The 62,440-nt window shown below is 44.2% G+C and overlaps 1 protein-coding gene across 1 annotated transcript; it reads right to left on the minus strand.

Annotated features, from left to right (window-relative positions):
* Positions 1-6,577: 6,577 nt before the first annotated feature.
* LOC308044471 (cell surface hyaluronidase CEMIP2-like) lies at positions 6,578-59,199 on the minus strand (the record flags this gene model as incomplete). Its single annotated transcript, XM_080351204.1, has 25 exons — positions 6,578-6,798; positions 8,874-8,983; positions 10,266-10,426; positions 11,772-11,873; positions 12,620-12,833; positions 14,794-14,976; positions 24,068-24,276; positions 31,916-32,131; positions 36,292-36,469; positions 38,212-38,364; positions 39,188-39,223; positions 39,344-39,475; positions 40,833-40,918; positions 41,932-42,060; positions 42,697-42,766; positions 44,366-44,571; positions 48,236-48,445; positions 49,282-49,451; positions 49,793-49,981; positions 50,297-50,466; positions 50,748-51,309; positions 51,462-51,602; positions 56,274-56,753; positions 58,993-59,100; positions 59,175-59,199. 25 exons carry the CDS (start codon positions 59,197-59,199, stop codon positions 6,578-6,580), a joined length of 4,461 nt encoding a protein of 1,486 aa, XP_080207330.1.
* Positions 59,200-62,440: the final 3,241 nt, after the last annotated feature.

Raw genomic sequence — 62,440 nt, forward strand, 5'->3', positions numbered from 1 at the left:
AGCCAGTATCTGAGGAATATCGAAGAAATTTATTTGTAGCTGTCATGTCACATTGCAGTGATGAAATAGGATAAATGTATGCATCGCACAGCTTAGTTAGACACCAAAAAAAGCAATCAAAAAAAACCTCCACGGTGCCCCAGTTTCTTTAGGGCAAAACCCACATGATATTTGTCATGTCACTTGTTAATATAAAGCAAACAAAAAACATCAGAAAAAGATAAGCAAGAAGCCAGGATTTAATCTGGAGGAAATTTAACAGGATATATATGCAAAACACGTCTGCTTTTCATGAAGGTGATACAGCTTGAAGTACAATGGTACATTCGAACCACATGTAATCCAATGATTGCATTAAAAATAGCATTAGAACCAGATTTATCAGGAAATATTCCAGCAAGAAGACGTTTCCTTGTTTTGGTAAGGTGAATTTGACAGCCGTGAGCTCTGGAAACAGCATGGACTCAGGGCTCGGTACAGTCTATCAGGTGCTGAAATGCTGTTACAGAACAGCAGAAAAGAGGAATGCACTTAGTAATGCTAGAACTTCGAATGATATACACTATCAGAGAGCAATAATGTCACCATGGAATTTGTACCAGAATCAGACTGCACGTGTTTACTATTTTAACAACATTAACCATCAACATTTGATAAGACAAGGGTCTTTTAAAATAATATTATTAGAGGTACGCCCAAAGTACAGCAGTCACCATTAAAATGTCAAGATTTATTAGCGATTATTACACAGCCTAATCTGTAAACCCAATCACTAGATTGTGCTTTAACGACAGAGGAAAAACTAAACGAGTGGTAATACCACAGGGTGGTCATTACAGATAAACAGCGGTTCTGATAGCGTGGACACAGCTGTATTCTAGTGTTGCATGAAGCCAGATTCCAAGTGGTAAGCTATTGGTCATAAAATACATTCAGATTATATAAGAGTTCACAGAAATAAAATGAGGGGACTGATTTTTTTGGCAGTGATGCCATGCATTTGCTCTCCTGTTTTTTCGGAGGTAGCAAAGATATTTCTTTGTTCTGGCCCATTAGAAACTCAAGAGGAGCATCTCTGCTCCATCCAGCTCATGATTTTGTTTCTGACAGTAACCTGTAGCAAACTGGTAGGAAATCAGTGTAAGAAATTTCAGGTTTTGCTTTCTTTGGAGCCAAGAACTGCACAGTACTTACCATGGGGCTGTGCAAAATGCCTTCTGCTATTATATCCCTGGTTGCTCACCGGGGACTGCTTCCTTGATTGCATCCATCTTCATCAGCAGAGATCAAAACAGGCAATCAGACACTGGAAAGCCATGTCATTTTTGGAGGCATCAGCTGTGTGCCAGGCTCCAATGTTTTTGTAGTGTCTGATTTGCCACAGTCCAAAGAATATCCTGCTTATTTTATGACTGAGGTAGGGTGTTTGATTCGGCTCGCAGCGAGCCCAGGCTCATTGCAGTGTTCTTTTAACTGGCACTCAGGTTGGAAATGCTGAGCGCCACGAGGGCCAAGAGGATCCGACTCCTCTGATTCAGTGCTGACTAACACGCTGCCGGAAAAACGCTGCTCGGAGGATAATCTCAGGAATTTTCCTTCAAAGGTTCTCAAGCGTCTTTCCCAAATATTAGACATAAACAGTGGCATGCTTGGTTTTACTATTAAATATAAGAGGAGGAAGAGATAGTCACTCTTTTTATCAATGTCTCTGGCTGGAGAGGACTTGGAGCAGTTATCTCCTGCCAGCCAGGCGGTTCGTCAGCTCCGCGCTCGGAGCCGCTGGGGATGCAGCAACACACATCACGCTTGAACCGGCGCCACGTGGCTGAGTCCAGCTCTGATGTAACCAGCTATGTCAACAAATCTCCCTGCAGATTCGGGCACTCTGGGAGCACACAGCCCATACAAGTGTCCTCCTAAAAGTCTATCATCTCCAACATTTCTCAAATGCCATCTGTGATTCCTCTCTCGGGTGAGAAAAGCTTTTTCATCTAGCCATTAAAAGCTGCCTGGCAATGGCTAGTGGGACTCATATCCCTGGATCTGGCAAGGCAGACTTTCTGAAATTATTCCCAGCTGCTGTATCTTTCCAAAAAGTGAACAATAGCATCAGACAATGCTAAAAGTAGACGCAGGAAACCATTAGTCCTCAGCTGGCTGCTACCGCAGGTGTCAGCAGCGGTACTGTACTAGAAAGCACACTGGACGGACAGGAATCCTGATCCACTGCCCTCCCTGCTGTTTTAATGCTGGAGGTAACACAGAGGAAACAATCCCAAGTGCAAAATGGCAAAGAAATGCTCTGAGGAAGCTGGATTGTCACAGGCATCATGATGGGGTCGCACAGACACCCCAAATCCTGGGCAATGGCGCAGAGCTCTCCACAGCAGCAGAGTCAGTCATTCAGAAACACACACCAGGCTCCAACCTCGACTCGCCACCTTGCGTGACTCTGAGCCCACCACTCAGGCCTGGCACCAAAATATTAAAAAAGTAACTCCCAATATTGAGTAAAATGCTTTTTAAGACAGGCTTGACACACTTTGGAGCATGTACCCTCAGTATCTGCTGAAGATGAGGCTCCTTGCTGGCATGTCAAGCGAGGCATAACAGCTGCATTAACCATCCTTTACAAACATGACAAGAGTGGAAGAAAAGCAGCAGCTATCTGATATTCCCTGAAAAAGATGTCAAACAGGAGCAAGAAACCTGCCTACAACCTGATGGCTGCTGCTGCCCAGCAAGAGAGGCCACAGATCTGCATGGGGGCAAAGCTGGGATTTGGAGCCATCTTCAGAGAAGAGCAGGGAAAGCTCACATGGAAAAGGTGCCTTCTAGCCTGGCAAAGAGTGAACTGTCAGCAGATGTTAGATTGCACAGGTTCTTGAGAGGACCTATGAGTAAAAGCTTTATTCCCCAGGAACCATCTCTGCAAGGTGAGATGCTCCAGGAGACCCTCATGTTCCAGGTACCCAAACCTGGACTCTCCCACTGCCACAGCTGATGCTGAGGCTTTAGTGGTTTGAGGGCAGGTCTGAAGCCTTGCTGCATTTTTCATCATTCATACGCAAACAAGCCAACAGCAATTTGGAAGCTGATTCCTGAGAGAGAGAGGAGCTGTTTAATTAGCACCTCTGTTACCTTCTCGCTTTCATTGCACAGCAGTAGCTGTTCTCTTACCCCACTTGGGGAATTTTGCATTTTTGCCCCAGCTGAGAAGATGGATTTGAGGAGCACATTTGCCTTTCTGACTGCAGGATATGCCAGCTCTTGCCACAGTGACATTCCTGTGCAGGGGAAGCCTTTGCACACCCAGCCACGAGCACAGTTAAAGCCTTCAGACCGCTCAACAAATAAACAAACACATTTCTAGGGATCCCTAATGAAGATGTTTTCCCAGTCCCAGCACATGACAGCAGCATAGCTGCCTCTGCTCTTCATCTTGATCTTGTGCTTGCCACCCAGCCATTAGCTGCTCTTTTTTACTGGCAAAGAGCAGAGGATTACATTCAGGAATAGACTTTACTTCTCAATGAAAGCAAAACTGGGGTCAAAATCAGTACTCTGACTGTTTTCTTAATGAACCTTGGTTTCCTATAAATTTATCTGATCTATTTCCCTAGAAGGAAGAAGGTTCTGCTCATGTGTTCTGTATATAAACATCACTTCAAGTTTCTTGATTCCTGGTGTTCATAAGAACAGATTCTGAACAAGAAACAGAAGTTAGAGGAAATTTTTACAATGAATAAATTAAAGGAAAATAAAGTGTTTGCAAACTTGTTGTAACATTGGAAAACTATTTTGAGACAGAAATAAAAGTGGAAAAAAGAGTTGGTTTAAAGCCATGCACTTTTTTTTTGCCTTTTTTTTTTTTTTTCCTATAGTAATTTTCCTTTGCAACTGCTTATAGACCTTGAAAAGGGAAGGAAGCAATTTTTGGCTCAGCTAAAACAAAATCATTTGCAATTCATATCACTCCACCCATCCCAGGCTGACTGCCTCCCAGTTTCACATGCTTTCGAAGTGCTCAGCATTTCACTGAATGAAACCATCATCCACCGCATCAAGTTTTCAAAGCATCAAAGGAGTGAGCAAACCGAACCCTGTTTTTGGAGGTTCAGAGTGCACTGACCTTGCTGTGCCTGCTGACAGTAACTCAGGGTATAGCCAAACTCATGCTGTCAGTGAGTGCCAGAGCTCCTGTGTTCCCACTGCAGAAATGCTCTGAGGATAAGCAGGGCGGGATGTATGTCCTGAATGCATTAGGAGTGCTGAACATGCCTGGGTTAGCCACAGGTCCACGTGGACACACATGGTCCATGCGAACTCCAGCATATGGCTGGAGATCCTCCTGCTCAGGAAATCCCCATCAGGAACACGACAACTTCACACAGATGCAATGCCCACACGACACTTACCCCCGCAGCTTCACACACACAGACCTCTGGTGCACGCCAGGTGAGCAGCAGCCTCTGAAAACATCATCTCGAATGTCCCAAGGGTCCACAGTGGAACTGCAGCCTCTGCAGAGCTTCTCTGCTTTTGTGAAGCCTTTTTTTCCTCCCAAGGTAAGGAAAGTGTGTGCAGCGGCTGAAGAGGATCACAGCATCCTGAATCCTCTTCAAACTGCTGCTTTTAACTACCCAAATAACTGCATCAGGATGTAAATATTTTTCTTTTTGCTTTTGTGGTACTTTACTGTTTGCATCTGGCTTGCCACGGCTCCACGCCTTCCTCTCCAGGACATTTGCCATTTGCTCTCCTTCTAGGGCGGGAGGAATAGAGATTTTTCAGAGGTTTAGGCACATTCCTCTCCTTCCTTCACCAGGCTCTTCTTTTGCCAATTGTTTAGTCTCAGCCTGGGGTTAGAGCTCTGCAAAGTTTTATTGGGATCCAGGGTCTGGACCTGTCACAGATTATCAAATAAATCTCCAAGAAGCTAAAAACGGGCTCTGTCAGTAGCTGTTCCAATGTTAGACTTACGCTCCCAAGCCAAAAACATCTTGCTTTTTTTCCCCTGCACAGCCTCAGAAATCAAAACAACTAGGTACTAACAGGAGTTCAAAGGGACTTCAGGGTGCTCCTCAGAGGGTCAGTCGCAGCCGCTTGGGCTCTTGCACCGCTCCTCATCTCCACCGAGAACATCGGTGTCCATCGCTCCCCACAGGGGCCAGCTCAGACCCACGATGTCCTGTGCACCATTCTATCTTACGTTACTGAGCAGCATCAGTGATTTCTTCACACTTTCTAGCAAGCCAGAATGTCTCCCCTGGCCAAAACTGACTCCCACCTCCACTACCTGGTATGCGGAGGGAGCCACAGTCCCCTCCTCTGCCTGTAGACCTTTCAGGTGTCCTCTCACCCCAGGTCCAAGGACCACCACGTACCAGGTGGTACGTGTCTGGTGGAGACAAGTGTCCCAGCCCAGTTCAGTCCCTGCCCAGAGGCACAATATCAGCTGGCTGGTGTGCGGATGCCAGAGCGACTAACTCACCAGGGAGCAAAAGTCTGGCCAACAAAACACTAACCTTTCCCTGTAGCAACTTGTTTGGCCATTTCCGAGAATTTCAAAGAAAAGACAGGACATAAGTAACAAAGCCTTCACCTACCTGTTTGCGCAACCCGTGTGACAAAGACATGGATAGTCTGAAATCACCTGTCCCCTCCCTGCTCTCACCAAGTAACACCATGTTCACATCAAAAAGAGTCTGTCATCATTTTAGGGTAACTTTGTACTTAAACTGTAGCCAGTGAGGTCATCAGTTGTTTCTCGGTTTGCATACAAAGCTCCATTTTTGTCTTTACTTCAAAAAGCAGCAGCATAAACAAAAATTCAAAGAGAATTAACCACTAATACTGACAGTATTTCAGTCCTCAATGGGAGCAGAAAATCAATATGAGCATTGTCTGAAAGGAATGTAAGACTTTACACAGCACATACTTTATCCTGAGATTTATTCCTGTAGGTCTTTAATTAATTGTTCACATCAGTTGGACAAACATAATTTCACCAGTCATTAGCTAGAGACAGAAACACATTTATAACTCCCTGTTGCACTCTATATATTCAGTTTGATTAGAAGATATTATTGTAAGATCACTGCATGCTTACTTGCACATGTTACTGAGTTCACCTAAGATGCCACAGCAGATGGACACTTAGATATTCAAAAGCAGACATGAATGGAGGGGAAACAGGACTGAATGGAGAATTCCCTACCTCTGCTGAAGTTCATCTCTTTCTCTGGTGTTGCTAAAGTTTCCACGCCGAATTTCATTTATTTCCAGTCCTTGTGATATCAGAGAGCAGGCTTTTTCCTTTAAAACTTACCTTTTGATACCAATTCGTAGATACGTTGAGACACTTCTCCTTGCAATGGGCAACCCACAGGCTTTTCCTGCCCTGCACAGCACTGCGTGAAAAATAAAGCTCCACCACAGTGGGTAAAATGAGGATATATTTATTAGTTATAAAATATACAAGTGAACACCATCGGTTTGGTACAATCCCGTAAAAACAAGAGGAGGTTGTGGTGGCAGCAGTGGGCTTTGCCTGGCTGGAGTAGCCCCCATGATGCTAATCCAGGGGTGCCCCAGCCTCTGCAGACATGTGCTCCCAGGGCTTCTGAGAAGAAGAGAATTTTACCGATTCATCAGCATTTGCTGGACATTGATATTCTTTCAGCTTCAAGGGAACATAATGCTGTAGAGAAGCAGCTTTCTGATAACCAGCATGATTAAGGATTTTAATCCAGGAGGGTCTGGCTTGTCCTTTATAGCCAAGCATGGCAAAACTCCCTGAAAAACAGACACAAAGAGAGTGACCCTCTGGATGGGTCAGTTCACTTACTAGCAGCACAGCACCAACTCCCTCCACATATCATGGAAACTTCTTAGCCCTTCTTTTTTTTTTCCTTGGATTAAAATAACAGAACATTTAAGAGAGTAAAAGGGCGATGGAAGAGGGAACGAGCCTTGCTGAAGCCGTAACCTCACTGCATCCCAGATCTGCAGGTATTTCAATAAGCTAAGACAAGTTCCCAGATGTCAGTTAGCTGGACTATTGGTTTACTCTTTATCTTTAAGCATTGGTACTTTTTCATATTTGACTACATGAAAATGGTTAGGTACTTCGAATCCTTCTTTTATTAGTTTACATCACTTTCTTCCTGTTATGCCTGAACTATTATTCCCCATGCCGACTCTGCTCTGGTCCTCCGCTGTCACAAAGTACAAAGGCATTATGTATTCTTCCATTTTAATAATAATGTCTTGTGTTTATATTATGCTTTTCATTGCAAAGACTCCCAAGGCTATTTGCAGCTGGTTGGATCGAGACTATTCCTGTAAACACTTCTAATTTAAATAAGATTTTGCAAAAACCAGGCAACAAGACTCTAAATCCTGATCCCACTGAGGTTAAGGGGACGGGGGGTTTTTTTGCATTATCCCTGGCAAAAACAACATGTACTCGGGAGAAATGCTCCAGCCTGCCCTGAAACGCAGCCTCCCAGTGTGGACAGGTTCTGTGTGCGATCACTTTTGGAGCTGTGAAGTCGCATAGTGCGCATACCTGAATCAGCGGGAGAAAGCTCATGAAGCAGAACATAATTACCCAGACTGGAAATCAGGACAGACACGGTGATGAAAAATCTTGCCCTTAGGAAAAGCAAAACGGGGGTGGCAAGTGATGGGCAAGAAGCGGCTCGGTCCCATGGCCAGACAGCAGCATCCCACTGAAATGGCAGGGGAAGGAGATGACCACCAACCAGTGTGTCCCCAGGACAGCGGTGGCCGTGGTTGCTGCATTTTGTGCCCCAGGAGCAGTTGGAGCTGAAGGTTGAACTGAGCTCCCAAAATGACCTGGAAATGCTGCACCCAAGTGAGCAGCACAGGTGGTTCAGGGAACAAAGTTGGACAAAACAAACAAAAAAAAGATTGCTTTTTAATCAAAAAATTCCTTTCAAAAGTATTCAGGGCTTTGATGAAAGAATGAAGCAATGAAGTTTCGGGATGAAAAACAAAAAAAAAACCCTCAAATTTTTGCTTTTAAAAGGATGAAAGAAAAAACAGCTTCTCTGGAATCAAACAGGCACCGAAGTGAAATCATTCTCTCTGCTGTAAAGACTATGCTGTCCTTCCCTGGAAGGGTCATAGCAATGAGTTTTGAAACTTGAACTAGAAATTGATATAAATTTCAATATAGCAGTAGGGGAAAAAATCCCCAAGCTCCCAAGAAAAAGAAGAGGCTGCAAGTACAGCCAGTTCTACAGCTGATCTCTGCTTGAGAGGTTGCAAATGAAATCTGAATCAAGCTGGTTGTTTTCCTGATTTCTTTATCACTCCAATTATTCATTCAAAGCTGGACTCAAGCATGGATTACCTGCACCAATGATACCAATGGATTTCTTGCAGCAATCCAAGGTAAAACTGTAACAAGAACTTCCAAAAACTGGTGATTTCACCTTCCTTCCCTCAAAAAAGCAAATAGCATCTATTTCACTTCAGGCTATTTTCTTTTTGATCAACCTTTCAGTTTATGACTGTTTTTCCTTGCCAATAAGTTGCATTTTAGAAATGTAATCTGTATCTGTATTTTTTTTGTTTGGTTGGCCTTTTTGGTTAGAAATTCGAGTTCCCTTTAGGGTGAAAATTTGCAGCATGCAGCTTCTCACTGGCAAAGTAGGGTCAAAACCCCAAAATATCCCTTGTACTTCTCACCGCCCTTGAGCCAAGAGGTTTCAACTAGGTTATACTGTAATATTGTGGTGGGAAATATATTAATAAATGCTATATCAGTATGTGTACATTTTTGGTAGGGAAACACACCAGTAATTCTTAAGCAAAACAAACATGGTAAAAGAAATATTTACCTTCCTTGTGGAAGACAATAGGCTTTGCTGAACCTAACCTGGTAAAAACAGACATTTCAGAGCTCCCCACCTCCTCTGCAATATCTCTAGAGCACACAAGAACAAGTGATCTGAAAAGAAGGACAGTAATTACTGCATAACTGCAAAATATTACTTTCATCAAGACTCTGCAAGATATTTAAGCATCTAATTCAGAAAAGTACTTAAGAGCTTGTTTAACCTTAAGAACACACTTAACTCACCTTGATTTCAATCACACATAAGCTTTAATAAGTTTAAGCCTCTGTTTAAATGTTCCTAAATTAAACCTGTGCTTCACATGGAAGCAAAACAAGCACAAATGCCTGTTTGCAAGCGCATCTCTCATGTGATTGTGACATTCGGATGCAGAAGAAATTGAGTTGCTGTACAGTCCTGAGACTCTGAAACCATCTATCTGCTGGGTTTGATTTTCAATCAAGCCTCAGTCTGGCTTTGGCCCTCACAGATGTGCTTTTAGTCCCCAGTGGATTGAACCTGCAATTAATTGCAGGTTGCACAACTGGTTGCATTTAGCTGAATGCCTTGACTTGCAAAATACACATCTTAGTAGAAAATCAGACTGAATGTACAGGCGTCGCATGGATATATGTCACTTCATGCACGTTTTGTATGTGTACATACTCATGTGCATAAATACAGATGTAATAACTCAGGAGTGTTCAAATCTTTGGTCATGAACTGCTTGGAAATATCTTGGACTGAAAGTCTGTTTTCTGGTTATTTGACCTGCTTCTGCCAGCAGCCAAGAATTTATCTATAAATCTCTGTTGTTCCGTGTTTATGTGGCGACACATAAAACCACAAGGAATGTGAGACAGACACAAACAGAGATGATCCAGACCATTGCCAGGACACATGCAAGGTAACAGAGCCCGCAGGCAGGCAGGTCTATTCGTTGGTTCACCCCAGAAAAGTCCTGTTGGAAAATCTGGCACACCTATGATTTTCATTTGTCACAAGAGGCAAAAACAATCAGTAAGAGTAAACAGAAACCAGCTCATTTCAGAAATGGAAAACTGAATCATCGGCTGCCAGGAAATTGCTGGACACCAGGGTAGGTACACAGTGTTGCAAATGTCATTGCAAGAACCTTATCTACTCCATGCTGGAAAATGAATGGTTAATTTAGAAGGAATTGCCAGTTTTCCAGAGAAGCTGTCTCTGTCTGCTCTAATCTGTGCAATCCTGGGAGAGAGACACTGCTTCTCTTATTATCTGCGTGATATCTGGGATTTGCACATATTTAATCTGTGCCAGATTTCTTCAGAGCACAGGTTGGGTTATGAAAGTAGGTCATTTTCCTTTCTTTTTCTATCAGCCACGAGTTGCTACATGAAGCAGTTTGCTTACCTCTCTTTTATAAATGTTTGAACATAATCGGTTATTGCATTGGCGGCGTTTTCACCAGTAACCGTGGCAAAGTGCCGCCTGCTCACAACTGCTCCTGAACACACATCCAGCACCATGAAGAATATCCCACGGCTATTGAACAGGAAAACTGTGTCATTTATCTGCAACAAAAACCAAGGAGGTTTTATGGAGGCAGGCTGGAGGACTTCAGACTCTGATCCTGCTTTTCCGTAAGAAGAGAGTGACAAGCAAGGAAAATACCAAGCTTTTAAACCCTATAATTTAAAATGTATAATAAGTGCAGATGAAGTGACATAATTTATAGATGGTCAGTGGCAGGAGGAAGCAAAACCCTTAGTTCCCAATGGCACTGATAAACCCAGTGGGGTACAAAACCATAAGAATGAGGTCATCAGCATCTTTTGTATATTAGGAAGATACATTTGGGAAGCCAAGAATCTTGGGAATAAAATGCTTAGTTCAGTCTTAAAACAGTTGCTTTCCATGTAGGGGAAATTACTGTCACTTGGCGAAGCAGATTTGACCACAGAACAAGGGAGAGGTGCTGAGACAGCAGATGGGGGAATAGAAGCGACATATGGACTTTTTTTGTTTTCCCTGGAAATGTAAATATCAAAACCAAAATATTCCTTCTTAGTAAGGCTGCCCCGGTGTCTCAAAGGAGTTGTAGCACAAGTGGCTCCTACTCCCTTTCCTATAGCAAGGGCTTCTTCCCCAGGCTACACCTCTCAGGACGTGTCACGATATTCGCTTTTAGAAAGACAATGGTTCTCTGAGGTGCCTGGCACTGGCGCATCTCCCCAGCATCCCCGGAGACAGACACAACCTCCACTTCACCGCGGGTGAGGATGCTGTCTCCACTAACACCTGCTTGCTAATGGGTTTGAATAAATTTTTCATGATGCAGCCGGTGCACGTGGCAAGAAATCTTGGCTGCTCTGGCTCCTTAAGGATGCTGTGGCAGCTTTGCTTGGCATTTGTTAGCATTAATTATAACTCAGTAGCATACAGGCACGTAAGGCTGGACAGTACCCTTGCAAGTGTGATTCAAGTCACCTTCACCCTCTAGACAGACATATAAGGCACATGTAGGGGCAACCTGACAGCTCTAAACCCCATCAGCAGTGAAATATATCTATTTTTATCTTTTAGTGCAATGCCAGCAGAGAAAATCCGAAAAACAAACTTGTTTTTGTCCCCACATCCTTTATAAACAATGAGTCCTGGTGTGCTTTCCTTAGTCTACTTTAGAGTGGTGGTGTTAATTCTTCTTCCTAAGGGCTCAAATCCTCATCTGAATAGAATACGAACTCCCAGTGACATTAATGGAGTTAATTGTAAGGGAGAACAATACACTCGCCTCTTCCAGGGGAACTTCCCATTTCCTTTTGCCAAGGCTCAGCAAGATTTTGCAGTAACTATCCTTAGAGATAAAGCTTCCCCTGTTTCAAATCCCCATTTCAAATGCAGTAAAACACAACATACCTTAATGAACGCAGATGTCAAGTGGTTTTGTATGTCCGCCCTGTTGAGAGACTGGATCTGGATTCTTATGTACTCGAACGAGGGTGTGCTAGTGATAGCAATCTGCAATTACACCAGAGACAGAAACTTAAAAAATGCCTTGCTAAGTGGTTTCCATCAACAAAATGACACCAGGTACCAATGTTCATATATATGATCTCAAAAGTTTATAAATTCTTTTTTTCAAACTGTGATCCTGGTTCACAAGTAAGTGCTTATTATTAAGATACCATTTATCAAAGGATTGTGGCAACGCTGGTTGGAAGGGACCTCTGATGGTCACTCTGCCACTAAGTAAGTTTAAAAGTTGAATATGAATTTCATATATTTTGTCTGGCTACAAACTCAAGTGCAGATTTATATAAGCCTGAAACAATTCTACAGGATTTAGAGTGGGGTGAATTTACAGTAAATGAGAAGAGAACTTGGCTCTAATTTTCCAGTTATTCCTATTAACCAGAATTACTTCCCAGTTTGAAATTCAGAAGCCATGTCATACTTTGGAATTCAAAGCTAATCCCATCTGAGCCCTCTTAAGAGTCCTTTTTTTTTTCTTGTTTAAAAGAAAGAAATGGAGAAAAAAGGTGCCGTGAATATGCATTCACCTGCTTCCACTTGGGTATTTTTTTTCTGGCTATCTTTGAAGCATAGTACAAAAAGTTGCAGAAATTCAGAGCAAAACCCTTCCCTCTACACAGGTTACGTGATGCTGTGCACATTCGCAGGTGGGAATTCCCTGTGGCTTTTTTGACCTCAGGTGGATGCGCATTCACGGCATCACCTCAGACACTGTTTCGGGCAGTGGGTACCTGCGGAGCCCCGCACGCCCGGCACGGCCCCGCCGGGCGCTGGGACACGGGGCGCTGAGCAGCCGCTGGCCTCTGCGGGAAAGGGTTTGGGTCACAGCTCCAGGAGTCCCCTGAGTACATATGCGCCATGATTTTAATACGTTCACAGCCTTGCTGAGAGCAGTAACTGTGTCCTTTCCGAGCTTCATGGGCTTGCAGGTGAACAAACAGGTACCTACAAATGAGAGCGAATAGAGGGATCAGAACCACCATGCGGTTTAGAGGAAAAAGCTGAGTAGAAGCGGGGTCTGCGCTTGCTAAATTGCATTATCCCTGCCATTTCCCAACAACACAAACCAGCCCTGTCTTAGACCAGCGTAATGCAGCACAGCCATGGCAAAATGGGTCCTGCAAGGATGTAGGTTGAGCTCCCCTCGCATCCTGCCGTGACAAGACCTGCAGCACTTTTAGCCCATACACCCCAGCCATCTGCCTTCCCCAGGCAAGCACCGTGTGGGGCAGACACCCCCCAGCCCCAGGCACCCCATGCTGACTCCAGGCATGGTGGCATCCCACCAGACAAAGAGCAACAGCAGCGCTCAGGCCACGATGCAGAAGGGGACAGGTTTGCCTGGAAATATCAGCATCCCCTCTTGGGCTCTTCGCATCGCCCGGTCCTGGCCCGCAGGCAGAGCTTAGCCCAAGGCACGCGTGACAACAGCTCCAAGGCAGCCAGGTCTTCTGGCCTATGGAGTTCATATTTTTTGCTGCCTGTTCTAAGTATGTTTTCAATTGTGTCCGTTCTGCAGTTCAGGCCGAGGAAATTATATAAACAGCTCACTTCAGCTCCAGGATCAAAAAGATACTTGAGCTTTAAAGGGATTTTTCTTTCTCTTTCTTTTTAAGCTAAATATTTGTTTCTATTTGTCTGGAAGAAAGAATGAGTAAGCTTGGTTCTTGTCCAAGGATCCAGCATGTGGGGTTAAAAAAAGAAGGAGAAATGTCCCACTCATTATGAAATAAAGTCTAAAAAACAACAACAGGAAAATAAAAAAGCCAATCCCCTCGCTTCTGTGCTCTGAAAGGCTAAAAAAAAATCACTGCTGAATTAAACAGAAAACCAAAAGGCTGACACTGCCAGAATTAAGTTAGGTTAGACCCATCAATCTGCATCTACTGGGTCCAGATGGCTGCTGGCAACCTATGGCTCTTCCTCCAGAGACCCACATGTGTAACCATTTTCCCCACTATTCAGTAGTAAACAACCTGTTTACAGAATTCGGGCTTTAAAAAGAAAGAAAAAAAAAAGAAAAAAAGAAAAAAAAAGAAAAAAGAAATGGAGGATTAGCAAATTGTTATTTCACAATTCCTATGATGAGAGAGACCTGGCCATCAAGGAGCCTGGTTAGCGGGGCAGGCATTCCGGGATTCGATTGCTCATGTGTTATGGTTGAATGAATAAATATATCCCATCTTATTTTCAAATCTGGCATTTGTGGATTGATTCCTGAAGTAGCTACTTAGTCAGGTGAAGCATCATGGGATCCATGGTTAGACCACAAAACACTTTTTTCCTCCCTAACTATTTTAGCTGACTGAGAAACAAAGTTTTGCAATGTTTTTTTTTTAACCAAAGGTATCCTAGAGTCTTATAAAGGTAGTGCAAAATCTCCAGGACTCTCTTCATGCCCTCAAAATAAGAGATGTACTATGGTGCTCTTCTGTTTTTTTCATGAGATTTAACTTTTAGAATGTGATGGTTTTAGAAATCTCTCATCATGGGAATATGAAGAAGTTGAAACTTCCCAAACTATCTCAGTGTTGAAGTTGCCACAGTCACGAGAGGACTCCTTCTCACAGCCCTTTGGGTGCAATGGATTTAAACAAATATTTATGTTGCACCCACACCTGCAGTGATCTGAGCAGCAGCGATGCCTCAAGGGAGCTAAATCCAGGTAAGAAGTCAGCAATTTTCATAACAGGATTGCAAATCACTGCTTGGTGATAAAGAAATAGACCTACTCCAGATACCCCAGCCTACAAAGGATTTTGACCTGAAATAAGTGAAAAGATCATACAAGATGGGTGAGCCTCAATTTTTAACTTTGAGAAAGGCAAAGGAGATGCTGAGGCTGGTAAGAGAAAGACCCCGAGGGTTTTCTTTGAGGTACCCTCGGGGGCAACACAGGGCTCACCCCGATGCTCTGTCGAAGTAGAAGAGCCGCTGGCCGGTCCCATTGAGAACGCTGGCCCAGGAAGGAGCAGCGAGGTAGTGTCTTACGCTGTGCACCATGCCTGTCCCCCGCTGGTAGACATCTGCCACCACCTGGAACACAGCATCCCGGGGATAGCAGAGGGCAACGTGCAGCCAGTCTCCTCTGTCGGCAAAAAGGAGAGGCAGGGGAAAGAGAGAAAACGCACTTAAGGGCCTGAGTACAGGGGAGATGGTCTCCAGCCAAGAGTACAGTCTTCAGGGGAAAACAGAAGAATGTCCTTTGAGGTTCTATTCCTCCTTTAGAAAAACACAGCAAATCCTCAAAGCCAAAGAAAATCACTTTTTTTTTTTGCTTTGTCTGGAAACAATGGCTGCTTATTACAAAGGTCTGATCCAGGGACCCCGGCTGACCTTGGAGGACTTTGAGTCAGGTGCCAGGGTGGCTTAAACCCAGAAATTTTTCTCTTCCTTGCCCTGTAAGGCTGAGGTACAACCGGTCACATACACTCTCACATCTCCCAAGGCAGCCGGGGCTTGTTTTAGTTCATCTGGAGCTGCAGCAGGAGAGGGAACCGGCATCCAGCAGACATTTCACCAGGGGCACAGATTCAGGAATTAGAAAGTAATCTCTGACTTGAACCAGAGCCATGGTCTAAAGAGACCTGCTTCCTTCCCTTTACAGCAAAGTTTATTATTATGGTTTCCATTAAAATCTCCCTCTCCCCTTCTCTTTCTTCAACATCAGTTTAGAATAACTAAGGGTAAAGTTAAATCATCTTTTAACTCTTGTGTATCACAATTTCAGCATGCACATTTACAAAAAAATTCCCCCATAACTCTCAATTATCCTGTGATTTGCATCACCATCCTCATGGTGAGAAAAATTGGCTCCAAACTAGATACCTTTGTTACACAACTCAGCCAAAAGATGCAGTTATGGTGCAATTTGGATGCAGACGGGAAGGATCTTCCACAAAACCCAACACCCTTTCCTGTCTGTGGGATGCTCTTGTGCTGTACAAAGCAGAAAGCCACAAGAAGTTTACACTTGAAAAGAAAAGCTGAATACCAAGATAATTAGCCTGAACCAGTACTGTGGTTAGCTTTCTTTATAATACCAAAACCATCCAGGCTTTAAATTTATTATTTTAATTACCTGGCTTCCTGGTTAAATGTGGGAATATAAATTTGGCTCATAGACAGACAAATACCACCTTCATCAGCTGTCTTTCTGGGTCCTATGAAGCTCAGGAAGACAAACTTTCTCCAAAGGCTCCCCTGAAATGACCCACCACCCATCACTGCCTACAGAGTGGTCAATGGGGTGAAACCGCTTCTATTCAGAGAAATCTGGGAATCTGCTTGCCTAGATCTCTACTTTGTGTTATACATGGAGAGCAAAAAAACAAAGCTATTTCAGTCTTTCTCTGGTTTTCTCATTAAAACAAAACAAAACGACCTATAGGATGGAAGAAGGGACAGGCTGTTCTAGAATAATAAATCAAAGCTGCACAAAGACACATCAGCTTAAGCCAGATACTGCCCTCTAGATTTTAACCAACTCCAGCTGTGTCATAACACAGGACAGCTAGAAAACAGATACATTTTCAGATTATTTGGCCTCCAACTAGAGGAAATGAAAGAAATGTACCAGAGCCATGTTTGTGGAATATTTTTAGGACACAGTCCCAAGACATTTTGGCTGTTCCATAAGGGTGATTTGCATTGTGTTAGCACATTTCATCCCCTGAAGACACCATCACAAAAAGGGCTCATCAGCTCCCTCAGATGCTGGGAAGCAGCTTTGGTGCTGCACTACATTGACTGTCACTTCCCCAGGTAATGAGAAAGGCACTAGAAGAGGAAATTGGAGGGTGAAAGGAAAACAAAGTGTGAAAAAACCCACAGCTGTGACTGTCTTGGATCACCAGTGCATTTGGGAATATGAGTGCCTAGTGTGCATGTGAGCAGGCTGGGTAAAACATTGAAATAAATGATATCAAGATAGAAAAAAAAATCAAATGAAAAGCACCTCCCTTGGAGCTTGGGGAGGAAGAGATGGAAATAAGTACATTCCCACAACAAAGAGCTTGGGAGGAGATGTGAGAAGAGAAGGCATTAGAAGTTATCCTTCATGTAAATATAGGAAAGAATAAGGTGGTTATTTTCTCCTTAATTGAGCGGTATTTTAACAGCTTCCTATTTAGTTCTTTACTTCAGTTCTGTTTCTTTAGCTTCTACAAAATCCACTGTAAACCCTCCCAAATACCTGCCTGTGTGGCTGAATGGGGCTCCAGCATCTCCAGGAAAAGCAAAGCAAGAAACTGAGCTACTGTGGGATGGTCCTCAGGCCTCTGCCTTGTAGCAGACGAGGGTCAGATGCTTCCTCTCCAGTCATTGCCAAACCGAGGGAGAAATGCAAAATCAGGCAACATGCTGTAATCAGGCACGGGATGGCTTGGACATTGCTTTCAAAGTAAAATAGATGTGCCTGTGCCACCGCGCCAGCCACCAAGGACCTCCTGGCTGGGTCTCAAGTGCAGGAAGCCTTCATGTTCTTCAGGGTGGGCAATAAACTGTTGCCCTACATTATATCTCTGCCTAAAACCTCTCCATTCTGTCTTATTTACCAGCTGCTACTCTGGATTGAATATTTGCAGACAGAATATGAAAAATAAGCCCTCATTCTGCTGCTCTCAGTACCAGCACATCAGCTGGGATCTTTGCGGATGCCCCGAGGCTTGGGGACACACACAGCACTAGCAAGAATAGAAAACACTGAATTAATAGTAGATCCCAAATTCAGAGTAATTTCAGACCCCTGCCTGAATGCTGTGGGAACCTCTGTAGCTTTAGATGCTCTTATGCTTAAAACAAGCACAAACAAATGGAAAAAAATAACTTAAAACACAAGGGATGAAAGTCAGAATATTGATAAACAAAGTGCTGTCCAATGTAGTCAATATAGCAACATACAGGACTTTTCTTTTGATTCTTTAAGCTTTCATTCTTAGGAGTTTCTTGCAAGAGAAACAATAATATTCTCAGGTGGAAAGTCTGACTTTAGAATTAGCTGTCAGCTAAGTTAACGTCATATTAGCATGTGTAGGAAACTAACCTGAGCTATTTAAGTAACTGTGTTCACAGCCTTTTCTAGTGATAAAGTTCAGTCCATTTTAGAAGCAAGGAACAGGAACTTTACTGTTCATAATATGGGAATCAAGCAGAAATCCCCACGTACTGCTTCAGTAACTTAGTCCCTCACAGGCTGAATTTTGAACCTTAAAAGACAAAAAAAGCAAAGTCACCATTCAGCCTCCAAATCGTCCCACAAACAAATCACAGGAGGTCAATGTTCCTCACTCTCAGTCAAGATACAGCTGGTTTTTATCTCCAAAATATGTTTCCCAACCTGACAACAACCTGCCCAGCACCGACTGAATCTACTCTGGCGCAAAACCTGTTTTCAGGACAAGACACCTCCTCTTCAACCAACATCACTGGTGGGGAAAATGACATGAGAAATACCCACACATCTCACAGCTGCCAAGAAGAGTGGAGAAAGGGTTGAGAGGAACCTGGCTACATCCTTACCACATTTTCCCAGTTCAAGCTCTTTTCCTCAAACCCACATTTCCCACTGGCTCCCTGCAGCTGTCACTCCTTCCCTTTTTCTAGATTTCTTTTTAATTTTCTGCCTTCAACTCAAGTCCATTAAACTCATGCAAACCCCCTGCAATGACGCACATGGCTACTGGGCGAACATCCAGCAATTCTTTTTCAGGACCTTGTTATTAAGGATAGACTCTTCTGGAAGACCACTTGCTGCAGGGATAGTAACAACTTCAGTATGTGTTTAGTTAACTAGAGTTGTGTGTATTGGGATTTAAATGTCTTTCCTAAATGTTGCCATTTAGGAAATGCCATTAAAAATTCAAAAGCATTGTCCATCTCTTTATATAAATTAAAATTTTTTGTTTTACCCATGTGCCTCCTTAGGCAAAAAGAATGATTTTTGCTTTTGTGAAGCTCAACAAATTATGAACGGGATCCTGCCCTGAGGTACGCTTCTGCTGATACTCATGAAACCAGGGTTTGGCTCAGCCAGCATTTGGCTCACAGACAATTGCATTCAAGCAAATATAAGAACTTCCTGCCTTTAAATACAGTACATCATCTTATTGTCTTTTTTCCCACCCTACATGTTTTCATGAAGAAATCACATCCCAGTTCAATTTGTACTTTATTTTTTTTAATGCATTCCCAGGTACTCTAGTGCTAACTATTGTGTATTTTGTTTTTTCCTGCTGCTGTGTCTTGGATACATCAGGTCAGAAGAGACTGGTGGTCCTGAGGAGCCACAAACCCCACTCCATGGGCCGGGAGAATCACAGAATCATTGTGGTTGGAAGAGACCCTCAAGATCATCGAGTCCAACCATTAACCTAAGACTGGCACTAAACCATCTGCCTAATAACCTGCAGCAAGGACTGCAGGTGGGGAGGCAAAGACGGGGCTTTAGGATCACTCAAACTTGGCCATGTCAGCACCACCTTGGGCCCAGCTGTACTAAAACAGCACAATCTGCAACCTGTTGTTCTGGCAAATGCTTTAGCTTCTTTTCAATTAAAAAAAAAATAATCTTGTGGCTTTCATCCACGGGCTGACCTGTGAGTAATTTAAGGGATTTAAATAGACAGAAGGGAATTCAAACATATCTGCTGACTTCTGTGTTGTGCAGATGATTAACTCTGAATTACAGATGTTATCAAGAGGGGCAGGCTATGAAACCCAAGTAGCACTTTACTTATTATTATTGGAAATAGAGTTGGTGTTACTTGTATTACGTCCAGATCTGGGCAGATTGAGGTCAGAACTCATGTACGTACAAGTTACAAGCAGTCACAGCCTTAAACTGTTAGCTCTGCTTTGAAATACTAATTTTGCCTTCCTGTGCATTTATCAATCTGGGAAGCAGGAGGAAAAGCTCATTTAGAACTAATCTGAAAAAGAAACAATTTAGGAAATATCCATAAACTGGGCAAGTCTGCAACAAGCACATTCTAGCCTTGTCTCGTTATCTTTGTTTCCCTCTAGACCTTATCACTGCTAAGGAATTTAATCACAAAAATGACAAGTAGCTGAAAGTATGAATCATTCTGGCATTGATTAAGAAGCTGTAGGAAAAACACCTACCTACACAACCCTGACAAATACAAATATAACGAGTCCCCCAGAGTCTCAATGCAGACATGGGCTGCAGAAGTTTGCCTGCACTGAAATCTTCGCCTTTGGATGAGATGCAGCATCCTTGAGGCTTCATATCACCCAGCGTTCAAAGGCTCCACTACTTTTAATGAAGAATTTAAACACAAACTCATTCCAGGCTCTTGAATTTTCAGATAATTTACATTATTCACTGGTGAATATGATAACAAGCACTAGCGCAGAACTCCAGCCTAGCAAATAGAGGAGTTGAGCTGTGCACCTGTGCCCATCCCTGCGCAAACACGGCAGCAGGGGAAAGGCTGGACACGTGCCCAAGCACACACATGGACATCTGCCCTTTTGCTTGCTGCTGACAAGAAATTGGGCATTCCTCCACCAATTTTTATGGGGTTTTTTAAGGCTCTCATAACGATCCAACTCCTGCAAAAAGGCACCAAAGAACATCAAAGTTATAAGCCTCGCTGCACCTCTCCAGGGGAAGCTAAGAGGGATGCTGGTGGAGAGAGCCCAGGGAAGGTTCCTGCACTGTCCTTGGAGCCAGCATCTGTTGGGAGACATGCAGTATGAGGGAAAGCCTCTGCTTGCAGAACTGTGGCAATCTACCTACAAAAAAATACCCTCTTTATCCAGCTAGCTGCTCACATTTCTCTGAATTCTGTCAAACCAGAGCAGAGAGCCCTAATAAGGGAAAACCCTTCCCTGTGAGCCTTAACAGATCAAGTATAGAGATATTTGCCTGTGCTCATTAAAAACAAGGAATGTTTAATCTAATTGCCACTGCTTTTCAGGCTGCTTCAACAGCACAACTTATTACACTATACTTCAGATATGTGTTTTGAGGAGATTTAATTCTTATCTTTAGATGTGCTGATAGCACAAAGCAGTCTGGCTGATTCACTGAACAGCTCTGTGCCTTTGATAATAGTATTTGCCTTAGCTTCTCCTGTGATTAGAAAATTTGCACATGCATAAAGCCTAAGTCATTAAATTGAAGGACTTCTTTTCTGACTTTGTTTACTATATGAAGTGCCAATCTTTGTACTGTTTTCCAGCATCTGAAAGAAGGCACTTGCTTGCAACTGAATAATGTTTTCCTTGCTCTCCTCCTGGCTTAACAGCCTCTCCCTGCTCTGGTAACAAGCTTGATGCTCTCTGCTGGCCTTTGTGCTTCAGGATAGTAATTGTGAGCAAAGCCCTTAACTCGGTCTTGCAAATAATTCACATACTTCTGTGCAGCAGGAAAAAAAACAACAAGAAAACCTACAAACAGCTCTGAGGGGGAGAAACCACTCCAACAAAGAGATGAAGCCCATGGAGAAGAGGTCTGAGGTCCCTGTTCATGAAGGTTTCACACACGATTTATGCCCGATGAGCGCAATCCTCAGCAGATCTGCACTGGTTCTGAAGTGCACTTCATTGCTGGTCATTAAAATTCCAGCCGGCGCTCTCCTTCTGTTCACTTGCCAAAAGCTTCAGAAGCTACTTGTCCTGCAATACCTCTATCCACAAGCCTCAATACCCAGCCGCCTTCTCATCCTCATAGGGAAACACCCAGCCATTAGACAGACAACCCTATCTGCAGCTTAAAAAGGGCATTTCTGCTGAGACAGCTACGTTCCCCAGCAGCCTGAAAACACAGCCTGCAGGTCTCCACCGTGTCTTTATATTTGCCTATCAGTCAGCTAGTGGCTAATGCAAACAAGTCTACCATACCTCTCCTTGGAAGGGAACATGGTGTGCATCAAACAGCTCATTTGCACCACACGGCCACAGATGGCAGCATGTGGAGACACAGCGATAGTGTTTGGTTTATCTACATATTTCAACGGAAGCGAAGAAACTGAAGAACTACTTTAAACACGGCTTGAACTAGCACAAGGAAGACACAAGTGCGGCAGCAGCCCTTCAGGTGCCCGAGGTAGAAAGAAAAAGATCTGCTTGGTGTCTCTGCTCAAACTAGTGCCCTCCTCTGCTCAGTAAACCCACCAGCGGTGCCGCTGAGCTCACCGGACAAGATCCACAGCTCGCAGAAAGCAGCGCTGCCAGTTTCAGCTGAGTCACATGAATTCATCCCCACCAAGTCCTGCCCACCTGAGGAATCCGGACGTTCCAGTCTCATAATAGACATCTGAACTGGCATGACTTCTATCAGAGCTTTCTACAGCACTTCAGAAGCAGGGAAAGGGTTAATCGTGCAAGTATTCAACATCAGTGCGACTCCTGACCTCCACAGAAATCCAAATCCTGGGACACATCTCCCTGTCAAATTCCTTATTTCCCCTCTGACCTTCCTTCAGCCAGCACAGAGCAAATCACTCCAGAAGCACAAGGGCTGTCTATCTGCAAAGGCAGCATCCTGGGTATATCTATCCATCATTTTACAATGACAGGACTAAAAATAGTTTCATTGTTCACTCAGATTGTGTTTGAAATTATTAATCCCAGAATATTGCTGTTGAAGTTCATCAAACATTTTTTGGTTTGCATCACAGATATTCTACACAGATGTTACTATTTTAAGGGCTCGCATTTTTGGCACATTATTCAGTATTTTGGATTTAAAAGCAACAAACAAAGCATAAAGCCACTTGAGATAAGTAAAAGTCTTCCTGATTTTCTAGGTCTGATTACTCTGGGCTCCACAATTTGAGATTTCTTCCATTCCAAAAATGATTAGAAAACAATGTTTAATAAAGGTCATACATGGAACTGCTTAAGCAGGCACTTGATTTCCTTCAAACCCATAAACCCTCTTTTTCACCTCAACTGCTTTACCCTTCTACAGGAAGATCATTTCCCCATGTTTTTGCATGAAGTCTGGACATTTCACCATTGCCATTGCATCAGCCCTCAGTCTCACAGTCATTAGCATCCAGCACACTTGAGGTGTACACAGAGAAGCCACACATTTCACTCCCAATTATTTCTTAGCAAGATGCTTTAAGTGAAATTAAGTAAAATTGTGGTTTGCTTTCACTACAGTATATTTCTTGTTTTTAGTTCTTCAAAACACATACTTTGCCAACTGGTTCTGGATCAGAAAAACCTACAAACCTTTGCCCCGTTGAAATAACTGTTTTCACACAAGACAAAGAGAACCATAACCACATTGTGGCTTTCAATAGTAAAATGTAGTTAAGTTGCTGCTTGAACAAGAGCTAAACTTCAAGCTGAGTTTTATCAAAGACCCAGTGCTGCCTTCAAATTTGAATCTGTGCTTGAAGACCCCAGGCCAAAGCTTTGACAAGTCTTAATTGGCACAGGGATGGAGTAACCGCCAGTTACCCAGCAGAAGACTTAGATTTGCAATTGCAAGGAAATAGCTAATCATTTTAAAAGAGATAATAACTGCAAAGCTCAGCTTGTCCATGAGTGACTAATAGATTTTCCTCTTCCTTAAAGTGCACAAAGATACGTTAATAAAGAAAACAGGAAAACTGTAAATGAAATTATGCAAAATGAAACAGATTGCAAGGGAAAAAAAGTACTGTCTAAAATGAATATACCCCACTTTTATATAACAGTAGAAGAAATCATGGAAAACCAATGCAGCACAGCCTACAGTTTTGCTGTACTGAGCCTTAACATTTTAAAACTTTATGTAAAAAGAAACAGTGATTGTAGGGCTGTTTGGATGAGAGAAGATGCAAAGCTCTGGGCACATTCTGATGTATTTCTGCACTTTATATGTATGGGAGATAAATTATGTGTGCAGTAACTAGTACAAACAAACGAACAAGAGCCAGAGCTCTTCTGGAGGGAATTCAGGGACAGCAGGCCAGGACTTACTTGGATTCTGTTTCAAAACTTTCTGGAAAGAGAAACATCTCTGCACATCAAAAAAGCTGAATAAAGTAAAAGCAGAGGCATCTTTTTGCATCAGTAAGTGCCAGCCATTAACACCTTGCTTCCACACCCTCAGAAACTGCTGAGGCATTTGATAGGTCACTCGCAAATAACCTGGGAAATTGTTAAAGCTCCAGACCTTTGGAAAACAGAACATTTTCAACAATGTAGGGCAGTACCTATTGAAGTTGATCGGGTACAGGATAATATCCTCAGGTGCTCTGCCGTCCCACTGGATGATATAAGCCTGCTCGAGCATGACGACGGGCTGGTACTGCTGGTACGGTGCTCCTCTGTTCACACCTTGCAGCCGCACGGGATGAGAATGGTATGCTGCTCTGGCAATGGATAGGGTCAGATTCTCGGGGCGTCTGGCCTGAATATAAAGCTGAGGGTGAAAGGAAAATGACAAACATACCCATTAAACCGGCCAAGCTCAGCTATAACATGTGCATTTGATCATCGTTGCCTGTACATGTTTTTTTGCCAATGAAAAGCTCAGAACATTTGGAAAGTCACTGAAACATTTCCAGTTCAAATATAAAAGGTGAAACAGAAACAGCATCTGCAGCCATTCGTCGGGACACCATGAAGTGAGATATGAATTGTACAGCACCATAAAAATGCTCACTATTCAAAATCTCAAGGGAAAAGGGCAAGCAAGGAAACATCACGAAGTAACTCTTTTTTATGAATTCAAATAATTGCACTTTAAAAACAGGCTTATTCCATTGAAAAGACAGAAAACTTTTAAGCTATTTCAATGGGCTTTGGACTAGGTCCAGTGATCTAATGGAATCCACATCGTTGCTCTCAAGTAGCAGACTAGGCTGAAATTTTGGGGGCTAAAATTCAATGGTCTGGCTATATGATCTTACAGTCTAATTACCATGTTCCACAGGCTTGACCAGAGAGCTTGACCAGAGAGCTCCTCCAACAACAAGGGCATCCAACAGATGCCCTTGGCCTGTAGTTCACTTCTACAGACCAGTTACAAAACTACGCTCCGGTTCTACCTCTTTCTGTCCTGTCATCACTTAAATGAAGGCCAATTCATGTGACAAACATTGGTTTTAAGGACAAACACATGATGTTCACCTGCTTCCCCTTGCATGAAATTCCAGTGCCAAAGGAGGATGCACAGCCAGTCATACAAATCTAGCCTCGGCACACGGGGTTGTAGCAAACAGCTTGCCGTGTTCCCTGAAGGGATTCAAATGCACTGAGGACAGGTGAGGACACCTATATCCTGCTTCCTTCACTCTCTTACAGTGTGGAATAGCGCTCTTCGCATCAAGAACTTAAAACACCCAACATAAAAATCCATGTGAGCTCAGAAATATCCAAGTTTCTACATGAGAACCCATTCAGCAAAGTTGTTTTAAAATGCAATTTCTGTCTTTGAGGTAGGTCAAAATGAAGGCAGCAGTCTCTTCAGGTTTTAAAATGCAGGCAAGGATACAAGCACAGCCAAGACTAGCAGAGAGCCAAGACTCCATCTACTAGGATATCCGCTTTCTAATGCTGGGCTGTGAGACTTTGGCCCCTCACATCTCCATATCTGCTTCTCTTCCTCTTATCTGTCCAGATTGAAAGCTCTGCACAAACAGAATGTCTCTCACTGGCTTATTTTAGTTGGGGTTTCCAGCCAGTTCAGTTCTCAGTTCCAGTTTCACACTCGGAGGGACTCTGCACTTGTTCCTAATCCTCGTGTTGCATTGGAATTCCTGAGGACCTCCAGAAGACAGGTCCTCTCTGCCTGCCCCTCACCTCACCTGTGAATTCAGCAGCCTCATGCTGAATGCTCAAGTTAAAAAATTTGGTGTCATATCAAAGAAGTAATCCAAAAGTGATTGTAAATGTTTATTGGATGTTCGGTCTATTCCTCCTTTCGCACAATTGCACTTTAATGATGAGAACCTATCCTGAGTGCCATCTGCAGACCATTGAAGATTAAAGTGGATTGCAGAATTGCATTAAATGGAAATTTTTCCTGATGGCTGAACTTATTGATCAAGTAATTCACTCCAAACAATCTCTGAGCAGCAGCCCATTTGCTCTTTCTTGATGGATCAAGGAAGAATAAATTATTTTTACAACCTAATAAAAGACCTTTTTCATCTATGAAATCAAGGAGGAAAACCTATTTTCCCTTCACATTCAAATAATGATTAGAAAAGCAGTAACATGCAATGAAATGAGCCACATTTCAATCTCATTTGTCCCCACCTGGATGGGTAAGTGCCAAGGTCAGAGCAGGTGATCAGTAAGGTCCCTTTGGACCTGAAATCCCATCAATGTATTAATTGTTCTCAGTCAAAACAGCAATTTCTGACAAAGAAATGTGGGAATGAACTGTGATACTGCAAAATAATAGCCCACTTGTGCCTTTTGGGATAAGAGGCAAGAGTTTCTGTCCTATCACTGTAAACTCTGACATTATTTCCTTTTAATATGTGTCTCTAGCAAGCACAGAATGTTAAGGTGGTACCTGCTGTGCACTTAGTACAAAATGAAATGCACCAATGATAAACTAAACCAAGAAAGGAAGGAAATGCATTTGATGAGTCCAAAATGTTCCTAAATTACAGTCTACCAAGAACAAAAGATTCTTATATACTTCAAGGTATTTGTGCAAAAAGAAAAAAGGAGAGAGAAAGCTCTATGCATGGCCTAAGTTGCTCGTTACAGTGGTTGCTAATGAGTTCAGCAAGTGCTGGAAGAGCATGCAGTATGCTTCAATCAGATGTTGAGGAAAGCATGTCAGAGATCTGTTGGTAACATTTTCCTCCCAGAGCCTAGGGACCAAGTCACAGGTCTGACATTAAGGATAATGGTGACAGCTGTTTTGAGAATGAAACTGTAATTACTAGAATGAGGAAAAATGCCACTTCTGTGTTGACAGAAATATTTGTAAACTTATTTTGTCTCCTGCAATGACCAACAGTGGCCACTGAGTGAATGCCCGCCAGAACTGCAAGCCACCAAGGATGTGATTTTCAGTTCCACAGATATACAGCAGAATATCTGGTGGATCCTGCAAAATATTTATCACTAAAGGAGGTTATAGGAGGTAAATTCCCTGAAAAAGAATAACCCTTTTAAGCTCTTCTGGCCCCGGGTAGGTGAAACATCAGCCACTGTCGCAGCATAGTGCCCTTGGGATGTCACAACGTGGCCTCTTTCTTCCTCAGCCATCACTCTGTGACACCTTTACTTACTTGAACTAAACTTGGGAGACTTCATCACTTTTCTTCCTCCTGTCTACCTTTCCAGGGGCAAAACACTTGTGAATAGGACTGAAAATGAGATTAACGAGATCACTTCTTTTCTAGAATAAAAAAATCCATCTTCCTTAGCAACACCTCCATAATTTTCAGTTAGCTCTAGCGAAATATTTAAAAGAAGAAAGTGGGTCATAAAAGTACTTTAAAATATGAGAAGCGGTGACAGCTTAATGTAGTAGGAGAAGAACAGCTAGTTAAAATGTTATAAGATGTGAGCCTTCTACTTGCTTGGGTGGTTTAATGGACGTAGTTGTCATTTTAGCTGCTTAACACTTCATGCTAAAAAGATGTGTCAGATTTCCCTGTGCTTACATGGCAATTTTCCCAAGTAGATTGTGAAACTGAGAAGATAAGTTCTTTTACAATTCATGGGGCTATACAACTAGATGGCAAGTATGAAGATAAGCAACATGCAAAGTATTGGAACAGAAAACTTTGGTTTCTGAGAATAGGTTTGCATTGCTTTCTAGTTTCAGCTGTCAAGCTGGGGCAAAATGAGAAGTTCAAAACACACCTTCTCCTCTTCTGGTTGACTATTCAAAAAAGGTTAATTTATCAGGGCAAAACTTTTTCTCTAGGAAGTTTCCAAATTAAGACCTTTCAGAAGGTCTTTCAGAAAGAAATTCTTTCAGAAAGAAAAATATCTGTCTTTCTATAAGGCATGCTAGGACCAATTTTTGGTTGTAAACATTACAGCACCTTCACTGTCATCAGCAAAACTACTTTGATTTTCCATTGGTGCACATCGGAGGCCAAAATTGGACCTCGTTGTCCAAATACAGGCATCATTAGCTGAAAAATATCTTGCAGGCTTTCCTTCTTCCCAGTGTATGAGATGCTGACAATACTCAAGCATCACAGGTACACTGGGACTGTACGGTTTTGCCTGTGCTCAGAAAAGCACCATTTACTACCTGCTGCATCTCCTGCTTTACGTTTAGAAGCATCAATACCAAAATCAGCTACACAGGCAGTGAATACACCAGCACATACAAGCTGAAGATATGTAACTTGGAGATGCAGGATCAGTGCAATTGTGAACATTCAGTGCAAGAAATGAGTTAACAGAAGGGCAAGAGTTTCTACTTGAGCAGCCGGCAGCAAGGCAGTGACTAGGTGAACTGGTGAAAATTCAACAGCATTGCCTGAAGTATTCTATAATAGCAAGGCATCAATTTTTTGGTAATGCAAAACTGACACTAATTTAGCTATGTAGCAGTCTCTTATGACTGTCTAACACCTTTTTAAGCTTACAAAAGAAAATAGCATGTCCTGCCAAAACCTCTGCTTATTTAATAAAGATGAATACCGAAAAAGAGAGCTTTCACAGCCTCTGCTGATTAATCTGTGAAGTCTGTGAGGAAGCAGTAAGTGCACAGTTTCAACTGCCCAGTGGAAGCCAAGGCACTTGTCTTATAATTTATATAAAAATCAGAAATGGTTTAGGAATCTCAGTTACATTTTAACAAGTAATGGAGGTGTTGAGGTGTCTCCAGTCCAACGCTGTTGGAAATCTCACCCATCTACATGGAGAGAACTACAGGATGAGCCTCACCCTACATTTTTCTTTTATTACTGGCCTTTGCAAGAGCTGAAGTCAGGTTGACAGGACCTCAGTGCCCTGCTGATGGAGTCTGAGTGACTCATAGAGAGTGCCAGAAGATGTGGTGCTGCCAACTCTTGTGATTTCCCTGTGAGTCTCCCTCTACTTGGTGCTCTTCCTCAAAGCCTCGCTTTATTTACATTACAACAAGAGAGTTTCAGCCGTCACTAAAAAGCAAAGGGGTTGGTCTTGTTTGGACAACACTAACCCCACAGCCTCCAGAATCAAAAGGAGGAAACAAAAAGACCTGATAGTCCTTCCTTGTGTAAATGTTGTGATTTTTAAGGTGGTCCCAGAACCATTTTTAGGTAGTGAAAAGCAACGAGGCTTTTCTTAGTGCTCGCTGCTACAAGAAGGTCTGAGATACCATGTGGGGAAGGTGAGTGGTGCTTCTTGCAGATGGTGAGCAGGAAGGACCATGAACCAACCATAGGAAGGTGGGAATGTCAGCCTGAGTTGCCAGATTTAAACACCCTCAGGAAAGACTGTCCCCAGGTTTTTGTGGATCTAGAAATGCTGCCAGAGGAATAGGTTTTCCCCAGGCGTTTCCTTTCCTGCACAAATTGCATCTGGGAGAAGATGAGCATGAAAAGTGCACGGAAGAAACCAAGCAGAAAGGAATTAACTGAACTCAAGGCACTTTGCTCAGAAAGGATTTGGCTGCAATGTTTGCTAAAGGACTTGGATCTCGTTTTTCCACGCCAAGTAGCCCATCCCTAGGTTGACTATCTTGGGACCAGTTCAGCAGTAATACAAGAGTCACTATTTCCTTTAACTGAAAGGACATTTTCACCTGCTTATGCTAGGGAAGAATAAAAGTTCTTGTCTACCACAGCTACATGAAAAGGCGAAGAAAAACAGATTTTGTAATAGAGTTGCTAAGATCAAAGCAAACCATCTTTCTCCATAATTGGATTCACTCTTTTAGGCTTCTGATCTAAAATATGAGACTCAGAATTTCACACACAAACAAACCATCAGTTTGTCAATGCGCTGAGAACAAGGGTTAAGCTGAAATACGCCAACACATATACCCTTCAAATTAAATCAAACCCTGCTGCACGGGACCAATTTCTTCTACCCTACACACATATATATTTCCCTACCCAAAACCCATAAAGTGAAGCATTTAAAATGAGCTTTACTCATCCTGCTGGATGCTGATTAGTTGAAAAATGCTGGTAAGTAATGGATCCCAGAGAAGCAAATGTTTATGCTTGCCTAAACCTCGCCAAGGAAATTTTCTATGGTGGAAAAACTGCCTCACCACATAGAGTGCCATAACCAGGACGGTATTAATAGAAATAAAAATATAACTGCCTACTTGTTTACAGTTCTGAATTTAACTGTTAGGGTGCCAGAGCAGAGAATATCATGTCTCTAGAGACACAGAGCAAAAATAAGCACCAAGCACAAAACCCTGATTCAGCGAGAGTGTTTCATAGGAGCCCAATCCTGTTTCTGCCAAGTCGATAGCAAAGTAGAGTGCATAAATCCGGTGTCTAAACACTTAAATAGCAACTCCTGCTCTCTACCGTGCAACTAAAGCAAATGCATATCGTTGTCTTAGCTTAAGGAGAAATACATAATTGGATTTGACTGTGCACATATTATGTAGGCATAGAGGTCTCAAAGGTAATTGCATTCCTAAAAGTTTCACACATAAAGTTCCTTGGAGAAAGGGGAAGCAGTGTTGTGTCTGACTGCCCAAAGTGCAAGCCCACACATCAGAGAAGCCACAGAAGAAGCACCTTCAGAAATCTCCCAACGCAGAAAAAAATCCATGAGTCTAGGTTTGAAACCCATCCTGAGATGCAGCTGTAGGAAATCAGGCTCTGCTAGTCCCCACACTCACAGTACTGCATGTTACAAAGGGAAAGCTGAGGACAGCCTGTTCCTCTTGAGGCACTTTTGATGCTGCCTGATCTTCAGTGGCTTCAGGTAGAGTTTCATGTGCCACACCTGCTGATGTCTGGGCAATGTCTGCTGACTCCCAATGAAACAGGAGTTTGCAGCATGTTTCCAAGCACACAGAAGGCTCTTAACAAATAAATAATTAAGTAAATAACACCTGCTGTATCTCATGAACTCTGATCTTATTTTAAGATCACTTTGTATTCCATTCTTGCCTTTCCCATCCAGCAGTGCACGCCACTGCAGTGTTTATCTGATAGTCCAGGGCTGTTCTCTGGGGTTGCAAGAACATAATGGTTCTTCCAAAAGCAGCATTTTGCATGAGGGCTCACAGTACCAACTCCCCAACCCCAAACCACATGGTGCTGCATGTGCCCACCACACAGAGTCTTAATACAAGGAGAGGAGACCTGGCAAGATGTCCAAGTAATTGGAGTTTTAAAACAGGCTTGGATAAATAAAATAAATTAACATCCTTTAGAAGTGGAGGAGCAAGGAGAGCCATCTGCGGTCTCATAAAGGTGAGCATGAAAGCTGTGGTGAGTCATGTATTTACAGTACACTCTATCCCCACACAAAGGACTTGTTTAAATTTGAGCAACATACAGTGAACCACAATCTGATTTTGAGGTCACATTTTCCCTCCATCTACTATTCTCCTCTTTCTTTCCCTACTGAAATGTTACCTGGGATTTGCAGCCCTTTCTACCAAGGTGTTGACATCTCAGTTAGGGTCTCTAACTCAAGTTTACTGAAGAAAACTGCTGTGAAGGTTTAAGACCACCCTGACTCAAGACTAACCCTCCCTCAGCCAGTGATTTCTGGATGGCAATAAGTGTGAGTTTGTGTCTCAACCACCATTTCACCATCCTGAACACAGTGGGATGTATCAGAGGAGTAACATCTTCCACTACTGAAACTTGATCCATGACAGAGTGGACAAGCTCCTGGAAGCAAGAACCAGAAAATGCCCAACTGTCCCCCAGCTAGATTTCAACTTGCAGCTTCTTGTGGGCAACTGGGAAGAGACGGGACTCCTGACAGCCACAAGCTGCAGACTGAGTGCCTGGAGTTAGGCAGATAACACTGAGAACAGTAAAATTACACCAAATCCATTATTCACCTCTTATCTTATGGAGGGCTGAGTAGGCTTCACTCCACCACCCCTCAGCAGACCACCTGAGGACACCCACCCAATGCACCCAGCGACGCTGCCACATTACCTGTGCGAATTTCCCAGTGCACATCACCCCGTTCCAGCGGGGGACAGTGAGACACCCGGGGTGACGCAGCAGGTAGTTGTCCGCTCTGCCCACAAAAGTGTCTGGATACCCTGTCACTGAGCCGTCCAGGTCATGGAAGACAGACATTTTGTCACCATCATTATCATTGTTTCCAAACCACTGACCAGATCTGCCAAAAAACACTTTCAGTCCAACCTAGCAGGAGAAAAAAAGAAGAAAAGTTATTGGTTATTTCTAAACAAGGACTTGGGTTTGCAGGGTTTTAACAGCCAAAACAGTGATACAACAAGAACTAGAAAGCTCTGTTGTTTGTGTAAGAGTTTTGGTTTTGCCTCTTCTATTTAGAAACATTTCTGACTGTCTTGGTTTTCCCCCTCATTTCTTAATCTCAGGAGATATTTTCATTAAAATTGGACTTCTGGTTCTTTGAAATGCATCCACACAATTGTGTACTCCTTGGAATCACACAGCAATAAACTGTGCAGTGGCAAAAGGAAGAGGATGACTCAAAGAGTGAACAAGTACTGTAAAATTATGAATTTTACTGAGGAACATGACAGCAGTGATCAAAGAAGCAAAAATCACTCCATATTTGGGGAATTTTCTCATATATCTTCAATGGCTGTTCTAAGCAGTTCTGGGAGTGCCATTTTTTTTCTAATTGTTCCCCTAAAACCTTGTAAAGCTCATAAAAGTGACAACAATTCTCAGAATTGGTTCTTGTGCACATTCTAAAATATCCCCTGAAGAATTTATCTAGGAAAGAGAAATAACAGGAAACAGCATTATCCTCATTATTCATAGCTCTGTTTTCAAGAGTTTTCAGTAGCTAAGTTAAAGAATCTGTCCTGATATGAAAATCCAGCAAAACAAGGGAACTGCAGATGTTCAGGAAAAAGGCATGGAATATTTTAATGTCTGCAGAGAAAATTATTACAGTGTATGGCAATTAAGTTCTGAAGTAATCAAGAAAATAATTACTCCAGGTCAAGTACTCCAAATGAATCCTGCAGCAATGTGTATTAAAGCAGACGGCATAAATAGCAACTGGATCATGCCGACCCAAAAGACTGTAATTTGTTTCATTTAGCCCAACTATTTTTAATTGGACTCTGCACATGAGTAAGAATTAAGGTCAGCAGGATTAGGCTGCAAGTTTACTAAGGACTTTAAAGGCTTTATTTTAACAATAATAAACAGACCAGCTTAGGAGAATAGGAGGGTCATTGTGATTCTGAGTTAGATGGAAAGTCCCATTGCCTTAAAAAGAATGACCACTGCAGCAAGAACTATGTGCAGAATAAAAGTCTTTATTCCTTTCAAAATAAATTAGAGCCTAGAACAATTTTTCTCCCACATTCTTGTCTGAGTCTCATAAACAAACACCTGAAGCAGTCTCATTTAAAGGAGGCTCAAACACATGGAAATTTAATGTCTATTTTTGACTGTTTTCAAACCTTTTCTTACTGCAGTGCAGGAATTCTTTGCCCAAAGGGCTACTTGGCAAAGTAAAAGGATCACAAAAGTTAGTTCTGGGGTTTTTTTGTTGTGTTTTTTTTTCTTTCATTTTAATTTATAAAAGAGGAGATATTAAAAAAATGTAAACACTGTGCTGCAGCTCAAAGCTCCATTGTAAATACTTCGTGACAGTGTATTTCTGGAGTTGAACATGAAAATGGGCACTTCACTGGGGAGGAGAACAAAGTCAGTTGAACTTCAAAACAAACGGAGGCACAGCCAGTACAGCTCACATTTGATTAACACCCTCAGTGTTTCCATCCAGCAGCAGACGGTTTTGGTGCTAACGCTAGTCTGATCTCTAATATTCTCCTCTAAAAAGTCTGAAAGTCAGAAACAAAGTGGAAATGGTAATGAGCAGTGCCATGTCTTTTATAAGTCTCAAGGTTACCTTACTTCTGTGTGCTGAGGGATGGGGTGCACTGCATTTGCAGTTACAGCGATGGCAACAGATATTTTTTCCTAAGTGAATGCCCATGAATAGAGAAAAGACTCAGCTCGTCAAGTCTCACCATGAATGAGCTCAAGGAGGGCGCAGAGACAGGTCATGTCTAACCACCACACTACTATCCAGACACCTGATTTTCATTATGTGTGGACTATCTGGGAGTGATATGGCACTAAGGTTACTTGAATTACCTGTCTGAAGCTTAACAGGGAGACCTGACAGATGATGGTTACACGAGTACATAATCTCTTAGGAATACATTAACTCAACCTGTCCAAAAGCAGCACACCTAACACAGATGCAGACAAGCTATGAAAACTGCAGTGGAAAACACTTTCTATAAATGCACAAATATCTTAATATATGAGATTTAAGTGTGTCAACAGAAAGGCAACTAGGATACTTTTCGTGGAGGGGAATGTTCAGGTCTTCTGTTCTGCTTGACTGTGAATTTTATGCTGGAATTAAACAAGACCTGACTGGCCCTATGAATTTGTTGTCTAACCGATCCGTTGATTAGTCTGATCAATTATACAATTATTCCTTCCGCATGACTAATAGTTTTGTCATCACTACACAACTTGCAGTAACGCTTAATTTCTTCTTAAAAAACAATGGTAAAATGATTGTCCTTCAGGGAATTAATACTTAGCTAGCCTTCACAAAGTAATAAAATGAAGCCTGTAGATGGAAAATTAATTAAAACAGCCTACAGGGTCTATCTTAACTAATCAAAGACATATTGTCCCATATAGTAATTAGCATTGAAACAATAAACTAACCATGGTCCTTCAAGTCTGAAATCAGATTTAGCACATCTGGGTTCAATCCAGATAAAACAGAATCAAAGTGAAAAGTGCTGGGATGCAGGTGGTTACAAATATAAATGGTTTTTAAGCTGGCAAAATACCAGCTTCAGAAATTGATATTTCTTGGAAATACATATACAAGAAATAATTATTGAGATAGTGATATATACTAGGGGGTTTTTGTGATCAGTTGACACTATATTATTTTAATTTGCTTCGCTGAAGTATTTAGTAAGTCTTCTGACCAATTTTATCCCCAGAACCTCAGATCTTAAAGGCGTTGCAGTACTAAACTGCCTCTCAGACAAAAAAAGCTGGGATATTTAACAGGTTCATTGGCAGCAAATGGTGCAACTGTACTAAAGAGCTGCATTTTCAGCCATTCAAGAGCTAATCATCCTCTTTGCTAATGTGCACAGATACCATCTGTCTGAAACCATTCTGTTGGACAGAGTTCTGCACCCATTACTGGAGGAAAATTCCCACTCTCTTCAGTCCACCAATCAAACTTCTTCATCATACATTTTTCTTTAAGCTCCCCTCTCTGGTTCCAAGTTGATTTTTTCATTAATGTTCCCCATGATCATTTTATAACCATTTCCCCAAGGACATAAAGAAGGTATGGCAAATTAGCCCTTATTCTTGTTTCAATGCTCCCTAAAGCATCTAAGGTAACTAAGTTATCTTTACTGAAATGCACAGGAACTGTGTTTTCTTTAGAGAAACAGTCAAGTGACTGCAATCAACATCGTCCTTTCATGAAATACCCTCCTGTTGTCAGTCTGAAGTGTATCAGAGAGAGGACAGACAAACTAACTGCTTGCCAGAGAGAATGATACTGGTCAATCCCAGAGCAATGGAAATTTCCTCAAGATAAAGCCAAACCTCAAGCCAAAGTTACTACAGTTCATGGACATCCTAACAAGCATGGCCCTTGTTTGAAAAAAGCTAAGGAGAAATTATGATCCCTGGGAGCCAGCCAGGTGGAATCTGTCATTTCCCAAGCCAAGTGTGCAGGGTCATGATCCCTGCAGGAACCCAAGACAAGGACAGGAATTGCTCAGCATCCTACGGCTCCTCTTAAGGCAGATACAGAGCCCCCTTCTCCTGTCACTGCTCAAGGGAAGTCCCTGTTGTGCTCAACAGGAATTTCACTGCTGATCCCAGAAACTGGGCCACAGCTTTGCTTCTAAGTGCATTTGTTTACCTCTATATGAGAACTGCATAGCAGCTTACTGCCTCCTGACATCTCTCTTGTGTTCCACTCAACCTCTAAGACTGGGTCCTCGCAACGTTCTCAGCATATAGAAGCTGGTAATGACACACCAGCTAAGGTTGGATTTCCTGGTTAGAAGATTACATTTTCCTCTAATGTAGCTTTTGTAATGTATGTCTGCCCAGTCATAAGATACCTTCATATTTTACTGCTTTATAAATAACTTTCATTAAGAAAAAAAAAAAGTGTTGCAAAACAAGTCAAAAGTATGCACCAATGTAACATGCATCACCACCTGGAAATGCTCCCACCACTTCAAAAACTTGCCCATCTAACAGCGTGCATTCCTGCTTTTCTTACTTACACTTTTCTCCATCAGGATCTGCGACACATTATTCTGGGGGCTTATCTGCCAGGAGTTTTTCATGAAGAACCCAATGGCACTTGAGTATCTGTCAACAGTTGGGGTGAACTTTTTGAAAGTGCATTTTGCTATCCTGACAGGCCCATCATAAATCTGGAATCCACGAATAGGGAATGTCCTGTGAGATTTAAAAACAAACACAATCCGGTGTTAAAAGCTTGAGTAAACTGAGTCTTCTCCTGAGACACAGAAAGATACTAACAAGTAGCTAAACCACCTCTCCTTTCCCCAAACTGGGACACAGTTAATGAAAGATGAAACTCTGCTAAACATGCTCTACAGGATAAGGTTCAAGAGCCAAAAAAAAGACTCATGAGCTTGCCTAAGGCTTTAAGCTGGGGTAATGCAGTTCAAAACTCGTCCCCAGCAACCCAGGGGTTCATCATCACAAGGAAGACCCAAGGAGCTGTGTGGCAGCATTGCCATCAGGTTTCCTGTTCCAGGGTAGTCGAGTTTCTCAGGAAAACTTGAGCATGATTGAAAAAATATCTGTCAGACTCCCTGGAGGCAAATGTCTCTGTGGAAGCAAGTACCGAGTGGTGCAGAACAGTTTCTCCTCTCCCTACAAGCCATTTCATGCGAGATCCTTAGGACCTAGTCCACAGCATTTCATACAGAAAAGCGATTTCAGTCCAGGGACGTGTCAAAATATCAGAGGAGATGCCACTAGAGTCACAGGTAAGAACCTGCCCCTTCCATGGTCTGCAGACAGTAATGAAGTTGACTAGTAGTGGCATGGAAGGGTGGGTCGATGCTTATGGAGGTCAGACAGAGTTGTTCAGGCATGAAAGCCACAAAGTGGACATCCCATGGTCATACAGGCTCTCTCCACCCTGGGCGTCACCAAGGCTGTTTTTCCTTACTGGTTGTCTCTAGAAATTCAGAAACACTATGTCAATTGGAAAAAAACAGGCACAAACAGTGTTTCTTGACCAAATAATTCTTCAATTTCCAGAGCTGTTATCCCAGTAGTTTGGTCTGGTACAACCCCTACATCCTGTTTTGCACTACGGTGTAATGACAGGACAGATATCAGACATTTTGGCATATTCCTTTCCAAGAGTACATTGCTTAACAATTTCACAGATGATTAGACCTTGTTTGAACCGCAAAGGAGCTTTTTGCAATTGCAATTAAAATAACACCACCAATAATGACTGAGGATAGCTCTGATTATTCTTGCTGTCCTACATAGATCCCAGTACTTTGTCACTTATGGCTGAGACATGTATAGTCAGTGCTGTGTGCATGGCATGTCTGCTGAGTACTGCTTATTCCTTAGCTTTATATTCCTTGCAAAGGGATTAACAATTGGTGGGCATCATCAAAAACATACATTAGGGTAGAATTTCAGCTTGGGGAAGCACATTTTGCTGTGGGTTTGTGGGTAGGCACCATGGTTGCTAGACAGGAGGCTACCAAAACAGAAAATAACATACAGCTATTGAAAGAGAAGTAAGATGCAATAATGAAAAATGGTTTCTCCTTTGTCAAACTGGCCATGTTTGCCCAGCTACACTGGCAGGAGGGATGGTGACATGGCGTATGGGAGCTGCTCCATCAGCTCGACACTGTGCTACTGAAGCACTACACAAAAGCCATTTGGTATCTTTCAGATTCTCTAATCCATCCTCCAGTGACTAATAAATTAAGCAGAAAATTAAATCAAAACACTTTCAGTCAAGAATGCTCTCAAGCTGTTGGCCTGCAGGGTGAGCTTTTTCAGATGCTTATTATTTCTGGCCTGTACAATAATTTAAACACCCAGTATAAATTACTTGTTGGTAGTCATATGAATTCCTCAGGCTTTTCTTCTAGTTTATGCTAAGGCCAAGAAGAAATGGCAGAAGAATAACTCACTTGTTTCTGGGCAGTGTTCTGTATTCTCCATTTGCCCCTTTTCCCCAGTAGCTGTTTTGGCCTCCCTGGGAGCCAACGTTGCTGCTTTCTCCAACAAAAATGGAGTGTGTAACCTCCAGGCTGGAGCCTTCATCTGTTGGGAAAGTCCCATCACTATGAGCAAAGAAACAAGAGGTAACTATGCAGTACAGCGCAACCAATTAATTAACACTTTTAATTAAACTACAGACACAGCAGAATTTCTTTCTTAATTTGGAAAAAAAAAAAAAGTGCATGTGCCGATATAACAACTTGCCTTAAAATCTCTTTAGAAACCAGCAAGTTAGTTTGGAGGTAGCTCAGTGCTCACACATCAGTAATACAGGTAACTCAGTCTGGGTAAAACCAGCTCTACACCATATACGTAGATATATAATTTCTCTGTATTGAGTTGCTTTGTACTTTCTAGCTACATTCCTGAAGTGAGAGCCAAACATCACTGATTCTCATTGCCTACAGTAGATTTCGGGTATTTTTGCGGGTCTTTTGCAAGAGCGGTTGAGATCACAGCAGCAGGAGCTTGGCAGACACCAGCAGAGGAGACAGGACACCTGCTGTGCCACCAGGTGGGACCATCCCAGCCACCCTGCCCCAGCAGCACAGGAGCTATGAGTGGTGCTGCTCCACCAGGCTAGAGCAGAAGAAAAGTCTCCCTGAAGGCAGAGCCAGATGTTTAGTCTACTGATTCAGGACCTACGGTCCAAGAGGAAATATTCAGCAGTTACAATGTATTCCCCAGACACGCTGAGGAAAAGAGAATTAAAGCGTAAATTGCCCCTTGTATTAATGGCTGTGCAAGGGAAGACTTGATGTGGTCTGTGATGCAAACATGAGGTTTCTCATGTCTTAGAGTAATTACCAGGGGAGTGTCTCGGTTTCCATTCATGAGCCTCTTACATTAGGAAAAAATGGAAGAAGGTAGATTTTAAGAAATTACCTTGCCAGAGTGAGTCCAATTCCATTGTCTGAAAACCTAGGACAGGAGAAACACAACAGTGTAAACAGGGAGGAATGTCTGCAGTGAATTTGGCGTACAGACCTATTTATGTCTGCTGCGAGGGGAATGGAATAACACGTCATTACAGTAACCTACCCCGAGTTGCGGAAAATAATGTCACCACCCCTGGCCCAGGCCCCGTGGTCATTATTTTTAAAAGCAATAAGACCATCAATCATGGCAGGAACTCGCGGCTTTTCAGGATCAGCATCTTGATGTGGGTGAAACCTGAAGGAAGGAGCTTAGTTAATGCGGCGCAGGAGACATAGGAACCAACCTCAGACAGAGGAGGTCATGCCTGGAAGACCTCATTTGGCTTCCAAATATCAGTTTGATGGGCCTAAAGAGGTGATATGCCCTGGAATGGAGTCAAGCTATTAGCTTGATTTCACCTCTGTGCTTTGGTACAAAGCAGAAAACAAGAAACATTCATAAGCATGAAATTCTCACCCTGGAGAAATCAACAGGAGATTTCTTGCTAGACTTCAATGGGCCCATGGTTACTCCTTAATTTGATTCAGTGTGATTTAGAAGCATAGAAAACATTTTCCCCAAGTCTCTTGGGCCCTTGTGTAATTGTCCTTACAAGGCCCATTGAGAATCCCTGAATTGATGCTAGAAAATCAATTAGGCACTTTCAAGAATCTCATTCAGCAAAGATAACGGAGTAATTGGAGCTGCTTTCCTTGCATGTGCAGACCAGACCTCCATATGCTCCTGTCTCTGTTGAAAAAGAAGCTGTCATATGAAAAAAAGGATTCGCCCTGGGAATTGGGCACTTCTCAGTTACTTTCAGGCTATTTCTTGCCACAATGTCTGTTAAGGGTAGACCTGTGCTGTGTTTGGAAAAAATCATCTTTGCTTTTTTTGAGTCTACCTTCACCTCCTACTTCCTCCAGCTGATGTCCCCAGGGATGTGCCACCTCGGTGCCCAATGGGGTGGCCAGGGGAGGGAAGTCTCACAAAAGGAGGCAAAGTCACCCTTTCCTTTCAGCCATACAGGAGCATTGAGAGGGTGCGACAGAGGAGGAAAAAAAAAGCCAAGACTTGGCCAGAAGCAATGGCTGATTTCTGCCACATCCTCCTCATCCAGCCCCACAGGGCTGCAGTGGGTGAGAAAACGGCTTTAATTTACCTGCTTCCACTCTGCAAAAGGAAGCTCAGAGATTTTTAAAGCAGCTAACAAAAAGCTTTGAGGCTACTTTACTTTGTTCATTAATACTAGACCAGTCTCGGCAGTCTCTTATTATATCTTTCAGATGTAAGTTCTTTTAAGCAATTAATAAGAAATGTTGGAGTTTACAAACACACTAACAGATTAATGGGATCTGGATCCCCTTACATGTGCTTTGCTGCTTAGTCCTCATAACCTCAAGTGCACGCGTATCATTCTTGGTCAGCAATAATACAAACAATTCAGTGCGTAGCTATGAAGTATTTGCCTCTACACATCAGAGAGAGCTTGTGTGTGTTTTTTTTCAGATGCTCCAGCCATAATGAGGCATTAATGATCTGTTAAATACAATGCAGAAGCCAAGCAGCAATACAACTATTCAAAATACTCAGCCATACAGCATGTGCTTACCTGGCATTATCGACAGTGAGATACTCTCGGGGATCCTCAGCGCTGGCTCTTGTTGTTTTTACTCCTTTTCCAATAAACAAACCAGCCTAAAAATGCACACAACTCCGATTATTTTAACAGACCGCCCAACAGAGACCAGAGATCTCAGATTTTTATCAATGAACGTAGGCAGGCAGTGCGTGCAGGCACAGCGAGCTCCTGCAGCCTGGGCTTTCTCCTTGCTTTTGGTGTCACTTGGCACCGATCAGCATGACATTAGCACAGGATGGAGCTTGCTGAAGTCAGGACAGAGCCTGCCCCACCATATGTTATGCATCAGCATCTTGGGCTGTCTTCTGACCCAAAGCAAAGCACTGAACTCCCACTCGCTCGCTCTCCCTTGCAGAAAGCAATAAGGGACTCTGCCAAGCTCTTGATAACTTTTTGGAAAAAAGACTGTTGTTAAGAAGTAAGGTTTTAAATACAGAGTGACGAGTCCCCCGACAGTCAAAGGAGAACATGAGCTGCTGTAGCCAAGTTAAAGACTTTGGGCTAGAGCAGCAGCTGTCATGGACCAAGATGTAAAATATACAAGGCACAGAGAACAGCACTGATTTCAATCTAGAATCCTGAAAAACAAGTTAAAAATGCTTTTCATAGTTTACAGGTTACGTTTTCATGTCAACAGTACATTTGGGGCAAAGTGTTTTACTTGGAATTACCCTTGAATTTTTGGTCTCGTTTGTCAAAGGTGATGAGCAGGCCCTGGCACAAATGACTTTCGCTCATCCTCCTATATCCTTGCACCACTGTAGCCAACAGCACTGCTCAGTGTGCTGCCCACCATTCCTTAAATCTCACTTAGAAGCAGGTCTGTCTATGGCCTGGCCACCTCCCTCTAACACAGGCACCCAGCTGAAGCACCTGAAACGGGACCCCCATTCTGCTCAGCTCCCTCTTTAATCATTAGAAAGAGCATCACCCCCAAAACCTGATTGTGTTAAAAGGCTGTTATCAAAATGTAAGACACGCGTGATCATCTGATTTCAGAGCACCATGCATGGTCAGTCCCATGCCATACTGTTATATGGACAGAAACATAGAAAAATCATCCACATGCCTTGAAATTGGAGTGGACTCTGTTGTTGTAAAATATTCCCAAGGGGGTATGTTCAGCCTGTCCCTCTGGATATTGCCCCTTGGACTGTCCAGTGGGAACCCGGTGGAAGATGTACCATATCCCAACATCCTAAAAGAGAAAGAGAGGTCCAGGAAATGGGACAATACAATTAATGATACAGGTTATCCTGGGGACTTATGGTTTCCCACTTGCTGGCCCAATTCCCAGCCTGAGCCTGCCAAACACGTGTGAGTCCCAGGGGACACACACCAGCCCGTGCTCTTACACCTCCCAGCTCAGCCTTTGGCATGGACAGTGGGCCCCCAGGGCACACACATGGATTTTAAAAGTGCATATATTGTGCCTGAAATTCAGATGGTTTATTAGAAAACATAGCCTTCTCTATACAGGCACATTAAACACAAATAGGATTTGGGTGAACATCATCGATAATAACAAAAAGAGAGTATATATTTGGATCTACAGATATAAAATTTTATTGGGCATTTAACTATTAACTACTAATAAAAATCAACATTTGCTAAGAGACACCACACACCATTTCCAGCCACAGCTGGGAGAGATTCCAGAATGAGAACTGTAGGAAAATACTTGTTCTTAACGGATACAAAGGTTGCAGAAATACATATTCAAATTTTACGATGGCTTGCTAAAAGGTCATTGCCCTCATACTAATGACATCAATAAGAGTAGAATATATGGGAACTGGAGGAAAGTACAGCTCTTGCTGTTAAATGATTTTACCTGAGCACCAGCTGCTGCATTCTCTATTAAGTTGTTATTCGGATTTGCAATCCAGAATGTGCTGACAGCCCTGAAAAATCAAAATCAAAATGATGCTAAGCAGTCACCAAACAGGAAGGGATCGTTTTTATAGCACTGCACAGGACTTGAGCCACAACTCTCCTACAGACTTTAAAACTCCACACAACCTTTTAATGATACTCTTTAAGGAAAATAAAACATCTAGTGCATCTAGTGATGTCAGACATGTTCATTTATGGAGCCACATGCTGAACCTATTGTAAATTATATGAGACCATTAACACAAAATCCATGCTCTCTTAAATGCAGCTTGAGGAAATGCAAAGTCTTTTTTCTTTTTAGCTAAACAGCTTTGGAAAATGTCTGAAAAGTGAAATTTGGGTTGTTTTTGGAAGTTTGGGGGCAATGGCAGGAGGTATGGGATTCTCTATGGATTTATAAAGCTTCTACATGGAAAACAAAATGAATGTTCTTGTAAGTTGCCAATAGTTTGTTAAGTAGGAGATTAAGGAGCTAATATTTTGATATTTGTTCAAGAAGGTTTTGCTTCAGAAGGAAGATCAGTAGTGGCAAAAACAGACGCCAGATATAGCTATGAAAATATTATCAGTTATCTTACTTATTTGATATCATCTTTTGCAGGAATAAAGAACACATGTAAAAACATTGCAAATCTTTTCTCATGACCATACCAATTAACTTGATCCTTCTAAGCAAAAAATCTCCGTAATTTTTTTAAGCACCTTAACTATCACATAATCAAGAATCCACAATACTTGGGATTAACAGAAACACTAAACAGGTGCAAAATAAATCTAGGTTAACTATACAATCAACCTTAGCATTTCAATAATGGTATATTTATGCAAATTTAAATAAGTTGGGTTTGTCCACAAATATGAAAATACAGATTTCCTTGGCTAAACTGTGTTCTTACTCTCAAACACTAGCTGGGCCAACACCTGGGTCCACTGTTACAGCTCATCAGTTGCCAAAATAGAAGTGAACTTGAGTCTGCTGTACCGGAATGTTGTATATTGTGAAATGATGTTCACTGTGGTTTATACTAATCTCTGCATTCTCACTAAATCTCCTGGTGTTCTCTAGGTATTCATGCACTTACATCCTCTTGACCAATTTAGTCTAGATGCTCCAGCCCCACTGAAAAAAGGCAAAATCCTCCCTTTGTAGTAAGATATATTTTTGTCAGCCTATACCAGGGCTGAACTGGCTTGTATTTGTGAGATAGATTTCACAGAGACTTCAACAACCTACTTAAAAAGAGCTGAAAGGGGTTCAGAAATGAGCAAAGTGCTCTAATATATCTATGATTCTCAGGAAACAGCGTCAGGAATAACCAGCAGCAAATACTCCTTGCCTAGGACTCATGCAGGTATTAATAGATATATTCACATGCAAAACATGGTCAGGTAGCTCAGCTATTTTAAAATGAGAAATGATAGAAAAAGCAACAATTATTTCATTTAAAATCAAATAGCACCTTTCAAAACCTTCACCATGGCGTTCTTTGGGACCCAGCTATCGAGCACAACATAGGTTGTGGTTGGACTCGATGATCCTGAGGGTCTCTTCCAACTGAAATGATTCTATAAGCCCAAAATCTGACTGCAGCTCCCGGAGCACTTACATGCAGTCGGTGCTTGGCACAGGGACATAATTCCCATAGACGTGGCTGCGGATAGCAAGGCACATAACCTCATTGCGATCCGATGGCAAGATCGTTCCTGATCTCGTGAGGAGGCCAAGGTTGTGATAAAACGTGTTTCGCTGCTCCGTCCCATCCTCAAGGAAGAAACAGTGCCCCAGAGTGTCATAGCCAATGGTGTCTTTTACCTGGAAAAAGGTATAGAGGCCATAGATTGCAACACTAACAGCAGCAGGAACTATAACTGATGTGCTTTGCTTATCAATAAATGGCTGAAATACTCATGTGGTAGTTTTGATGCCCTCTGCATAGCAAGCAGTGCCCACATAGGCACTGACTCCAACTACATGAGGTTTGCACAACTGTGGGCTGATCTCATACAGCGAAAACTGCTACTAAAATCACTCTGAGGTAGATCACATGCATAATTAAAGGAGAATTGCAAAATACGGGAATTAAAACTGCCCTCAGCTCTAGAAGAGAATATTTGATTCAGCGTTATGGAATAAATATCTACATAAAGGTAAATGTCTCTCGCATGATATTTAGTCTGGTTAATCCAAAAATTTTCATGACTGCAACACTTCCCAAATAAAATAAGAAATTCTTTGAAATGCACCATGGGAAGTAATTTATATTAATGAGGTTTCTGTTCTTTCTCCTCCACTCTCAGAAGGTGCTGGGCCACATCACTCCTGTAACGATCAGCTTGGGCAGAGATGGTATTTTACTGCTTCAGCCTATTTAAGATTAACTGACATGCACAGGGATATTGCATTAAACCCTAATTTGACAAAGAGGACTTAGCACAAGCCCCCTTTGATGTACAGTCTTATGAAGACAAATTCAGAAATCCTTCTTTTAAATGTAAATAATAAATCAGGTTAGTTATAATACCGGCTATTTGTTGCTAAATCTTACTGAAACCTAACTTTGTACTCAAATGATCCCTGTCAGCATATTTATTCACTCTTTAGGCATACAAAATTCCTGTTGACGTCAGAATTATGTCTCTGTAAGACTGCAAGATTAACTAATATTAAACTACTTGGTTATTTCTGTATACAGAGGGATACTTGAACCAAATCCATTTCAGATTCATATCCTGTGGTTTCCCCTTAATGGGTTAGAAATGTACAGAACATCTGGAGTCACAGACAGTATAGTCCCCACAGGTCTATCTCTATTGGATTTCATTGTTTTCCTGGCAGTCACCCCTCAAACATGTCACCTGTTGCTCTTGTTTCTGCCTCAGTGAGATGTTCAAGAGAGTTAAAAATAAGGCACAACCAGGTACCCAACTCCTAACTGATGGAGTTTTGGAAATCCAAGAGCTGGGAGTGAGCTACCAGGAAGGTAACAGAGAACCTACACACTCTGGAAGTGTCCCTGCCGGCTGAGTCTTGGAAATACAGATAGGAAACGGATTTAGATAAAAACGCAGGTGTCCTTGCCAGCCTGCTAAGAACAGTAAGCCTGGCTACTTCTACTCATCCAAATGATGGGCAGAAGCCGCACTGAGGAGGCCACGCAAGACTATTTTTGGAAAGAAACTCTAACAGCAAACCACCCACTGTTTTAAACAGTATTTCAATTGTAGAGTTTAATTCTTCTGAGTTTAGCTGAACTTTGGCTAATCTGTGCTTCAGACAGCTGTATCTGAAACCAGATTTTAGCTTTAATTAATAAGATTTGTCACAGCTTCAGAGACAGATGGCAGCCCAAAAAACTTACACAAAACTATATTGATCACTTTCCTAACCAGAAATAGCATAGTTTAAAGATCATGTGCACCAAAAGATAAGGACCCATGCCATTAGATCAAAACCCCAATAACTGATCAATTCTGGGATATCACAGATAGAAACTCAAAGCCTGGAAACAAGAGCCCACCCAGGACAGTATGCCAGCAGCACATTACTGTATGTATCAGCATGAAACACCGTCTGCAACGCCAGCCACAGCCCCACTGGTGTGTCAAACACCAGACGATTAAGATGCCTCTAAACACTGAATTATATATAGCTCAGCAACACAATATAAGTGACGTTTATGCACTGCAACGTTAGACATGAAAGACTACAGTGATGCGCGCACGCCTGATGTGTGCCAGGGCAGCCGGAGCCATGTCCCAGCCGCCGGGGTAACCCAAGCCGTGTCCCCGCTGCCACCGGCTCACAAAGCAGTATAAGCCTGGCACAGGTGAGCAGCAGATGGGAGAACGGCCTTGCAAACAGCATTGCATGACCCCTACACAGCAAAGCACAAACCGCAGCGCTCCAGCAATGTACTTCTGCAATTACATCCTCTAAACTCTCAAGACAGGACAGGGGAAAAATCACCTATCTGGTTTATTGTGCCTCAGGGGCTGAAGTTTCTTAATCTGATGCTAAAACAGGTCCCCACCTATGTTATTTAACCTCCTTGCTCTGATACATATATGCTCTTCTCTGAAACTACAAATCATTTTAATTTATTTTAAAGCAAGGTTTTTTATTACGTCTTAATTACTATATTGAAACCACATAATTTTTGCACAGAATCACATATTTAACCTTTACTATAAAATCTGTTCACTGATTCATGGACCCAAAGCCCTCAGCAGTCAGATGTGGGGCAGGGCTGGATCTCATACTTGGATTCTTGATTTCACAGCTATTGGATCCCATGCATCCAGATAAACCCTTGGCAACCTCACTTCTGATAAAGTGCAAGACCACACACCCTTGTTCTCAGGACCAATATTAACATAAGGATTGATTTTTCATCCCAGGTAGGTCCCTTCTATTCCAGGGATTTAACAGCAATGAGAAGACAAAGCATATCCACATATACTGGGTAAGCCTCCTGCCACCTAAGGGCACAAAATCAGGCTCTACAGTCAGAGAAAATCATGTGTATGAGAAGGCAATCAATATTTCGAGTGATCTGGACAATGCAAATCCAGTTTAGGATACATGAAAAACATTCCTGGTTGTACAAGTCTAGCATCACGTTTTCATGAATACAACCTTCCAGGGGGACCCTTTCACACAAGAGTACCAAGCCAAGTGCATTTTTGTTATGCCTTACATAGCTTTATGTCCAGGGTCGAGAAAAAGCTATCAGGAAAAACCCGGGAGGTCACAGATAGTTCAAGGAGTGTCTCTGCTTGAGCACACGTCAGGTGAACAAGGAAATGCCCACGGACATCAAAACACCGTTCAGGGTACTGCAGAGCACACAGCAATTAGACGTGTTGGGACTCGAGCAGGAATCTGTGTTTTCCAGCTGGGACATGTATGGCCTTTTTTTTTCTGGTTCCTCTCCACAATGTCCTTGCAAGGATCTAGGTCAAAGCCAAGTTCCTGAGGGCTTTTCTGGCACTGAAGCGGCTGTTCGGGTCTGTCCGTCTCGTATTTCATTCCCTTTGCCATGTGAATATTTTCAGATATATTTCACATTGCTCTGACTTGAACAACCCCTGTCTTTTCCATTTTCTTTGCAAATCAAAGGTCCATCTCTTCAGCCAGGTCCAGTAAAGGTACATTGCTTTCATTTTAAATGAAAGTTCATATTATCACAAACTATCCAAAATAATCACGGCAAAGATTTCACTATATCTGATCACACCATTAACAATATCAATTAGGCAATACTAAGAACATGAAATTCATTTTGAAGAGCTGCACTATCGGAGCAACAGCCTAACCTGAACAGCAGTCAAATAAACTTGACAAGTCAGGACAATTCTTGGGGAAAAGATGCCTTGTTTCAATATTCTGATTTCTCTTTGCATCACAAACAGCTCTTACTGTTTAGCAGTCCCTAAGCAAAGAAATGAACTCAGTACTAATAAAATATGTCTCCTACCAGAAGGCCATGAGTTCCATGTATGGCAACACACCTAGAGAAGCAGTGGTGGATAGCCAGGTTATCAAGGTACGTTGGGCGTTCGTATCCTCCTCTCACATCCACATCCTCAGCCAAGTGAAAATGCACAGGGTAACTGCCCAGGATTTGCTGCCCCATGTTTTTTAATTCCACTCCTGACATGTGAACAGAGCTAAAATTCCTTAGGATCTGTTGAGACATATGTAGATCCAAATAAGACATTACAGTATAAACACATGGAAAAAGAAAAACACTTTTTTTTTTTCTCTCTCTCATTAGGCAACATGTTTGCAGAGTAAAATGGGGCCTGATCCCGAAGGAGGTGTCAGCCCCTGCTCTGACTCCCAGCAGCGCAGCGTGCCAGGAGCTGCACACCTGCGGGCATGGGGCTGCCAAGGAACCGCTGCCAACACCACCAACAGCATTTAGCGATAGCGGCGTGTGACACGGCTATGCACAACGTGCTCCTGCCAGCTACAGAAAGGGGTGGTATTTACCACCAGGCTCTATTTGCTGGCAACTTTTATCTCTGTCAAGTGATTTTAGGTCAGAGCTGCACAGCTCCCAGATTTCCAGCTGATGGAGGAGTCATTTTACACAAAGGTCCTGCACCAGCAAGATGTTGCACCTCCACCCAAAACACATGGGATGACTGAGAGGAGGCACAACAGGGTGAGACCCCACACTTCTCTTGGCCATGAAGGGAGCAGGTTTGCTCTGCAGGAAGCTCAATTTCTTCAGCAGCATCTCACGAACTACGTAACTTCACACTGACAGTGGTGCCACTGAAGAATCCCCTCTAGCCCAGGGAAAGGTATGTTTTTGTATACATGGTGAATAAAATGGTACAGCCTCATCACAAGTCTAGTTTTGCAAAACATGCCAGCAAACTTATCCTTTCTTCACAGATATCCCTTCTTTGCCCCAGGCACAATGGTAGTTTCATACATTATATTGCTTGTTTAGAAACCAGGAAAGGAACTATCTGAAACCACCTACAGGCACATGCATGAAAAATGACTCACTTTAATATGTCCTCCAAACGTGTCAAAGGAGAAAAACTGGCACTGATTTTGTCCATAACAGGAATCTTCCATTTCTCCTTGAATAAGTATATTTCTAGTCAGAAGACCAACCTCTGCCCTCATGTCGACACCATCTATGACTTCTCCAATGTGAAGATAAAGTGGGCTGCCTGTAAAAATCAGAAACCTTTTTATTCAGGTTGAGCACACCATCTTAATTACTGCATTGTTCTAAGGAATTGCACACTTTTGATTTAAGCAGTCATTAAGTCTGGGGATGTGCCCAGTTGTCAGTATCTGATCCCAGAGGAGTTCAGCACTTCCCCTGGCTTCTACAAAGGACTGCTGCCTCTGGACAGACTTTCAAATCCCAATATAATAGTGGGGCCTTCAGGTCTCATGTGTTTATGGGACAAAAACTATTTAAAAAGACAAGTAAGTGTAGAATGTAAAAGACAAGACAATGTAAATATTTACCACAAATGAGTAGCTTGATGAAAATATTTCATACCATCAATTTTCACTTGATTACTTTTACATTCAGGGCAAGGAAGGAGATTAAACTCTTCAGCCTGATGCATAGAATAATCTGTACTGGCAATGACAATCCGGTCACCTGGTAACCAACTTGTAACCTCATCCACCAAATGAAGAATTATTCTTTTGGACACTTCCACTTTAAATCCATTATGAGGCACCCCTGAAAAATGAAGCAATCATTTTTTTTTACAGTTGTGCATCCCAGCATCATGCAATTAGCAAGAAGAATACCAGATTAATTTTTATCTAGATAACTCTGTGTATGATAGAAGTGCTCAAGCCATTAAATGTGTCAGTGTCATCTCTTTGTAGGCAGCGAAAATATTACTTTGTGAGAGTACTGTTGTTAGCTTGGTCACTGTCCATACAAGCACAAGACTACAGTATTGCTATCATTGCACTGTTCAGATTCACAGCAGCCAGAAAAAGCAGAGCAAAGCAACAGAAGACAGGCAATTGTCAGGGAAAACTAAACCTTTTATCCATCCACTGAAAGCAGTAACAGTGAAACGGGTGCCATCATAAGTGAGGAACTCTTTTTGGGCTACAGCTAACCCTGTTGTTCCATTCCCGTGATACTCTCGCTTATCTTCCACTGTGGAAAGCCGGTCCCCTCCGAGGATCCCCACCAGCGCCCAGGGCTGCCTGAAGGAGACCGGGAAGGAGTAAAGCGAGTGAGGCCCAAACCCTCCATCCCCAAAGAGCTTGGGCAGCCGGGGCGGGAGCGGCGTGGCACTGCATCCCCTCCTTCCACTCCTCCCTTCCCCGGCCCGGGCTGCCCACCCGTCAGGCCCGGCTGAGCCCCCGGTCGCGCCCTCTCTCGGGTCGGGCCCCGTCGGGCGCGGCAGCGCGGCGGCTCGGGCGCGGAGCTGTCCATGGTGGCGCCGCCGGCCCGTCCCCCCCCCCGCGCCCGCCGCCCGTCTCACCTGTAGCCCAGGCGGGCAATGTACCGGCTGCCCAGGAGGTCCCGCAGCAGCAGCCGCGTCTCCAACGTGAGGCTGCGGGAGGCCGAGTCCCCCACGGCGGCCGCCACCACCCTGCCGGGGGCCTGGAGGGCCAAGAAGGCGCGCAGCCGCCGGCACTCGCCGGGCTGCAGGTGGGTGTCGAAGCGTCCCGCCGCCAGCACTCGTGCCGTGCCGGCGTCTAGGATGCGGAGGTTGAGCCCGCGGCTGCCCCACCGCCTCTCGGAGGAGTAGGGGCCGTGGAGGAGTCCGCCGGGGTGCAGGGTTTTGTCCAGGAGGGTCCAGGAGCGGGGCCGCCGGCCGTGCAGCTCCAAGACGCCGCCGCGACTCACGCCCACGAACTTCTGCCCGAAGCCCTCCACGGCCGCCCCCTCGGCGGCTCGCCCGTACAGCGAGATGGTGGCCCGCGAGCCATAAGGGCAGCGCTCCGAGCCGATGTGCAACTCCCCGCCGTCGTGGATGAGAATGTAGCGGGCCCGTAGGGTGATGGGCGGCCCGTGGGGGCGGTCGGCGAATACCAGCTTCCCTGGCGGGAGAGGGGAGAGAAGCGGGGTTGGGGACGCGCATCGCCGAGGACTGGGAGCGCAGGGGGCCGGCAGACGCGGCTGGGCCGCCCCCCGCAGCGCCCGGCCTCCGGGAGCAGCCGGCAGCCCCGAGGGGACGGGCGGCCCCGCTTACCTCCGTCGCGGATGACGAGGGAGTGGAAGGTGACAGAGCTCTCGAGGCGCAGGGCCGCCCCTCGGCCCACCACAGCGGCGCGGCGGGTGTCGGAGTCGGGTCGCCACGGGGCGAGGTGCGGGGCGGCCTCCGGGCAGGGCCCTGCAAGAGACGGACAAGCGGCGGCAGCGGTGACGGGACACGGAGGGGCGCGGAAGGGCGCGGAGGGGCGCGGTACCGACCTGATGCGCTGCCGCCGCTCGCTGCTTCCCGACGCGTCCCGCGGCGCCGCCGAGACCGGGACCGAGTCCGGGTCCGGGTCCGGCTCGAAGGGCAGGAGGAGCCGCGGTACCCGGGGCTCCTGCGGTTGGCGCGTCCCGGGCGTCGCCACATCCGCTACCTGCTGCCCGGAGCCGCGGGCTCCCCCGCCGCAACACGTGCGCCGCGCCGGCTCCCTCGTCCCGGCTTCGCACGGAGCCGGCGCCAAGACGCATTTTCCCTTTTATTTTTTTTCTCCTTCACTTAAGGTAATAAGATCAAAACCAGAAATGCCCCCGTTTCCCAGCTCCACACAACCCCGGACACGGCGGCGCAACCATAACAGCAGTACGAAGAAAGAGCCGGCGAGGAGAAAACCCCAGCGGCAGATCGACGAGAAGCACCGGCGGGTTTCAAACTTCGGCTGCACAGACCGCTTACCTATCCCCGGCAGCGCCGAGCCGCAAACTTTGTACGCCGCCTCTCGGGAGCTCCCGGTCCGGGCTGCTTGGCACCGCGGCTGCAGGCGGCAGACAAGGGGCAGGCAGGCGCAGGCAGCTCCCGCTCCTCCGCTCCGGCTGCCTCCCCTCCGCCTCCCTATTTATATCCATCTCCCAACCGCTGGCGGTGCCCGCACTGTTTACAGCAGCGGAGCTGCTGGCTCCTCCCAGCCGGGGACGATCCCTCCAGCCTGGACGTGTATCTGCGACCGGAGCCCAGATGCTCGGGGCCGGGCAGAGCCCCGCTGCCCGCACGCAAAGGTCTTCCCTGGCTCCGAACCCCTGGGGGCTGCGGACTCCCCGCCGGCCTCCCCGGGCTCATGGGGAGCAGGGCGAGTTTCATCCCGGGGAGGGCCCTGGGGGTCTGTGCAGATCCCCGGAGAATCCGGCTGGGCTCAAAAGCCCGATGCAAAGTGTGCGACTGGGGGCCAGCTGCCTCCCCAAGAAGGGCAGGGGGCTGAGGTACGCCAGCCCCCAGACTCCCATGTGGTTACTGGGGCTTGGCATGGCTTGGCCCTTCTTGGGAGGCAGCTGGCCCCTCTGGCACCTTCCCACAGGGTCTTCTGCCCTTTGTTGTCCTGCATCTGGCAGATGTACAGAGAATGCTGTAACCCAGTGGCTGTGAAAGTTCCCCTGACAGTGGGTGAGCAGAGAGGTATCTGCCACATCACGTCCCATCACCTGACCAAAACAACCTGCAGCCAGCCTGTGGTGGAAGAGAGGAAAAGCCTTACAAGGTGCTCCGACAAGACACAGAAAGGCCATAGAAGGTGCTCTGACAAGACACAGCCTGAAGAAAACCCACATGCTTTTATCCCCATGGCCTGGGACCACATTCCTGGCTTTGACAGGTTCCTGTCTGGACTCCAGTCCTGGTGGACATGGCAGTGCCTGTGGAAGTACTGGCACTGGTTCGTTTTCCATGAATCAGAATATGACATTTTTTAAGAGACTCTAAAATATAGCATAACTCAGCTTTCCTGGGGACACATAATGACAGGGAAGAGGTTACTGTGGCCACTGCCTTCTGCCTCCCAGAGTCTACACATATACCCCCATCTCCACTCCAGAGCCCAACACTCAGAGAGGACAAGCCAGAAGCTGACAGGCAACGGTGCCAACCGTTGCTCCTGCCCAGGGCCAAAGCCTAAGAGATGCAAACCCACAGGTGCTGCTGATCTCAGAGACATTTGTGTGCCATCATCTGGTCAAACCGTTACAATCTGTCACCTCTAAAATTTATTCTGGTGCAGGATTTCTTCTGACAGAGGGCACAAAGAGGCTATAGTCATGTTAATAAGGAGCAAGTGCTGTCAGACAAAATATGGGAACAGCCTGGAAATGGGGGGGTGGGCGAGGGGTACAGCCATGCCCAGCGCTCCACACAACAGCTCTGGAGCTGGAGCAACACTCGCTTGTGCTTAACACAACCCATCCACTTTCTTATACCCTGTCCTGGGACTCAGAGAACTGAATCTGAAAATAAGCATCCGCCCCAAAGAGAAACAAATCCAGATAACACTCCCTCATTTCAATACTCCATAAATACAGGGAAACGTTAGAGCTGCCACCTTTGCTACCGGCTGTTCATCTATCATTTAGTGCTGGCACTTCTATTCCTGTCTCAAATAGTTTTTGTCATTTTCCTTCCAAAAAAGCGGCGTTAGTCAGAGTTGTGCCTCCTTATCTGAATATGACACATATGAATGCAGGTCATGGGAAAGCAGAGCTGTTATCAGAGGTATAGGAGACTGTGCTTAAATTTTTTTGGAGAAAGATTTATCTACTGGTGGAAGTTTCAGGCAAGACAAGACCAACAGGAATATTTTGTCTTAAAATACACTAACAATTCTCTGAATTCAACAGTTCTAGAAGTGCAAAATTTGAGATAGAAGAGGACTTGAACCTTAATTTTACACCCATGGGGGCCCTAGAAATCTCATACCTCTTTATTTAAAACACTTACTCTGTGCAAAAGATTTCACAGACTTGCAATCTAAATAAAGGGCAACAATGATTAATCTAACACAGTAATAGCAGAAATAAATGTAGTACAAGCTTTGATTCATGCTGAACTTTGTGCCGGCCTTGTGAAACAATCAGCAAAGCCAAAGTCACTCTGGTCTAAATGAGACTGCTCCTGAACAAGAACCCAATATTTTTAAGGTACAAGCACTGTTTAAATCCCTCAAAAGCACTTTCCCTCTGTAGCCTCCAAATCCACAAAAATACACAGGTCTGATGCTTTTTCTGAAAGAACTACTTTTAGATGAATGATTTCAGTGCTATTTCCCTTCTATTTTAATGGCCTGAGGAAGAAAAATTCAGAGTAAATGAGACTGGGCAGATCATCCTGCTTTTCTAAAGATTCCTGTCTCTTGTTAAGGAAATCACAGAAGCTCCTGTAGTTACCCGTAGTCTGGTGCTCAGGAACTAAACTGCTTTCCTTTCACTCTTTTCCAAATTTCATTTTTCGAGATGATTTTTGTTTTGCAGCAGCACTGGCTTTGAAGCTCACACCACAGCGCTTGGTTACAGAACACATCCTCAGCGCAAGCACATTCCCAAACATCCTCACACCTGCAAGTGGGAAATCATGACTAACACTCACTGCCTCCAACATATGGCTGATGTAACTCTTCTCTGCAAAAATAACCAACCCAAACCCTCCTTCCAGTGTTATTATTAGCTATAAACTTAAGTTCACCTTTCTAACAAACAAAAATGGGTCATTTTCTGTAATGGGCTACCAGGTATGTGGCAACTTTGACTGTGTCTCAGCATGTCGCAATGACTTTAACGCTTTACCTACAGACATGACCGTAACATTCGGTAACAAGTATCAGTGACTGGTGAGACTTCATTTTAAGGCAACGGCAGAAAACAAAGCTGCTCTACATGAGTCAGCTGCGGGTGAACCCACTCCCAGAGCACCAACACCTCTTCCCAGAGATACGCATCTCGCACACGAATGCAGAGAGGATGGTTCCTCCTCTCTAAGTGTTTTTTTCCCGGGCACACTCCCTCTCTGGGCGGTATCCTGTTTCCTTCTTACTACAGCGAGAAAGGAAGGAGAAGCCGAGTCAGCATCCCCTGAACAACACCCCATTCCCACGGAGCGGGGAACCGGAGGCATCCCGGGATCAATCTGGCTGCGCGGGGCCCGCAGCAGCGCCAGCGCAGGCCAGGCGGCCCCAAACCCCCCATCTCCGCATCCCCCCCCCCGCCGCGGGCACCGCTCCTGCGTCGGCAACGGGGACACGGGGACACAGGCAGCGAGCAGCGGAGCGGTCCTGCCCCTGCGGCGCCCCGGGCGGCCGAACGGGGGCGCCCTTGCACAGCCGCTGCCCACCCCAGCCAGACCTGCCCGCGCATCCTGGGAGCGGGGGACGCGGGTCATTAGCTCCTGCATCATGACAATTAACACATACTATTTTTTTTCCCCTCCTATTCCCAGCCGCAAATCCTGCAATTCTCCACTTTTTCTTTTTTTTTTGTAAATTCATTTTACGCTCTCAGTACAGCGCAGCAGTATTTCCCCAGGGAAGCCCCAGCACGAAGTGGAACGCATCAGCTTCTGGTGGGAGCTGGAGTTGCTGGCCTGGCCGGGCCCCTGGGGATCACTGAGCAACACGCTGCTAATGCTGGTATTAGAGCTGCACTCAGGGGCCGCCGTGGGCATGGCAGCCCCACCGAGCTGAGCACCACGTTACCACAACGCAGCTTTTAGTGCCTGTATTAACTCTCACAGACTGTCTCCTTATCATGGCCCGTCTGCGATGACTGCCCTCTGCACAGTACCAGCCTTTGTCTAGCATCTGCTGCAGGCATAGACCGCTTCCTACCTGCCTTGTCACAGACCTCCTGCTTAGGCCTGAGCGCTCCAAGCTGGCTCCAGCTCAGCCTGAACACTGAACACGAGCTCCCAGCGTGGCACAAGACCACCATGTACCAGACCGCACCCAGTGATGTCCTCCCCTCACCCAGCAGCACAGAGAGCAGCCCCCAAAGTCACTCAGCCAGCACTAGAAAGCATTTGAGATACCAAAGCTACATCTCTTCCTTATATACCTACCACTTTGTTCACCTTTGGGATCTAACGGTGTCTTCCTTGGTTTAAGCATTTGCTTCTTGAGCAGAGAGGTGGCCTTGGACTGCTGAGCTTCAGACAAGACTCCCATATCCCTGAGAAGCTGAAGCACCCTGCGTAGCAAGAACGGTTTCACCTTGTGCTGGGCCACCTTGAGAGGACTGATATGAATTTTGGGCAGGTTGATTTCTTGATCACAGTTATAAAACCGGAAGAGATTCCAGGCCAAACTAGGTCCAAAGGTGTCCATTAAAATATATCTGGAAAGTTTAAGGAGCATGTCACAGGACAGCTGCTTTTCTTGTGGTTTCTGGCCCATGTTCTGACTCAGCCAACTTCTTCTTGCCTGGTGACTCAGGAGAGAGCTGCTCCTAAACGGGCTGGTCCCAGGGAAGGTTTTCTTACTGTGCAACAGTCCTTCATAATCCAGCTCCCACAAGGAACTGTTGGAACCCAGGCTATGTTCTGAAATAAGTGTAAATACAGTAAACCCCATTAAACATGAACAGCAAAGAACCCAGGTGGTTTTGTTTCTTTAAAATATATATATCTAAATTTATCAATGTTCTGCTGTAACCCTGGATACAGTGCAGATTGCTACTTTGACAAACTTCCTGAATGTTTCAACAAGCCAATCAATAGATTTGCTACAGATGGCGTTTCAGGTACAGTAGTGTAATAATGCTTATTTGTAATTTTTTATTTAAACTATTTTAAACTATTTAAACTATTTTTTTCTGTAATGCTCAGGAAAACTGTATTTGTTACACATACATATACTGCAGAGTACAGAGATTCCTAAAAAGAATAAGAATATCACCAAAAGAGTATGTATTATTCCATATACATTTTCTGAAAAACGTTAAGAAAAATAATGATTCCTATTAAAGACTAGAAAACCTTTTTCATACATGACTAAGAAAGGAAACTTTAACATTCCTGCTGAGCTGTTTGCATTTTGGGTCCAGCCCCCAGGCGCAGCACAGCCTCTAGCTTTCCAACAGATACAGCTTGGGCTTAAATGAAATGGTCAGTTTGGCTTTCTAGGTGATCTCTCTGATCCCTGCCTGCTGATCAAAGCCATTAGCCTGGTCTAACAGGGTTAAGCAGTGGTTGCTCAAGGGCCACAGTATGTTTATTCTGTGGACAAGAGGGTACCGGTGTGGGGGAACCGTGACTCTCAGGAGTTTAAATTTGCTTCTAAGATAGTGCCCCTCCCCAGCTGTCCTTCATCCAGACTGAGCCTGAAGGTTCCATTTACACCCTGAGAAATGATCAATAAAACAATTAATTGCAACATAAGTACCCTGGGGCTTCATGATAAGTAAGGCTGCAAACGCACAAGAAAGCTCTAACAATGAAAAGGGATGGGGAACCCCCAGTTTAACTGCATCTTGCCAAAAGTGTTGGAAATAGCTAATGTTTTAACACAACGGCAAACTGCTGAAGGCTGGAGGTCACATCCCCAGAGCCCTGGAATGTGCCTGCACCTTTCCCTCTCTCTCATTTCTAAGCAGAGGAAAAGATTTTTAAGAATGTTCTTCTATTTCCTAGAGAAGGATCCCAGTCCAGGAATGTCTGAGAAGCTTCAGGTATTGTTTTTTATTTGATTTCAAGATTAAGGTTATCAATCAGCTTCAAGTAGTTGTTACTTATGGTCTAGGGGAATTTTTTCATATTGTGGCTGTACTAGTTAAGTATTCTGCTACTATGTTGGAAATTTACATATCAAAAGAGACATTTATGGCTATAATTCATCCCTGAATTACTTAGAAACTGCAAAACAGAACTGCTAGGACTAGATGGCAGTGGATAACTCGGGAATATATCAGAATTAAAGCAGCATTTTGCACCTTTACCGCCTCTTTCATTGAGAGTAATCAATAACCATTGCAAGAACCCTGTTCATAAGACCTCTGAGAGATCAATGAGCTCTTCCACTAGTTTGATGGGCTCACAAAGAGAGGAGAGAACTACTTGTGTGAGATCCCCGGGAGGAACAAGGGGAGAGGAGGAGTGACCCAGCTCCAGGAGGAGCCCTTTGCTCCTTCCTCCTGTTGGATGTGCAGCTGGTCCATGAAGGGCTGCATGGACTGCTGCCACCCACCTGGACCGGTCTGAGCCGACGGGAAAGGGCTCTGGGGCAGACCCAAAGCATCCCTAAGTGCACCTAATGGCACAGCTGCAGTGGAGTAACTTGAAACGTAAGCCATGTTAAATCTTTAAGCAGGTCTGCGCGCTTTCTGGAACAAACTGCTGTGTAAAACGTTATTCAGAATAAACAAAACTTTGGATCAATGTCTTGCACTTAAAGGCAGCCCTTAAACTAAAAAAAGCCTGAGTAACGAAAGGAGAAAATAAATTAAGGGCCCATTGCATGCAGTCACCTCCAAAGCCACAGTCAATCCATGCTGTGTCTTGGAAGTTAAACTGGAAACCAGAGGCGCGTTTCCTTTTCGTTTTTCCATCAGATAGAAGAAAGGGTTGGCCCCAGCAGCCACAGGCTCCTTCTCCTGTCCCGGGCCAGCCCGGGGGGCTCCGGCCTCAGCCCACGCTGGGAATCAACAGCAGCGGAGGCCGGAGCGCTCCCGGACCCGGGCGTCTGCAGCACCGCCTTCCTCTCTCCTCCTCCTCCTCCTCCCCGCCAGCACTGCCCTCCCCACCGCCGGCCCCCCGGGGACACCGTCACCGTGTCGCTACTGACTGTTGACGCTCGTCGCCCGCTCCCCGGACCCGGCGCCCACCAGGAGCAGCAGCGGCAGCAGCCGGGCGGCGGGGACACTTCTCGGGGGGTCCCGCCCGCGGGGGGCACCTGCAACACAGACAGAGGGGTTGGTGCCTCAGACCCCCGTTCCGCACCCGCGCCCGCTCTCGGCGGCTCCTCACCTGGCTGCGCCCGGCGGAGCCGCATCGCTGCCCGCGATCCCTCGGCTGCCGGCGCGGCCGTGCCCGGGAGCCCCGGCCGAGCGCGGAGCTGCCCCTCGGCGCGGGGCCCAGGCGGCTGGGAGGCTGCCCGGGCTGCGGCAGGAGGGATTTCCCCCCGACCTGGACACAAAGGCCGGTTATGTCGAGAGCCGCCGCCAGCCGGCACTTCCCCGCGGGGAGCCGAGATGTTCTTTCTGGTCTCTGCCGAACGGGAAAACTTCAGCCACGTCCCCAGCAGAAGAGAACGGCGAGCACACCTTCGCGTTCAGCAGCCGCCAGGTAGAGCGACAAGCACAGGGGACAGAGTGGCCCTGGCCAGAACTTGCCCGCTCCCCAGCAAGACCTAAAGGAACCCCGAGTTTTGCTCTGGAAAGCAGCGCCCTGACTGCTCCCGGCGCACCGCACCACCAGGAAATCCACAACACAGAATACTGACCCTTGCAAGAACCAGAAGACAATTTACAAGTAACATGCTGAAGGTGTAGGGGTATTTTTTTTCCCTTTTAAGACAGAGGCATTTACTCTAATGCTTTCTGCAAATTTAGTTTGGTTAACTACGCAAACCCAGCTACAAAACCAGACATTGCCAAAGTGTCACAGAAGAGGTGCTCACGTTCCCGATGGGAGGACCTGCGTGTCTGTTTTACCATTGCAACGGATTTATGTGATCCAAATGTTGCACAGTTGGAATACAAGGTCCCACTTTCAAATTGACACCCATCCGATCTAAGAATTACTGCCCCACTTCAAAAGCAATAAACACTAAGCAGGTAGTTTCTGTGCTTTACCCCACTCCAATAGCAGAGTGACACCCCAGCAAAGAGCTGCCCGCCCTACCCACCAACCTACCTACCTACCAACTCTTGGCCAGTGCGGGGAGTACAAACAACTGCATTTGCACCACAAGGAATTTCAGAGCTAAAATGGCTGGTGAATTCCACAAGGATACAGAGAAATAAGTTAAACGGACTTCAACAAAATCATTAATTTACATTCATGAGAACAGACCTAAGGAAGTAAAACATTTTCCAAATGAGAGCAATCAAGGTTTACTGCTGAACAAATAACCAGAGGAAGAAAGTGCATTGGTTGTCTATGTTTGGCGTCATGTAGAAAACGCAAATACAACGCAGAATTTATAAAAGATGTGCACCATATTAAGTGTAAATACAGGTTTAAGCATTTATAAAGCTAAAGAGACAGTACCCAGGACAGATTTGCCACAAGTTACAGGAATGACCTCAAAGAATGAGAAGGACAAACGCAGCAGAGGCAACAGGTTCCAGGTTTCCACATGAATGCAAATTTAATTTATAACAGTTACATAAATTTAAAAAGAATTCACGTCAAACTTCCCAGAAAATGCCGCCTTTAATATGGTAACAAATATTTTCCTCTGTCTTTTCAGAGCACAAACATTAAACAACTACTGACAAAACCAGATGGGCCACATCTTACCTTCCTTGGAAAAGCGCTTCGCACAGGGCTGTACCGGGTGAACAAAGACGGTGGGTCACACAAACGCTGGATAGAGCATCCCCATCGAGAGAAAAAGATGTTAGTGCTCATTTACACCCTCAGAAGACCCGTTGCATAATTTATCCCGACACAGCCATTTTTACAGCGACACCTTGGTAGCTCTAAAATATGCATAACAAGTTCTCGTAAAGCCCACATTATGTATTTAAATGAGAATGTTGGCAGTTTGCTGGAACGAACCATTTTCTAGCCCCATTTAAAGTTTCTCTTTCATAACCTCTCATCATCCCATTCCCCATCATTTGAGAATTCTATTCTAAGCTATTTTCTTTAAACAAATGATGGCCTGAAATCTTCTGTCTTATACGTAGTTTCACAATTTGGCCACAGATTCTTTCAACTATTAATTCTAATGTTGACCAGCAGTAGTGTTTTGAAATGCCTTGATACAAGCTTAAAACATAAAGCAGCTCACTACCACTATTTGTTTTATTTTGTGTAAAGGCTACGCCAAAAAATCATCATTAGCACTGCAGAATTCATTAAAGAACTATTGGATGGGAATGGGGCTACAAGGAAAATTAAGGGACCAAACAAGTAAACAAATTATTGAATTAAGAGAGGGAAATTCCATACCAGTAGATCACTGATAGGTCGCTAATTAACATTTTAATTAATGCAACATTTGTGTTTGTTAAATGTAGGTGAACTTTGCAAACTAAAGCAGACAATGCAGAAGGCAGAAGAACAATGAGGCACCTCTGAGAATTAGTCAGGCAGGAATCGGAACAAATAAAAGATAGTACAAGTGGAAATTCATGTTCAGCAAGATTATTGTGAATTTAGGCTGATGGGACATAAAAGACAATACTGAATTCAGATCTGGGGTTCTCATTAACAGAGGAATATCGACCAAAAGCAAAGCAAATGTCAAGACAAGCCACAAAATAACTGCAGGAGTTAGAAAAGTAGTAATTAAAGAAAATAAATCAATTTACGGGGAAAAGGTTAAGAGTACCAGTTTGTTGAAGTAAAGAGTAGCTACAAGGGGTCATGGAAAGAAACGCTGTAGAGTGAAGTTTTCAGAGCAACACAAAGCTCAATGTGGTTATCAAAAAACAGAGCTTAAGTAAAAACTGCCCAATCCACAGCATGGACAGTCTTACGCTTTCAAACGTTACCTGGAATACCATAGACATCGGTTTTGTTTCTGCAGAGCTGCAGTGTCAGGAAGAACACGGGTAGAAACAGGAGAAAACCCACTGGAGAATTATGAAGGTGCAAAACAAGCAAACAAACAACAGGCAGACGTGTGTGTGAACAGTTATTTAAAGCACAGGAGGGAAGAAGGAAGCTCGAGGTGCCGATCAGGCAAAACCTGCCCGTTTGGGCTGGAACAGTCACCAAGAGAAGCACTGGGGACCCTGGTGCTTGGGGCGTTTAAAACTCACGACTGGTAACACAGACGCCAGATCCAAATTTGAAGGATCGGGATGACTCGGAGCAGGACGCGTGTCCTCATCCCCCCCACTCCCAGGGAAAATACCAGTTTGTCTCCTTTACAGTAACAGGGCCAAGTGACTAACCCGAGACAACAGACACACTTGCATTGCTGACAATTAACTGCAGGGCTCATGACAACTACGTTCAAACATTTCTTCTAGGCAATGAATCATGATTTTTCATTACTTAAAACCAGCTGAACACTATTTAAAAGTAATCTCTCTTACATTTGATTTACATACCAA

The sequence above is a fragment of the Nesoenas mayeri genome, assembly GCF_963082525.1.
Source record: "Nesoenas mayeri genome assembly, chromosome: 11".
NCBI classification, from domain to species: domain Eukaryota; kingdom Metazoa; phylum Chordata; class Aves; order Columbiformes; family Columbidae; genus Nesoenas; species Nesoenas mayeri.